Source organism: Pongo abelii, chromosome 14 (assembly GCF_028885655.2).
Source record: "Pongo abelii isolate AG06213 chromosome 14, NHGRI_mPonAbe1-v2.0_pri, whole genome shotgun sequence".
In the NCBI taxonomy this organism is placed as follows: domain Eukaryota; kingdom Metazoa; phylum Chordata; class Mammalia; order Primates; family Hominidae; genus Pongo; species Pongo abelii.
This window is the reverse complement of record NC_071999.2, coordinates 1978781-2050869: the sequence shown is the minus strand read 5'-3', so window position 1 is coordinate 2050869 and position 72089 is coordinate 1978781. Positions and strand designations below refer to the sequence as shown.

Below are 72089 nucleotides of genomic sequence, written 5' to 3'. Positions count from 1 at the left end.
CTGGAACCATTCTCTTTCAAAAATGACACAAGACAAGAATGATTTCTCTCATCTCTCCTATTCAAAATAGTGTTGCAAATTCTGGCCAGGGCAATCAGGCAAGAGAAAGAAACAGAGGTATTCAATTAGGAAGTCAAATTATCTCGTTTGAAGATGACATGATTGTATATTTAGAAAACTTCATTGTCTCAGCCCAAAATCTCCTTAAGCTGATAAGCGACTTTAGCAAAGTGTCAAGATAAGAAATCAATATGCAAAAATCACGAGCATTTCTATACACCAATAACAGACAAACAGAGAGGCAAATCATGAGTCAACTCCCATTCACAATTGCTACAATGAGAATAAAATACCTTGGAATGTATCTTACAAGGGATGTGAAGGACCTCTTCAAGGAGAACTACAAATCACTGCTCAACGAAATAAAAGAGGACACAAACAAACGGAAGAACATTCCATGCTCATGGATAGAAAGAATCAATATTGTGAAAATGGTCATACTGCCCTAGGTAATTTACAGATTCAATGCCATCCCCATCAAGCTACCAATGACTTTCTTCACAGAATTGGAAAATACTACTTTAAAGTTCATATGGAACCAAAAAAGAGCCCATATCGCCAAGACAATCTAAGCAAAAAGAACAAAGCCGGAGGCATCATACTACCTGACTTCAATCTATACTTCAAGGCTACAGTAACCAAATAGCATGGTACTGATATCAAAACAGATCTATAGACCAATGGAACAGAACAGAGGCCTCAGAAATAACACCACACATCTACAACCATCTGATCTTTGACAAACCTGACAAAAACAAGCAATGGAGAAAGGATTCCCTATTTAATAAATGGTGCTGAGAAAACTGGCTATCCATATGTAGAAAGCTGAAACTGGATTCCTTCCTTACACCTTATACATAAATTAATTCAACAGGGATTAAAGACTTAAATGTTAGGCCTAAAACCATAAAAACCCTAGAAGAAATTCTAAGTTACACCATTCAGGATAGAGGCATGGGCAAAGATTTCATGACTAAAACACCAAAAGCAATGGCAACAAAAGCCAGAATAGACAAATCAGATCTAATTAAACTAAAGCGCTTCTGCACAGCAAGAGAAACTACAAACAGCGTGAACAGACAACCTACATAATGGGAGAAAATTGTTGGCAATCTATCCATCTGACAAAAGGCTAATATCCAGAATCTTCAAAAAAACTTAAACAAATTTACAAGAAAATAAACCATCAAAAAGTGGGCAAAGGATATGGACAGACAATTCTCAAAAGAAGACATCTACACAGCCAACAGACACATGAGGAAACGCTCATCATCATTGGTCATCAGAGAAATGCAAATCAAAACCACAATGATATACAATCTCATGCCAGTTATAATGGCGATTATTTGAAAGTCAGGAAACAACAGATGCTGGAGAGGATGTGGAAAAATAGGAAGGCTTTTACACTGTTGGTGGGATTGTAAATTAGTTTCACCATTGTGGAAGACAGTGTGGCCATTCCTCCAGGATCTAGAACAAGAAATACCATTTGACCCAGCGATCTCATCACTGGTATATACCCAAAGGATTATAAATCATGCCACTATAAAGACATGCACACGTATGTTTATTGCAGAACTATTCACAATAGCAAAGACTTGGAACCAACCCAAATGTCCATCAATGATAGAACTGATTAAGAAAATTCAGCAAGTATCTACCATGGAATAGTACACAGCCATAAAAACGGATGAGTTTTTGTCCTTTGCGGGGACTTGGATGAAGCCGGAAACCATCATTTTCAGCAAACTATCACAAGGACAGATAACCAAACACCACATTTTCTCACTCATAGATGGGAATTTACCAATGAGAACACTTGGACACAAGGCAGGTAACATCACACAACGGGGCCTGTCAGGGGCTGGAAGGGCTAGAGGAGAGATAGCAGTAGGAGAAATATCTAATGTAAATGATAAGTTGATGGGTGCAGCAAAACAACATGGCACATGTAAACCTATGTAACAAAAACGCACGTTGTCCACATGTACCCTAGAACTTAAAGTATAATAAAAAAATAAAAAACAATTAGTTGATTTACATGTGTTGAACAATACTTACATTGGAGAGATAACTGCTTCTTCGTCACGGTGTATAATCCTTGCAATATGTTATTGAATTTGGTGTTCTAATGTTCTGAGGAGAACTTTTACATCAATAGTCAAAAGGAAAATTGATTTGTAGTTGTATTTTTTTTTCCTTAGTGTCTTTGTGGGGTTCGGTGTTGTGTTAATGCTGGGCTCATACAATAAGTTGGAAATTGTTTTCTCTTTTTCATTTTTCTGAAGTAGTTTAAGAAGGGTTGGTGTTAACCCTGCTTTAACATTTTGAAAAAAATAATTTAATGAAGTGATCCGTGCCTGGGCTTTTTGAGGGGAGGTTGTTGTTACTACTTATATGCCTATTCAGATCTTTTTATGGTTTATTTTTAGTATAATCTATATTTCTAGACATTTGTCTATATCTCTTAGCTTATCACATTTTTTAGCGTATACTTGGAATTAAACTTTTATAATCTCTTCTTTTCCTACTTTTGTGGCATCAGTAGTAATAGCTCCTCTTTTATTTCTGAATTTAATTATTGAGATAACTTCTTTTTTCTTTTAATCTAACTGTTTGTCAGTTTTTTTAATCTTTTCAATAAAACCAAACTTTAATTGATTTTTCTATGGCTTTTAATTGTTATTTATTTATAACTGCTGAAATTTTTATTCTTTACTTATGTTTGGTTACATTTACTGGTTGATTTAGATAGATTTTTTTAATGTACACATTTACTACTACAATTGAATACAAGCTTTAGATGCATTCAATAATTTTGTTATGCTTTGTCTCCAGTTATGTTGAAATTTTCTCTGTGATTTCTTCTTTAACCCATAATGTTGTTTAGGAGCATGTTACTTGATTTTTATATATTTGCAAATTTTTAAATTTTTCTTCTGGTATTCACTTCTAGTTCCATTCCATTTTAGTTGTAAATGATAATTTGTGTGATTTTAATTTTCTTGAATTGATTTCTTTGTGGTCCGATTTGTGATATAGTCTCAAGAATGTTCCATGTGCGCAGCAGTAGCATGTTCATTCTGTTGTTGAGAAGACCCTTTCTAAAATTCTGCTGGATTTGGTTGAATAACTCCCAGCTCAATCCTCTGTCTTCATTTGGTCTGCCAGGTTGTCCTCTCCGTTATTAAAATCTCCTATCATTTTGCTGGTGGTCTCTATTCCTCCCTTTATTTTTATTTATAATTTTGTTTTTTACACAGACGAAGTGTTGCTATCTTGTCCAGGTTAGTCTCAACTCCTGGGCTCAAGCCATCCTCCTGCCTCAGCCCCCGCCAAGAGGCAGGGATTACAAGCATGCGTGATCCACTGTACTCAGGCTATTTCTCCTTTTAATTCTGTAATTATTTGTGTTATGTGTATGGAATAGTTGCTGATACATGTGCACATTTTAATTATGATGTCTTTTTGGAGATTTATTTTTATTATATAATGTCCTTGTTTGTCTTTATGACAGTTTTTGCTTAAAGTCTAATCATCTAATGTAAGTGTGATCAACTTTTTTATACTTTGGTTGCTATTTTGGATGATTTGGTTACCATATAGAATATAATTTTCCATCCCTGCATTTTCAATCCATGTTTATGCTTAACTAAACAGAATTTATTTGATTTTATATTTTTAGTTTTATAAACAGTTTATAAACAGAATTTATTTGATTTTATATTTTTATTTTTTCAGTGACCTTGTGTCTGTTATTGGAGAATTTAACATTGTTACCTATAAGGTTATTATTTGCAGTTAAGGAGTTACTATCGCCATTTTGTTAATTGTATTGTGTTTCTTTTGTAGTTCTTTTATTAGTTTATTTTATTTCTTGCTGTCTTCCTTTTTGTCTAATTAATTTTTGTACTAATATGTTTTTATTTATTTTTCTTTTGTATACATTCTACATGTATTATCTTTGTGATTACTATACAGATTACATGAAACGTGTCAAAGTTATAACAATCTAGTTTAATCTGATGTTATCTCCAGTAGCATATAAAAACTCCAGTCTTTCACATGACTGTCTTTCCCAACACACACGTTGTTCTTGATGTCACAAATTAGGTCTTTTTATATGATGTATTCTTTAACATACATATAAACTATTTTTGTGTATTTTGTGTCAAATTCTATAAGGGAATTAAAATTACTTACCAACATCACAATAATACAGGATGCCATATTTCTCTATATATTTGCTTTACAGTAGAGTTTTATATTATTGTATGGCTTTTTGGTACTCTCATTTTTTAATTTCAAAGGACTTTCTGGTATTTCTTGAAGAACAATCCTAGTGGTCATAAACTGCTTCGGCTTCAGTTTATCTGAAAAAATCTTAATTTCACTTTCAAGTTTCAATGAGAGTTTTCCCATATATAATGTTCTTGGTTGGTAATTTTTCTCTTTTTTTTTGAACTTGAATATGTCATCCCACAATCTGAACTGCAAAATATCTTTAAATACATCTGTTGATAGTATTAGCAGGCCTAAATTGTATGTGTTTAATCTTTTTTCTCTTGAAATTTTTGAAGTTTTTTCTATGAGATATTTAACAGTTTTATATTGTGTCTCACTTTGGTTTTCTTTAAATTTATGCTGGTCAAAGTCCACTAAAGTTCTTGAGTGTGTTTGTCCATTTCTTTTTTCAAATTTGAGCAGTTTTTGTCCGTTAATTTTGTTTATTTATTTATTTTGAGATGGATTCTCTGTCTGTTGCCCAGACTAGAGTTCAGTGGTGTGTTCTCAGCTCATTGCAACCTCTGCCACCCGGGCTAGAGTGATTCTCTTGCCTCAGCCTCGCAAGTAGCTGGGACCAAAAGTGAGTGCTACCAGGCTTGGCTAATTTTTGTATTTTTGTATTTTTTTTAGTAGAGATGGGGTTTCACTATATTGCCAGGTGGATTTGAACTCTTGACCTCAAGTGATCCACGTGCCTTGGCCTCCCAAACTGCTGGGATTACAGGTATGAGATACCGTGCATGTCATGTCTTTTTTTTTTTTTTTAATAACACACTTGGGACCTGTTATTTATTTCTTCTTGCCTATTTCTCCCTTTTGAAACAGCAATGTCTGTCCTTTGCCTTTCCCACCTTTGTATTTCAAAAACACATAACATGTTAGATTTCATAGATCCACAGCTAAATAAAAATCTTGCATTAGAATGAATTATACCTTGACTTTCACCCATATGAGGTTTGGGCAAGATTTTGAAGTTAGATTTTAAAGTTGATTCTGGAGTGAGTTTAGAATTATGGAGTCTAGTAGATGGAATGATTGTATTTTGTGTGGAATTAAAAATGAATTGGGGACATGAGGCATGGTTTTCATGTTTTTGTTTCCCTTAAAACTTTATGTTGAAAATTAATCCCCAAAGCAGCAGTATTGGGAGGTGTGGTCTTTCGGGATGTATTTAGGTCAGGAGTGCTCTATCCTCATAAATAGATTACTGCTCTTATTAAAAAGTTTGATGAAGAAAGTTTGATGAATTACACATTACAACTTCTCTCCACCTCATATTAATTCGTAGAGTGAAAAAAAAAATGACCCATGGATTGTCTACCTATCTCCAGTCATTCACCTTTTTATAAAACTTAACCTAACACTGTACCAAGTGTGCAGATACAAATGTTCATATGTCATTGTCCATGATCTTGTGTAATTTAACAGAAGATATAAAAATAAACTAAAAAATTCCAGGAAACATGGCACTTATAACTGTTCAGGAAATGTGAAGATAATAAAAGCACAAAAGGAGGGGGCTTCAGTGACATCATTGCATATTTGATGTTTATGGGAAGTGAAGGAAAGAGCAGGCTAGGAGGATGGTTCACATGGGATTGCTAGGGATGACTCAGGACTTTTTGATTGAGGTAACCATGATGGTCGGCACTGAGGAGAGTGGTGGTCTTGGTTGACATAATCACAGAGATTTTCTAAGAAGAGACTTTGTTGTCCTGTTTGTTTTTCCAGATATGCATTTACTTTTCTGATAAAGGACACATCTTCAAATAATAGTGCCATAAAAGTGCTTTTTATTCCATAGAATTGGAATCTCTGTCATGTTCCTTCCTGTCTTCTGGATTTTTGCCTGCTTTTTGGGTTGCAGGCCCAGGTCCTGTGACCAGAGCATCCGTAACTAGACCTTCATCTACATAGTGATGCTCCTACCATGACAAACTTGTTCTCTACAGACATAGATTGGCAAGATGTTCTCTAGAGTGGCCTCAAATAGAAGCCTACTGTCTATCTTAACATGACAATGAGCAGCTTCTTCCCATGCACCACCTGCTCTTTGAGCATACTACAAGCCATTGCCATTAATCCCAGAACGTACTGGTTGGTGAATTTCAAACTCACTCATTTTAGTTATACACTATGAGTTGTCTTCCTCTCATGGATTCTCAACTTCTGTACTAGTAGTGACTGGCTCTATCCCACTAAAGCTAAACCAAATGTAACCTGGGCAAGAATTATTTTTCTTATTTACTCATTTATTACCAAATTTACTCTTTTATTTAATATAACACTTGGGATAATATATTCTTTTATTCTTCCATAAATGTGCGTCATATGGATATATCACACATTGTGTACAGTTTGACACAGTGTTAATATAGTTTCGATCTATTTGGATGTTTGTACATTTATTTTATCTCAATATTTGTTCTCAGGAAGAGTATTTTTCTTCATAATCTAAAGTTTCAACAAATTTTAAATGCATTTTACTGAGGTAAATATACTCAGTTTACATTGCTTTTTTGTATTAAGGCACATTTTTCCTCAATCCTGAAAATAACTTTTGAAATATATGTAATTTTAAATTTACATGTCTTTCCCTCAGAACTTTGAAGACCATAATCAACTGGATTCTTGATCTTATTCACATGTTGAGAAATAGGTTTGTTTTCATTGCTTTATAATTAATTTGAATTTTATCGTAGATGGCTTTATGTGATTTTCTCTATTTTGGTATTATGCTTTTAACTATTGTATTTCTTTTAATAGTTAGGCCTTTAAGCTATTATAATTAATTATTTTAATAATTATATATTTTTATTCTCTATTTGACATTCACTCCATTTTATTTATTTAAACTGGGACCTAAACTACATGACTTATTCTAGATTTTTATGTATTTCAATTTTTCATATTGTTTATTTGTTTTAACCCTATTCGGACTTCTAAATATTCACTTCATCCTACATTCTAATTCATAATTCCTTTTTTCATTTATGCAATTTTTCTATTTATTCTATCCTTTACATTGAAAATTTTTTTTACATCTGACATTTTTACCGAATTATTTTCATAATCTACTTTATTTTTTTCTTACTTTTAAACTTTTCCTCTACTATATTTAATCATTATAACTACTTATGTTATTTCTGCACTATATATGCAGTTTGAGGATTAATTAAGAGCTAATTGTACAGCCGTGTTTGGATTAGTATTTTGTTTCTGAATAACTTTGGTCTTGATGACTCTTACTTGGTATATTTTAAAAAGAATAGTAGATTTCATTTTATTATAAATGACTGACCTCAAGTGATGGGGTCATTGAAGATTCTTGGTCGCGGTATTTTATTCCAGTGAAAAGATATCTGTAATGTGAACAATGTTCCCTTTGCAGACACCTGAAATGATTAAGTCAATGTATTTATCTAAATTGTCCTGATTAAAACACAGGGTGTACATATGAACCAGAAACTAATATGAGGATTGGTGTTAATTCCCAAATCAACCAAAGAGGAGAGATACCACCTCCACTAACTACTCTAACCTGTTTTTTCTAAACTTTTGAAAATGTAAGGATTCTACCTTTAGATAGCATAGTCAGATCCAAATACTCCTGCATCTATGCTGCTGTGACATTATATTCACCAATCAGACATGTTCAATTCTAACAACCTGTGCTTCCATTATTAGCAATTCTGAAAGGTAGCATCAACTTCTAGTCTAATTTTTATTCTACAGCTGTGCTTCTTTATTCTTTCCTGAAAAATTAATTGTGGCGGTACCTGCCTTTGAAGTTTCTCTGCATATACGGTTATTTGAGTTTGAAAAGATAAGATTATCTAAATTTTTGCCAGAAATTCTGATACCCACATTATATCTTTGAAATCATTGGTTGTCACACTCCTGCTGACATGTGCATTTAGGAGAACTATATAAATGTCTGTGCTTTGCAGTCTCTGAGGGGTTGAAATAAACAACACCGGCCATCTTGGCCACTGAGGCTCGCATGTAGCTTTTCATTCCCAGTCCAGGCATCTAGATTCAGGGGCACCTTGCTGAAGGGCTTTTGGTCGAGGCCTTCTTCAGAAACTTTTGTTCAGATCCCTGTTTCTGGAGAAGAAATGGAACTTTGATAACGAATTTTATACATTCTTATTAATACTCCATGCTTTTTACTCTTGCCCATATCACACATTCTCCTCTACGCACTCCTGCCCCCTTTTGTACAAAATTGCAGGCCTGTTTTTAATGAGGGGGCCACCTCGGCAGTGAGACAGTGCCATCTTTGTGCTGATCCATCTGACTCTTTCCTGGTGCTTTTCCATGAGGAAAAAATGGAACAATGAGGAGTCGGTGCTTCATCTGATTTTGCCTGTTGCTTACCACAATCACAGAAAGGAAGACAAAAAGGCTTAACTATTACTTTGATGTGGGCCACTTGCTTTAATTTCCAACTGTGAAATCAAGCAGTTTAGCTCTTCCCAGCTCAGCTCAACTCTTGAAATTTCAAGGAAGAAATTCTGTTTTTATTGGTCTAAATTTTGTGTCATTTATATAGAAAAAAAGGTAATAAAATTGCATCATATATTTAAAAATTGAATGCCTTCTGTTTGGCCATTTTACTGAAGAGAAAATTTGTGTAGCCTACTGGAATTACTCACGGTGAAGCTCCAAGTACTAATATTCAGAAAAATTAAGGAATCAAAATATAACTATTTCTCATAGCATTTCTTTTTTTATAAACTTTCTATTTTATTGTTTGTAATTTAAAAACTTTGTAGAAAATAGTTTAAAATTTTCAAAGTTAATACAAATTTAGTTTTAGAATTTCTGTTTGCATAAGTGTTGTAAGTAGCTAATATTAATTAATTGTAATCATCAACTATTGTCTAAGCTGTACATTAAAAAATGTGTTAATATTTGCTACTGCCTAAAATATAATACATATTTACATAATCTAAGTTACTAAAAATAATATAATTTTGCATAGTAACATACACACAGATAAATAATCAACATACACAGGTCTTTTTAAATTTTATTATTATTATACTTTAAGTTTTAGGGTACATGTGCACATTGTGCAGGATATTTACATATGTATACATGTGCCATTTAGCATTAGGTATATCTCCTAAAGCTAACCCTCCCCACTATCCCCACCCCACAGCAGGCCCCAGAGTGTGATGTTCCCCTTCCTGTGTCCATGTGTTCTCGTTGTTCAATTCCCACCTATAAGTGAGAATATACGGTGTTTGGTTTTTTGTTCTTGCGATAGTTTACTGAGAATGATGATTTCCAACTTCATCCATGTCCCTACGAAGGACATGAACTCATCACATAGTATTCCATGGTGTATATGTGTCACATTTTCTTAATCCAGTCTATCATTGTTGGACATTTGGGTTGGTTCCAAGTCTTTGCTATTGTGGATAGTACCACAATAAACATACGTGTGCATGTGTCTTTATAGCAGCATGATTTATAGTCCTTTGGGTATATACCCAGTAACGGGACAGCTGGGTCAAATGGTGTTTCTAGTTCTAGATCCCTGAGGAATCGCCACACTGACTTTCACAATGGTTGAACTAGTTTACAGTCCTACCAACAGTGTAAAAGTGTTCCTATTTCTCCACATCCTCTCCAGCACCTGTTGTTTCCTGACATTTTAATGATCGCCATTCTAACTGGTGTGAGATGGTATCTCATTGTGGTTTTCATTTGCATTTCTCTGATGGCCAGTGATGATGAGCATTTTTACATGTTTTTTTTGGCTGCATAAATGTCTTCTTTTGAGAAGTGTCTGTTCATGTCCTTTGCTCACTTTTTGATGGGGTTGTTTGTTTTGTTCTTGTAAATTTGTTGGAGTTCATTGTAGATTCTTGATATTGGCCCTTTGTCAGATGAGTAGGTTGTGAAAATTTTCTCTCATTTTGTAGGTTGCCTGTTCACTCTGATGGTAGCTTCTTTTGCTGTGCAGAAGCTCTTTAGTTTAATGAGATCCCATTTGTCAATTTTGGCTTTTGTTGCCATTGCTTTTGGTGTTTTAGACATGAAGTCCTTGCCCATGCCTATGTCCTGAATGGTAATGCCTAGGTTTTCTTCTAGGGTTTTTATGGTTTTAGGTCTAAAGTTTAGGTCTTTAATCCATCTTGAATTAATTTTTGTATAAAGTGTAAGGAAGGGATCCAGTTTCAGCTTTCTACATATGGCTAGTAGGTGTTCCCAGCACCATTTATTGAATAGGGAATCCTTTCTCCATTGCTTGTTTTTCTCAGGTTTGTCAAAGATCAGATAGTTGTAGATATGTGGCATTATTTCTGAGGGCTCTGTTCTGTTCCCTTGATCTATATCTCTGTTTTGGTACCAGTACCATGCTGTTTTGGTTACTGTAGCATTGTGGTATAATTTGAAGTCAGGTAGCGTGATGCCTCCAGCTTTGCTCTTTTGGCTTAGGATTGACTTGGTGATGCGGGCTCTTTTTTGGTTCCATATGAACTTTAAAGTAGTTTTTTCCAATTCTGAGAAGAAAGTCATTGGTAGCTTGATGGGGATGGCATTGAATGTCTAAATTACCTTGGGCAGTATGGCCATTTTCACAATATTGATTCTTCCTACCCACGAGCATGGAATGTTCTTCCATTTCTTTGTATCCTCTTTTATTTCATTGAACAGTGGTTTGTAGTTCTTTTTGAAGAGGTCCTTCACATCCCTTGTAAGTTGGATTCCTAGGTATTTTATACTCTTTGAAGCAATTGTGAATGGGAGTTCACTCATGATTTGGCTCTCTGTTTGTCTGTTATTGGTGTATGAGAATGCTTTTGATTTTTTACATTGATTTTGTATCCTGAGACCTTGCTGAAGTTGCTTATCAGATTGAGGAGATTTTGGGCTGAGACCGTGGTTTTTCCAGATAAACAATCATGTCCTCTGCAAACAGGGACAATTTGACTTCCTCTTTTCCTAATTGAATACCCTTTATTTCCTTCTCCTGCCTAATTGCCCTGGCCAGAATTTCCAACACTAAGTTGAATAGGAGTGGTGAGAGAGGGCATCCCTGTCTTGTGCCAGTTTTCAAAGGGAATGCTTCCAGTTTTTGCCCATTCAGTTTGATATTGGCTGTGGGTTTGTCATAGATAGCTCTTATTAATTTGAGATACGTCCCATCAATACCTAACTTATTGAGAATTTTAGCATGAAGCGTTGTTGAATTTTGTCAAAGGTCTTTTCTGCATCAGTTGAAATAATCATGTGGTTTTTGTCTTTGGTTCTGTTTTTATGCTATATTACATTTATTGATTTGCGGATATTGAACCATCCTTGCATCCCAGGAATGAAGCGTACTTGATCATGGTGGATAAGCTTTTTGATGTGCTGCTGGATTTGGTTTGCCAGTATTTTATTGAGGATTTTTGCATCATTGTTCATCAAAGATATTAGTCTAAAGTTCTTTTTTGGTTGTGTCTCTGTCCGGCTTTGGTATCAGGATGATGCTGGCCTCGTAAAATGAATTAGAGAGGATTCACTCTTTTTCTATTGATTGGAATAATTTCAGAAGGAAGGGTACCAGTTCCTCCTTGTACCTCTGGTAGAATTCGGCTCTGAATCCATCTGGTCCTGTACTCTTTTCGTTGGTAAGGAATTGATTATTGCCACAATTCCAAAACCTGTTATTGGTCTATTCAGAGACACAACTTCTTCCTTTTTTAGTCTTGGCAGAGGGTATGTGTCGAGGAATTTATCCATTTTTTCTAGATTTTCTAGTTTATTTGCATAGAGCTGTTTGTATTATTCTCTGTTGGTAGTTTGTATTTCTGTGGGTTCGGTGGTGATATCCCCTTTATCATTTTTTATTGCGTCTATTTGATTCTTCTCTGTTTTCTTCTTTTTTAGTCTTGCTAGCGGTCTATCAATATTGTTGATCCTTTCAAAAAACCAGCTCCTGGATTCATTAATTTTTTGAAGGGTTTTTTGTGTCTCTATTTCCTTCAGTTCTGCTCTGATCTTAGTTATTTTTTGCCTTCTGCTAGCTTTTGAATGTGTTTGCTCTTGCTTTTCTAGTTCTTTTAATTGTGATGTTAGGTTGTCAATTTTGGATATTTCTTGCTTTTTCTTGTAGGCATTTAGTGCTATAAATTTCCCTATACACACCGCTTTGAATGTGTCCCAGAGATTCTGTTATGTTGTGTATTTATTTTTTTTAAGGCAGAGTCTTGCTCTGTCGCCCAGCCTTGAGTACAGTGGCTCGATCTCAGTTCACTGCAACCTCCACCTCCCTGGTTCAAGTGATTCTCCTGCCTCAGCCTCTGGATTAGCGGGAATTACAGGCGCCTGTTACCACACCCAGCTAATTTTTGTATTTTTAGTAGAGATGAGGTTTCACCATGTTGGCCAGGCTTGTCTCAAACTCCTGACCTCAAGTGATCCACCTGCCTCAGCCTCCCAAAATGCTGGGATTACAGTTGTGAGCCACCGTGCCCTGCCTCTTTCTTGTATTTGATGATGAAAATCTGTTATTGACAGGCACCTGGACTGTTTCTTGTATTTTATAATGAAAATCTGTTATTGACAGTAAGAGGATGGGGGCTCAGGTTAACAACAGGGTGTTAGAAAAGCAGCAGTAAAATTTGGTTCTCAAAACATTTGATGTCTTATTCCTTTATTTGAACATGGGTTTTGCTAATAAAAGGCCAGCCATTTTGAAACTTTGAATTTATTGTCATGTTTTCATTTTGAAATTCATCTTGTTGTTTGTACGAATTGGCAGCCGTATGAGGTAAATTTCAGTTTTGCATAATTTCAAATTATTTTCATTTTTACATCAGAGATTTTGAACAGATGCTATACAAAAGTATTCATTTATTTATTCAACAAAATTTTGTGCTGGTTATGTTGGAAGCACTTAATGAACTTCATGCTGTACGTGCCTCAGATACTTTTGTGAATGTAATGGCAACATCAAAAACTTTGCCCTTATATACCTTATAAACCTTTAATTTCAAGGCATGTTGATTAGTGGGCATCTGCTATAACATACTTTCATGGTCATTTAATTAACCATTATTTGGGTATACCTTTTTTTAAAACTGATTTTTAAAAACTGGAAAATATTTAACACATCTTCATCTTGCCCTTTCCTTAACATATGTAGATCAAGGGAGTCACTGAGAATCAGTTTTAGGGATAGTTATAAAAATCTTAATTTGCAACTGTTACTTTGTCCTCAATGTAATAACTGGAAAAATAATTTACGTTTCAAAGGCTTTAATCTTTGTATTTCTTTGAAAAGGAAACTTCACCGAGGTTCTTTAAAAATTCTTGCTCTGTCCTAGAGTAGAGACTGATAGACTCATGGATATGGTCCTCTAATGGATCTGTACCACTTCAGTTCTCTGAGTGTCGCCCTCCTGTGGTGAAAATTAAAGCTTATTTTCATTTCATGTCTAGGATGTAGTATGTTCTTGTTGGGAAAAAATGATGTTTCTTGAGAAATAAGTGCCTTCAGTATCACTGTGTGTCACTTAATAAATATGACTAATATCTACTTTCACCAGTTGCTGCAATTTGATCCTTAAACAGCCATCTTTAAATTATACTTTTTCTTTGGTTAAAGTAATTATAATAGACATTAATTATTTTTACATACTTTTCTTATGTGGACAGCCATTCTTAGAACTGAAACATTCATATGTTTATATTACAAGTACAATTATTATTTATTATTATTAATGTCAGTAGCCAAATGTAATCAACTCTCTTCTTTTTACTTCCTTTTTTGAATCAAAATGTTACACTTATACAAGCAAGAGCAACAGCTCTACATCTGTATCACTGCAGTGCCTAGAAGATACAACAGGACAATTTACAAAATCAAATTTCCAGGAAGTCTTTGCACACACCTCTACTACAAAAGATGCTTCAGAGACTAGAGAGTCAGAGGGCAAAGAGAGGAAATATTCAAATCCCAGTTCAGATCAAAAGGGAAGAAAGCCTGGTGTTGAAAGAAATCCAAGAATGACTGAGTCTGCAACTCACTCCTTTCTGTAAAGTTTTCATGGCGTTTTACTTAAAATATTTACTCTTATGTTGGTCAATAATATGAATAGTTATGCTTTGTAAGAGATTTATTCTTTACTTATAATTAATGGATCGTTCTAAGTCATTATATGTTTAGTTGCTATAGTAAGATGATATGAAAGATTTGTTGCCTGTTAAATGTTTCTGGGATCTTTACTTTATTTCTATATTATGATCTGTGCTTCCAAAGTTGAGCTGTAATTTTATTGTTTATTCAAATGTAGAATAAAGCTTAAGTTTTGGGAGACAAATAAAAGCTAAAGTTTTCTTTTCAGCTCTATAGAACAGTCATTTATTTCTATAAATGTTCTTTATGTAGCTTTCCTAGTTCCACATTTAGAAAGATAAATATGGGGATCTACACAGGTCTCAGTAAACAATAATTCTTGATTAATAATGCATTTATTATAAAGCTTGAAGTTTAAAGTAGAATTTTGCTCAGCCTACATATCTTTTATAGTCAGGCTGCTATAATTATGTAATACCCAGTTAAATTTCAATTTCAGATAACAGAGAATAATATTTTAGTATAAGCATGTCCCAAATATTGCATGGGATATACTTACACTGAAAAAAGTATTTGTTTATCTGAAATTTAAAATTAACTGGGCATGATATATTTTCTGTGGCAACCTGTTTTATAGAGAACAGAGTAAGTCAGCTAAATTTTATAATACTTAACCCTAACCTGGTGTTCTAAGTCTTTCTTTTTGTAATTATTATTATTATTTGGAGTCAGGGTCGTGCTCTATCACCCAGGCTGGAGTGCAGTGGCACAATCACAGTGCCCTGTAGCCTTGAGCCTCTGTTCTCCAGTGATTCTGGCACCTCTGCCTTTGCCTCCGAAGTAGCTAGTACCACAGGTACGTGAGCCCAGCTAATTTTTTTTTTTCTTATAGAGACAGTGTCTCAGGCTGGTCTGGAACTTCTGGGCTCAAGCAATCCTCCCACCTCTGCCTTCACTTCCTAAATAGTGGAGACCACAGACACACGCCACCACCATACCCAGCTTACTTTTTATCAGGTTGGTGCAAGAGTAATTGTGGGTTTTGCCATTGAAAGTAATGGCAAAACCCGCAATTACTTTTAGCACCACCCTAATAATTTTTTGTGGAGACAGTGTCTTGCCCTGTTGTCTAGGCTGGTTTCCAACTCCTGGGCTCCAGTGACCCTCCTGCCTTGGCCTCTAAAATTCTGGAATTACAGATGGGAGCCACTGCACCAAGCTACTTTGTATAATTGTTAACATAAACATAAATATTTTGAGAAAGAGGAATGTCAAAATCATTGGAGGAAAATATATTGTAAATTATACAATAGAAAAAATCAAACAAAATACAACAAATACAACAAAAAATTATCAAAATTTTCAGAGGAACAAAACAAAATCTAGTTTTACAATCTTCAGAATTCAATCCCATTATATCAAACATATAAAGAAACATATTCAAAGAAAAAGGCAATCAATAGCGACTGACCTCGAGATGACCCAGATGTTGGAATTAGTGTGGATTTTTAAAGTAGTTATTGTAACTCTTATTAAAATCAAAACCCCAAAAACCCTTAAAATAAATGGATAGGAAATCACAGCAGGGTAGAAGAAACTACAATAATAACAAAGGCTCAAGTGGAAATTCTAGAAGTGAGAAAGTTTTCAAAATTAAAAAATAATCAGTTGTGTTGAGGAGCAGCTTGGAGGTGGTAAAGGGTCAATGAACCTTAAAATACAATTGAAATGATTCAATCTGAAAAATGTGAGCAGTCATAGGTTGGGGTGAGGGAGCTTTTCCTTTGGTTAGTGCTTTTAGGTAATCTTGGTTTTGATAAGATTACTAGACTGATCCGTCAGGGGCTTGCTAAGCCAGAGTTTATCTTGGTTTCAGTAGTGCTTTAAACAAAACTCATATCCTTGTGTACAAGATGGAAGAAGAGTGGACCAGATGACAATATTTAGATGCAGTCATTCTTAATCTCCGTTGCTCTCCCAGTGGTCTAGCTGGGTTTTGTAAAAAGTGGAATGGGAGGAATAGGGAAGGAGCCCCCACCTACCCTCTCCCATGGTCCACTTGTCTTCCTTCACTAGTGGATAAAGTCCACGGGAACAGGCAAGTTATTTTAAATCTGTATCTTCTGTTGTCAAGATCTGTAATTAGTTCTGCTTGCTGGACTGGGGACAGGAACCAAGGGAACATGAGGGTGAACGAGTTAACATGGAGTGCAGGAACACACTGTGCCTACATGCAGAATGTTTGTGACAGGAAAGCCAGTCAGCAGGCAGATGGTCTCAGATACCAAGCTAGTGTTGGAAAGCAAGATTCAGTCTCTTGAAGGCGGTGTTCCTCATTGTGTGGCTTGTATCACTTGCTTCAGAATGACCTGGAGTACTTGTTAAAATGCAAATTTTGAGCCCAATCCTAGACCTCCTAAGCCTGCAACTCTACGGATGGATCTCAGTAGTCGATATTGGAAACGTACAGGTCCCTAGGAGATGCTTATGCATATATATTTGAACTGTTGTGTTTAAGGGTTAGGGAGCTGACAGAAGCAAGGAATAGACCAAGCCCTTGGGTGGGAAGGCTCCATAACCTTGGCACTGTTAGCATTCTTGGCGGAACAGGATTATGCCACATGCTTTGCAGCATCCCTAGCCTCTACCCTCTAACACCGTATTCCAGTTGTGAAAACCAAAAATGTCCCCTGGAAGGCAAAATAGTCACCAGTTGGGAACCGGAACCTCTGCTTTGTGGGATCAGAGTGGTTACTTTGTTCCCAATCCAAGGATCAGAACACACGATGAGAGAAAGTCCAGCTATTGGAACTGGAGTGCCAAGTTGAAGCTAGACCTACAACAAAAGCTCCAAAAGCTCCTTTATAGGGCTGATCCCATGCCTCAGCTACCTAGCTTGTACAGAAGCCATGTAACTCTAGATTTGGTGACAGAAGGAATTTAAAGGCTAGAACTAGATAGGGTCTTTCAGGTTAGGCCAGCACACAACGTGGACTTTTGACATCATCCAGATGGTTGAACCAACCTCAGTCCTGAGGCAGAATTTCCCGTGGCATCTGATACACGGCCTGGATTTGGAGCTCTCACTGGGATTAGATGCCACGGGAATATTGTGTTTAGGAACTCTGAAAGACACAGGCTTCAACAAAGCAGACCTAAGCAACACGTAGCATCTGAACTTCTTTATTAGCTTCCATTCCAGCCCACGAGGACAAAAGCATCACATACATATCCACTGTGGCAAACCTGTCCTCAGTAGGGTTTTTCCCCAGTACTACTCTCGCCTCTGTCCTGAGCCCACTTGCTTCTTTGTAATGTTTCCACTTTCTGTCCCACTCCCTAATAGATGATTTTTCCTCTCTGCCCATCCCCCTGGTTCTGATATTTGGATTGTCTGTGATCTGAGTAGTACTTAGGAGGTAGAATCAAAGCCTTGTTGATTGGATTGGGAGTTTCTCACTTCCTATTAAAGGCACTGATTAAGCATCTATTGTATAAAGTAAAGTAAGATTATGATCCAGTAAGAAAGATTCCACAAGTAGCGCAGGAAGAATTGGTTTCTAGTACACTTCATGCTTCAGGACAGGAAATCCAGAAAAAAATTCCGTGGTACGTTAAATGTGTACTGTAAGTTTCATTTCCATATGAAAAACTGTAGTTAGCTAAAAAGTACATCCATGAAGAATCCTGATTAAACTTGCTTAATCCTGGTTAAACTAGCTAATAGCTAAACAACAATTTCACAACAACTCAAGAACTCTGTAAAAGCATTTCCTCTGAATATTTTATTCAGAAAAAAACACAAAAAGATAAGGCAGAAACAAAAGTCCCAGTCATTTGCAGTATCTGTCGGTTTCAATTTGGCTCTAATGTTAAAACAAAGAAAAATAGTAAAATTAATCTATGTAAAACATGCCATATATATTCAACTGCTAATAAATATAAAAAGCTTTAAAAATGTGTGCTCAATTTTCGTTACTGTGTTACCACAACACTTATATTAAAATATGTATACTTTTAAATTTGGTTTCTATAAAAAATGGATTCTAATCTTATAAAAGTTATTTCCTAATATTCAATAAATGTTGTCTAAGGGCTTTTTCAATCCAAATAGCAATTTTAATTATTCCAGAATTTAATGGTGCTCTAAATTTCCATTTAACAGGGTGAGAATGCTGTATTATTACAAGTGATAAAAGTTACAGGACATAGAGGTTATTCCGTTTTAGAGTCCACATCCTGATTATATTTTATAACCTCTTCTTGATTTCTTACAACTACATACATATTCATTTGCTCAGCTGGAAAAAAATTCTTAACATTATTTACCGACTTTAGGTATGAACTCTACCAGCAAGTTAACAGGAAATATGTAATTAAACATTGCCTTTATCAAGTAATGTAAAAAAAGGGTAAGAGTAACTTTGGAACATATGACTTGAATGAGCAGCTGGTGATTATCAAAATCTGGCACTTAATTGATTTATACTTGTACACTCACAGCTAAACATCTCTGTTTTTCTACGTTGTAACTCTAGGACATTACTTGTCTACATAGGAAGAGTAATAAATATTAATAATGTGCTATGATAAACATCCTGCACTCTTCCAAATCTTACAAAAAAACTGCTTCAATTTCACTTGTTTAGCTTTTATACTTAGTTTTTTAATTGATCTATGCTTATTTTAAGGAACCTGAACTACTCTAACAGAATCCACATAATTTTTATATTAGTCAAACTGCTTCTCTCTAAATCTGGTTGTAATAGTTATAAAAAGATAATGATAAATTTATGAAGTAGATACAGTCAAACCTGAATTTCTTAAAGGATATACTTAGAATCGGTTATAATTTTTAGATATTCTTTCTTGACAGTCTTTTCCCAAACTCATGATATCCTCTCTAGGTAATATTGCCACACTCATAAATTAGAAATAAAGACAAAATTGTGAAAACTACAGTAATTTAAGAGAATATAGGTTTTCTACATGCCATTTCTATTGGCTACTGAAAATAGTGGAAATAAGTAAATAAATAGCTACCTGTCCAGAAGCATCTCATGCAAAAATCCATCTTTCTGAGCCTTTTTAAGAATTTTACTGTCTTCTTTAATTATTTTAACTTTGTGGTCCTGGAAGCTCTGAAATTTCTTTCTCCAAAGAAAATGTCTTCATTGAAAAATACCTCAAACTCTGATTATACATATTTACTATTAAATTTATAAATACTGTTAATTTCTTTTTCACTTATTAAAAAGTCTAATTATAGGCCAGGCACAGTGGGTCACACCTGCAATCCCAGCACTTTGGGAGGCCAAGGCAGGCAGATCACTCGAGGTCAGGAGTTCGAGAACAGCCTGGCCAACATGGTGAAACCCCATCTCCACTAAAAATACAAAAATTAGCCGAGCATAGTGGCGTGCGCCCGTAGTCCCAGCTACTCTGGAGGCTGAGAAAGGAGAATCACGTGAACGTGTGAGGTGGAGGTTGTGATGAGCTGAGATCGTGGTGCTGCACTCCAGTCTGGGGGACAGAGCGAGACTCCTTATCGAGGAAGAAAAAAAAGTCTAACTGTATTTTTTTTAATAAGCTGGAGATTCTGAACAACAAAGACGACCTTCATGACCTCTCAAGAGCAGGGCCACTCAATGACTGGGTACCACAAGGCCCCACTTCTATTAGGGCATGCTGGCTGGAGTCCCCTGTGTCCTGGCCATAGCACAGACTTTGACTGGCATCACGCCCATTCTATGAATTAATAGAGAGATTGACTAACCCGAGTGACTAGCTTTGGGAGCTGGTAGGATGATTAGGAAAACTGAACGCTCAAGAAAAAAAAGCATTTAGCTCAGTGCTCTGTCCTAGAGGCTACATTGTGTTGCCTCTTCTTGTCCATCAGTTTTCATTTTTTCAGACAGGGTCTTGCTCTGTCATCCAGGCTGGAATGCAGTGGTGATCAGAGCTTACTGCAGCCTTGAACTCCTGGGCTCAAACAATCCTCCTGTCTCAGCCTCCCAAGTGGCTGGGCCTAGAGGCATGCACCACCATCCCCAGCTAATTAGGTAATTTATTTTGAAAGCACTTTGAGAAGCACTTCACTGTCAAATGTGTAGGTCTAAAAGGAAAAGCATACATACACATAATTGATTTCACATTGTTTTACATTTCCTTTGTCTTCTTCTGGAATGTCATCTTTTTTCTTGGTTTCTCTTTCAGCACAGGATCTAATCTAGATATTGAAAAAGAGAATCCAATGGGTTATATGTTTATCTTCCACCTTCCCCACTTTACATATCACATAAAACATTCGAGATGATTTCTTACGCAGAAGAAAAAATTAACTGAGCAACAATATTCAGAAAAAGACCGGTTCTGGCTATGTGTTTTTACTTCATATATATAATCTATATGAGTAAGTGCTATCACGTGCTTCCTCCTCAGCCCTTGTGTCAGAAACACTACAGACAAAATTATTTCAGAAACATTTTATACATCAGATCCTGCTAGGCAATCAAGCAATCATTAATTTAATTTTGTCCTCCAAGTGAATACACTAGGATCAAATTATCCCTAGTAGACAAGTGTCATTTGGTCAGATTGAAAGCTCAATAGCTATTTCACATTGCACAGGCTATTACCAAACTATTAAAACTTTTAACATTACACAACTTGTTTTTAATTAATTGGAACCCACCTCTTTTAGTAGCTTCTTATGTCCTCCTAAGTTGGATAGATGTTTACTATCACATGTCATAAATTAATTAATCTTCATCCAACAATTAGGATCACCCACAGAACAGGCAATGGGCAATGAATGGTAAGGATTCATGTCTCCTAAGGGATCTCTGTGGCCAGAGTCCAGTTTCAGAGCTGCTTAGAAAGTGATGACAAATAACATGTTTGTGCCAATGACATCTTTGTGACAGTTTTGATTTGAGGGTTCCCAGACCTCAAAACATTCCCTGCTAGGGCCTGTAACACAATGCTACCTTTAGTAAGAGGGATCTGTGTTCTGGTAGATAAGGCAAGGTCCTAAAGGTGAAGGGCTGATAGAGATTAATTAGGACAACCTGCAATTAAATGGTATGAAAAGAGTCCTAAATAATCACTGTTCAGAGCTTCCAAGTACTTAAGTAACCAAAGAGACCCAGAAAACTTTGTATTTCATCTGAAAATTGCTTTAAATAGTGAAAAATGCAATCTTTGTGTATCTTTGTGTCTTTGTATAAGTGCAAAGCACTGCACATATATTTGCAATTGTTGCCTTCAATAACACTTTTGTGATTATATCCAGATGAAAAAAATTTAAACATGATACAATAAAATATAAATAAATTAAATTAAATGCAAGTCACAAACCCATCTGCATTTCCTCAATGACCTGTTTCCTGAGAAGCAATGTGAAATGAAATACTGAAAGTGGCCTCCGGAGTCAGCTGGGCCTGGGTACACATCCTGTCTTACCACACCTTGAAATCACTGTGATTTCCATGAACTGACTGACAAAAACCACGAGGATGTAAGGAGGGTCAGAGGCTGTCTTCCTGTCTGTAAGGCTGAGCTCACATCCACCTGACAGGAGCATTATGGAAATTCAAGACTACAACGCATGTGCCGGATGCATGCAGTGAAAAAATATAGCATTTCACTTCTCTAACTGTAAGAAAATCTCTACATTTTTGATTGAAATTGTTTGAGCTTTAGATTTGAAATTATCTGAAATCAAGACTATTCTAAAAAGAAAATCAAACATATGACCGGAAATCTAACATGAAGCACGTACAGAGAATTGAGAGATGCTTTTAAATTACACTGGCAGTAAAGAAAAATGTAACATAAATTTTTATGCTCTAATTATAAGAATGAAGGGCATTTTAGAAAAGGCATTTGCCCCCTCTCTTAGAGCCTTCCACTCTGGCCCGCACAATGCCAGCAAATCTAGGTCAGACTGGATGCAACTTATGATTCCCAACAGAGACAAACAAATCAAGGTTCACGATGCTCAGTATTGCGTTGGAATGCCAAGACACAGAAAAACCATGTGTTAAGAAGGGGGGAGTTATTCTTTAGACACATCCTGGTATATGTTTATCATTAAAGATCAGTGGCTTTTGTGAGTCTAAGAAATTAGGCCTTAAATGTTTTCATCAAATTCCAGTTAACTACCTGATTTATCTAGGTTATATTCACAGTATTATTTAGAATTTCACCTTGATATGAAGATGTCTGTTTAACTTTTACAATGATGTAAAACAAACAGTAGGATTAGGGAGGGCACAGGCCACTGGTGCAATGGATAACGTGTCTAACTACGGATGAGGGAATTTAGCCTGGAATAAGGAACTTTTATTTCCAGCTTAGTGAGGCACACACATTTTAAAAATAAAATAAAAATCATGTTTCATGTGATTCATGTTTCTCCTAATGCAAAGAAGACAGGTACTATTAATAAAAATATTTTTAAAATGTAAGGGGTAAGGCCCCAGAAGTTCTGCTATGATTTTTTGTTTCATAGAGTGATTATCATCACAGAAGCTAAAGCATTACATAAATACAAACGCTTATACCCCGACCTGGTAATTCTGCTTCTGGAAATTTATCTTCAGGTCCACCTGCACATCCACAAATTGATGCATATTCAATGTTATGTACTGCAGCACTGTTTATAAGAGCAAAAGACTGGAAACAGCCTAAATTTCCATCTATAAAAGACTACATAAATTAAGGTACATCCCTAAAATGGAATATTATGTGGCTTTTAAAAAACAGAGAGAAAAAGAAAAGCAAGAAAAAGAGAAAATTTTGTACATTCAAACTAATAGTAGAAAACTCTCCAAGAAACAATTTTAAGGAAAAAAAATCAGAAGTTGAGAAGACTATAGAGGAGGCTGCCTTTAGTGTAAAAATATTGAAAATTATAAATGTATTCATATGTTTATAAAGAAATTTTAGGAGGCTATAAAAAAACAAAACAAAGGGAAAGAGGAACAGGAGCTAGGACACAGGTGAGTAAGAAGCATGGCAGGCATATGTCTTCATCTTCATATGCTTTTATTTAAAAATGTTGGATCACGTGTACATGTTATCTATTTTAAAAATTAGATTTTAAAATACAAGCAAGAAAACAAGAAAATGAAAGCTTAAAAAGAGCATGTGGAACTACCAGAAAAAAATACTAATCCATGGAGATAATGGCAAGGCAGCTCCTAGATCAACTGATTTCTCTACAACATTGTATAAACAAGCCATCAACTATGTGACTTATAATTAAAAATGAGTCTATTTGAAACAGCACATTAAAAAAGCTATTAACTAAACCTTTAATGTGACAGTAAATGATGATTTAACATTTTAAAGAGATACAGTCACATCGCATGTGTGAATGCAGTCATCCGTATAAAATGTCATCATTACCTTGATCATTTCTTCTTCTCCTGCTGTTTTACTTTTTGCTTCTATGTCTCCTGCTTCATTGCATCTAATAAAGCAGCTATTTGAGGCCAATAAAGCCATTTTCCCCTAAGTGAAACAAAATAACAAAATAGCCATGAGGATACTTCTTCTAGAAGAAACATTAAGTGTTTAGACTGAATTAATTTTTCCTCCCTGATTTAAAAATCACAGAAAACAACTTAAGAGAAGAACGTAAAAAATATAATACAAGAACATATAGAAAAGGAAACCAAAATTACCTTTCATTTTACTATTCAAAGATTACCACAATAAACATTTGTAGTGTATCTTCCTAGTAGGACTAAATTCTAATTAGATGAGGTAGGATTGCTTCCTTTCTAAAAGATCTACTGAAGATAAAACTGTTTAGTTCTGTTTGAAAAATTAACTTTAAAGACAAGAACATAATTATGAATGCATACTCTATTAAAATATTAGCATTTTAAGTAAAATTTATTTTCTTCGGAATTAGAAAACATGAAAAGGTATATACAATGCCTTTGGTGTTTTGAACTTAAGAATCAATGACTGAGGGACTTTTGTGTGTGAAAATAAATATTCATATACTATTTTAGTTGTTTAATGTTTGATGTATTCACTGCTTTCTATTAAACAAAATTTTAAAAACTGATTTTATTGTGTATCTAAATCTGGGTTATAAATATGGTTAGCTTAACTCCCATAACAAATAAAATGTTTATTTATAACTTGTATTTGATTGATTCTTTTGGAAAACTTGGAATACCATAATATTTAGACAAAATATTTATAAATATAATGATTACAAAATATGTTAACCTTATATCACATCCAGTTAAAAACGTGCTGATAACATGGATTTAATATCTTAGTCAAGTCACAAGGGCTGGGTGGTCTCTCATCTGGATGGCTCCTGGTGAGCCCTGGAACATGGCGGTTCACATCGCATGGTGTGGTCCAGGTGATTTAAACCTCTGCCACAGATTATTCAGCTGAGTCCTTTTTGCAATAGAGTTTAAAGACCCTCTTTCATTTAAATTTAAATTTTTGAAACTTAGTGTCATTCCTAAAAATAAAATGAAATGAACTTTCCTAAAGTGTTGTATTATTAGTACTATCTAAGTCATCATCCTGGCCTTATGAAATATTGGCATTTTCTACTGGTGTAACTTTTATTAGAAGTATCTCATCATAACTAGTAGGATCATCTCAAAGGGGTTGCAACACATTACAGGTAATGAAATCAATGTAGTGTTTCCTGAACGGTATTGGGTGGGTGGGGGGGAAAAGGAATACACACAGACACACAGAGGAAGGGGTAAAAGAGAATAAGAAATATCAAGGTGCATAACACATGGATAAGTAAGTATTGTTAAGTACAACTCTTGCTTCAGTTATACATATGTGTGTGCTGGGCTGCAATGTAAAAATGCATTTCTCAATGGATTAGGTCAAAACAGTTTTCAAGTCACTGACTTAAGATTTTATCCTAGGGGATGAGGAACTTAGTCTAAGTGATTACCTCTTTCTGGTAGGATGTTTGTTTAATCTGTCATCTTAGAAAACACTGCTGACTTCCTATTTTCAGTTCATTATTGTATACTACTAAAGCTGCTACTCAAAGGCTGAACTTATCTTCTATTTGCTTGTTCTGCGTGGTGCCCACTGGTCCTTACTGTTTCTGATATAGTGATCTACTTTTTAAAGACAGTTTAGCACTCACATATTTTTGTTAAATCTTTACTTCTCACACAAACAGAAAAGGGAAATTATGTATTCTGTATCAACAAAGATTTAACAAATCATCCATATACTACAACTGTCTACTTACTAAAATTAAGAATTAGTATATTATCATTTTTCTTCTTATATTAAAACTATCTTTTCATAAACTATTTTAAGCTTATGAACTGAAAGTCTTTTAGAGATAATTTACTTCAATGAACTATTATTATTTATATTTTATACACAAATTGTCACAACTTTGTCTTAGCTAGCTCCACAGTTCGCTTACAGTCTGTAATGTTTCTGAAAGCATCCATGATTTCTGCTACAAAGAAGATACTTAGGAACTATTCTGTTTTCCTACTCTGAGACCTAAAATTGACTGGTTCTTCAATGGAAATGAGATCCATATCTAGGCACTAAGGGTATACAGAAATAATTGTGGGCAAAAGTACTAATGCTATTTTTGTTGCACTATATTATGAGATCTCTTTAAGGCTCTATGTTCTTACTGATTTATTCCAGTTTAATGTATTATACTATTGCATCCTACTTTTTCTTTTTAAATATATTATGATTGACTGTTACAGACTTTCTGTTAAACTGACAGGAAGTTTTTGTAAACAATAACAGCACTTACATTTGAAAGACTGGATCCCCCTGTTCTCTTGGTTCAATTGCATCTGAACGCTCAACAACAAGTTCTTCTGAATTTATACCAAGATATTTTCCATAGCCAGATTTCAGGGCAATTCTATACATTAATATGATAGATAAAAGTTAAAAACTGAGAGAAAATTAATTATAGAACATCAAAACAGGACATGTGTATGTGTGTGGGTGTGTACATATCTAAAATTTCAGACTGGACATATTCCAAGTGTTCAAAAGATGCATGTGGCTGAGTGGTGACTCACTCCTGTAATCTCTGTGCTTTGGGAAGGCAATGGGAGAATTGCTTGAGGTAAGGAGTTCAAGATCAGCCTGGACAACAGAGTGAGACTCCATCTCTACAAAATATTTAAAAAGTTAGCTGGGCATGGTGGTGTGCGCAGTTTTAAATTTAGTTTTATATTTTGCTGTTTTAATATAAACATTGTACCTTATATATTACGTAACAAATATTTTCAAAATTCATCATTCTTCAATTATACCTCTTTAGTTATAAGTTCAATAATAAATTACTAAAACTTACTTTTTCTCTTATCACAAATAGTACTATTTACATCTATTCTGTACATAAAACTGATTTATCCTTAGAAAAAATTCCTAGAAATAATTGGATCGAAGGGTATAAACTATAAAGTTCTTATGTCATCACACTGTTTTCCAGAAAATGCTGCTTCCATTTACATTCTTACCTCAAATTAACAGAGTATGTTTTGTATCATGGATTTTTTTTTAAAATTATGACTCTAAGAAAATACTTGAAAACCTGATATGGGAAAAGAACAGTATCCTATTAATTTGTATTTTAGTAGTTAACTAGAATAACAATTGTTTTTTTTTTTTTCCTTTCCTTTTTAGTTTTTAGATTATCTGGTAATGTCCCTGTTCATTTTTCTATTCAGATCTGACTGTTCGCAATTTTTCTACTGGGGTCTTCAGTGCTATGAATTCTAAACAAGATACATATGAAGAGTAAAATCTCACTGCCTATTAAGGTTGTTGCAAATATTTTCCTCATTTGTCAGTTAACTTTCTTTATAATCTTTTTTTGTTTATAATTGTAAAGCAGTTTAAAACTATTGAAATTTTTCTTCCTCTGCTTTTATTCTTTGTCTTTCACCCTACTTATCAGACTTTCGAAGAAAGTATAGAAATAATCATCTTAATGTGATTTTTTAAAATTATGATTTCTTTCACCTTACCAAGAATCTCCTCGGATGCCAGAATTGAATTTTACTCCTTTATACATTAATGATTATATAACGGAAATCATTATCATGTTGATGTAACCAATTACTAAAATATGTAAATTCACTTTCAGTATCTTTTACCCAAAGAATCATTCTATACTGCTGCACAAGGAGAGAATAAAAAAGGTTATTTTATAAAATGACTGTAAAAATAGTGAGTAAATATATTCTTTTGGTAGTTACAATGCTGTAACATTCTCTGCTGGTTTCAACAATATTCCTTTTTTTAGTCTTCCTGTTTGTCTTTAGCCTTCCAAACAGTGAGTTTAAATATCATAGCAACAATGAACCAGGTTTTATACTATTTGATTTATTTTTTAATCTATCTCATTTGGTGTGTGAAATTATTAATCTGCATTTTTTAACTTACACATCTTTTTTCCAGCCTAGCATTATATATTGATAGGAAATCCATTAAAATTAGATCACAAAATCTACTTTTAAAAAAGCTATTTTGTTTTTTATATCAAAATTACCGTGGGCTTAAGACAGATACTAAAATTTTTAATGAATACAATTAAATTTTTAAAATAACTAGTTACTAATTATATTACAATATAAGATCACCTGGAATCAGATAATTTGACAGCCATAAACTGCTCTGGAGGACTAGGGCCCTCATCAATTTTTGGAGAAAAAACATGTGAAAATAAATTTGACATTTGCTGTAAATATAAAGACATTATTTTGCTTTAAAAAATGTGGTTATTTTCTTCTGCAATTAAATGTAAGAATATTCAGATATACTGATGTCACTGTAATACTTTATCTTTGGAATCAAGATATAGTTTACCTTCTTTTAACTACAATGTTAATTTTATACACTGAGTAAGACAGGGTGATATAATGCTTATTTAATAACTTTCGAGATAGCTTCTCTTTATGTTTTAAAATACAGTCATAAATAAGCATTTATTTAAAAAGCTAAATGCTTTCATTTATTTAATGGATGGCCTTGCTGACCAAATGATACTGCTTTTTATCTACTAATTACTTTGTAACTCGTTAGTGCTTCCTCTAATGGGCTAAAGAAAATGAGCAAACTTCAAATTGTTAAATGCTCCCAGGTTAGTTTTGGTAACAGGTCTGAATAAAAAAGTAATTCAAACATGTTTGACTCAAATATGTTTCCTTTTTCTTTCCACTTACTATTTTATTTATTCATGTTGTTTTGATTTCCAAAGATACCCTTCTGGAACTACACGGAATGTTTTCAAATGCTTATGTTAGAAAGAGGGACTTGCCAATGGCTGGTAAATATTAAGGAATTAAAAAATAATGGAAGAGTCAAATTCAATGGTTCCATTCCTTTGGAAAATATTTGAGACTAGTTAGAGTTTGGCCTAAGTGAATGAATGTCCTAAAATCTACACTTGCGGCAGGATCTTCCCTTCCAGACACAAACCTTCTTAGTGTGGAGCTCCCAGGGTAAAAAGACCATTGTTAAGTGCTTGTATATAGGTTCCCTCATCCATTTCAATGGCTATGGTTCCTGAAATTTCGCCAAAGTTTTTTACTGTCCACCAGGTTCCTAAAAAATAAAATTGATATTTCAACTTTATATTTTAGTTTTGACACAGAGTTCTTTGTTATTATAACTTAGTTTTAAAACTTTTTATTTTCAGTCGTAAGAAATAATACAAAGATCTCACATATCCTTTACTCGCTTTGTCTCAATGATGACATCTTGCATAAGTATCATACACTGTTAGAATCAGGAAACTGACATTGATATAATCCATGAAGCTTATTCAGATTTCACCAGTTTTACATGTATATGTTTGCATGTATGTGCACAGATTCATGCAACTACCAGCACAGTCAGAATTAAGTTTTTAAAATACAAAATAGCAACATACAGCCAGCCATGGGGGTGTATGCCTGTAATCCCAGCTACTCGGGGAGCTGGAAAAGAGAATCACTTGAGCCCAGGAGTTCAAGGTTATAGTGAGCTATGATCACGCCACTGCACTCTAGCCTGAGTGACAGAGCAAGGTCCTGTCTCAGAAAAAGACCAAAACAAAACAAAAGACAACATGTAAGATACAAATTGATATATGGAGAATGGTCACTCTCATGAAAGACCCCGGCCATCTATTCATGCCTGCTTTCCAGAGGCAATGTCTATCATAATGTTTCTTAAAAATGCCTCTACAGGAAGACTTTCTAGCATAGTAATCTTTTCTTTTTTTTTTTTTTTGAGACGGAGTCTCACTCTTTCACCCAGGCTGGAGTGCAGTGGTGCGATCTTGGCTTACTGCGACCTCTGCCTCCCGGGTTCAAACAATTCTCTGCCTCAGCTTCCCGAGTAGCTGGGGTTACAAGAGCCTGCCAACATGCCTGAATAATTTTTTTTGTATTTTCAGTAGAGACGGGGTTTCACCACATTGGCCAGGCTGGTCTTGAACTCCTGACCTCGTGATCCACCCGCCTCTGCTTCCCAAAGTGCTGGGATTACAGGTGGGAGCCACGGCGCCTGGCCAGTAATCTTAACTATGATTTTAGATTGAAAGCAAAATGAGCAGAATCTGTGTCTATGTATACTAAATTCCGATTTTCCAATAGAAATATTAGACTCTAGCAAAAATTATTTTAACAGTTGTTATAAAAGTTTATATCTTAATGTTAAAAAATATCCTCAAACCTCCTCCTAAATTGTACTTTAACTAGAATAGAAATGAGTCAATCATCAACTGGATATTACATATTAAGGAATTCTTGTTAATTTTACAAGGTCTGATAATGACATACTATAATGTATAAAAATAAAGAACAAAACAGGTGATGAGAGAAATACATACCACGTTAAGAAATGTACATTTATGTAGTTATGGGTAAAATGACATAATATCTGTGATTTTACTTAAAATTTTCTACGAAAAAATGTGTGTGTGGGTGATTAAGTAAATGAAATGAGATTGGCAAAATATTGATAATTAATGCTGGGGCCTGGGCACATGGGGATCCATTATATTCTATGTATGGATTAGCTTGGATATTTCCATAATAAAAAGGTTTTAAAGATTCAGTTAATTCCACTGCACAAAATTTTCTATTCAACTAAACATTTCATGCTTTTCATAATCAATTTTAAAATACATAAAATTTTAGCTAAAATGAAGTTGGACCCTTATCTAACACCAAATACAAAAAGTAACTTAAAATAGACCAAAGACCTAAATGTAAGAGCTAAAGTTAGAAAACTTTTAGAAGAAAATGGGAAAAGCTTCACGACAATGAATTTGGCAATGATTTCTTATATAGAGCATCAAAGGCACAGGCAACAAAAGAAAACATAGACAAACTGGACTTCATCAGAATTAAAAACTTTTGTGCATCAAGAGCCACTGTCAACAGAGTAAAAGGCAACCCAGAGAATGGAGAAAATATTTCTAAATTACATACATTGTAAGGAATTCATATCCAGACTATATAGAGAACTCTAAAAAGACAAACACCACAATTCAAAACTGGGCAAAGGATATACACGGACATTGCTCCAAAGATGATATACAAATGGCCAATAAGCACTTGAAAAGACGCTCAACATCACTAGTCACTAGGGAAATATAAATCAAAACCATAATGCAATACGACTTCACACCCATTAGAATGCTATTATCAAAACAAACAAAAAACAAAAAACAGAAACCAAGAAAACCAGAAAAACAAATGTTGGGCAGGATGTGGAGAAACTGAAACCCTCTGCAATGCTGGTGGGAAGGTAAAATGGTGCATGCATTTAAATGCCACTGAAGTGTACACGTGAAAATAGAAAAACTGGCAAATTCTATATTCTGTGTATTTTACCTCCACACACACACAAAACCAATGGAGAAAAAGAACATTAATCAAAATTAAAATTTCATCTAAAGATGATTAGAAAGCAATAAAACTAATGACAATTTAGATGATTGAGTTATACCTACAATTGTTTTCAGGAAAAGAAATAATGCTTTATTCTGAATCATTATGAACAGTGTTATGATTAGCAAGTCTTTCTTATAAATGTAATAGTTAATAATTTTAAATTAGTTTTACTTTGTATGTTCTATGCCACATTCACCAAGTACACTTAATATTAAATAAAATCACTTAAATATAATATCTCATTAATGTTTTGCAAATGAAGAAGAAATTTCTGGCAGACAAACTCCTCAAAATTTTCACACTCTGTCCAAGTAGGGAAATGATACAATAACATTACTTACAATATTGTCAACTGAAAAAGAAATTACTTTGAGCAGATGCCAGTATTTTTTCTCAATGAGATTTCAAAGAATAAGAAAGCTAAACACACTATCATCAAGAATTAAATGAGAGCATTCTGCCTATTTTCTGCAAGTGGCCTACATTCAACCTTTGGAGGTATGCTTATATGTTTAACGACTAAAGTAACATAACATAATACTTAACAGTGCCACTCGGGGGTTTTAGCTGTGAAAAAGCAGTGGATCCTAAGAACAGTGGGCACTGAAGTTGCCTGTCTCTATGTCAGGTTACAGCTCAAGCTGTGTATATGCTGCAGACGCCCAAGCTGAATTTAAGAGAATCCGCTCTAAAACATTACTTGCTATTTAGACACATGCTTAAAGTTATTTCCCTTTAAACCTTAGGCAGATTGTGAAATATTCCCGCAGTGTTGTCTCACAATGCATAATAAAGCTTTTCACATATTTTCACATAGTTTATAATGTTTACATATGTCTGGCATGCCTGTAATCTAGCACTTTGAGAGGTGGAAGCAGGAGAATCGCTTAAGCCCAGGAGTTCAAAATCAGCCTAGGTAACAACAGGAGACCCCCATCTTTACAAAAAAATTAAGAAATTAGCTGGGTATGTTGGTACAAGACTGTGGTCCCAGCTACTCGGGAGTCCGACATGAGAGGATTGCTTGAGTCTATGAGGTTGAGCGTGCACTGAGCCATGATCATGTCACTGCACTCCAGCCTGAGCAACAAAGCAAGAGCCTGTCTCAAAAAAAAAAAAAAAAAAAAAAAATGGCCTGATGCACCAGTGTCATGGCTGATAAGATACCACCAGGGCACCCTCATTCTAGTATCAAGGCTGTGTGACAGCTCACCTCGCCTTCTGACTAACTCAGTGCTTCTGTGTTAAGGGCCCCTTTAAATCTCTGCCTTCATTATTTGCTTGGCACAAAGGAATGATATATCTTAGATTTTGTAATGGAATTTTCTTCCCCAATCTTACTGTAGTCTAAGTACCCTTCACAGACCCTCTATTAACCCATAGCTTACTTAGCTTTAGTTCCTGGGTAAATCAAATCTGTGTATTGCAAACTACGATGTTGTAAGTTCAATTGCTTCTGAATCTAGCAGAACTCAGTGAAACTCTTTGCTTACAGACATGCTCATTTTTATGAATGTCACACATGGGATTCTCCATGTGAAAGGCAGAATTTCTTTCATCCTATTTACCAATCCCTTCAGATCCCTGTGAGCAACCAACAGAACAGCTTTAAAAAATTAAAAGTTTTTTTTCTTTCCCTTCACAAATAGACCATGCTTACTTATACGGCAAGTTTAGAAAATCCACAATGCAAAAGAAGGTGGAAGAACAAAGAGAAAAAGACACAGAAGGACTTCCTCTTCCAGCCGAGATGGACTTGCCCTCCCACGATGACCAATGAGAAAACTGAAACTGGATAGAATATTTGAGAAAACTGTTTTCGGGGATTGGAACACAGGCAGAACGGGACTGTGATATTTGAGAACAGGAAAACGCAGGAAGCAAATCTCACACACACTTCTGTTTTCTGCCCAATGGCAGTTTCTTGACCACACAGAGAGAGTTAGAGACCTCCAAAAATAAGGCAATGTCACTGTCACTAAGCTGAGAGTCTTGCAGTGCTAACATGTTTGGAGTTTATAGAATAAGGTACAGGAGAAGAGGGAACTACATACAGGTGAGGCCACAAAAGTGTATGCAAAAGTTCTCTGCAGGTCTGGGGCCAAGGGCTGGGGGGAGTGCATACAGTAGGCAGGCTCCACAAGGCCTATACAGAGTGGCTGGCACTTCTGAGGGCTGACTGGAGATGCCAGAGATCACACAAATTTGGGACACAGCAGAGTGGCGAGAACTCACCAAGTATACCTAGAACATGTGGCTGAGGCCCATGAGGATGAGCCTTTCCTAGAGTAAGAGTCACTGTCTAAGTCTACAGGCAAAAACCTAATAAATAAGCACAAACTAACAAAGCCCCAGGCTTGACAGAAGCAAAAGGGTGGTCAAATAATTTAACTAGGCATTAAGACATTTAACAGAAATAAAGGTTAAAATGTTATGGAAATGAAAGACTGAATTCATGAGGAAGACTTAAAAATCCTAAATGTGTACACATGACAGCTTCAAAATACTTTAAGCAAAAACTGCTCAAGTAGACAGATCTAGAATTACAGCTGGAGATTTTAACATAACTCGCAATACATTGCAGGATGAGTAAAAAATCAGTAAGGACCCAGAAGATGTGCAGTCACAAGCTCCACCAGTTCATCTAACTGACATCTAAAGAACACTGAACCACCGGGCGCCACGGCTCACGTCCGTAATCCCAGCACTTTGGAAGGCCGAGGTGGGTGGGTCTCCTGAAGTCAGGAGTTTGCGACCAGCTTGGCCAACGTGGTGAATCCCCGCCTCTATTAAAAATATAAAAAAATTAGCCAGGCGTGGTGGCAGGTGCCTGTAATTCCAGCTCCTCCGGAGGCTGAGGCAGGAGAATCACTTGAACCAGAGAGGTGGAGTCTGCAGTGGAGCCTAGATTGCGCCACTGCACTCCAGCCTGCTGGGCAACAGGGCGAGACTTCATCTCCAAAAAAAAAAAAAAAAAAAACAAAAAACCCCTGAACCAACATCTGCAGAATACACATTCTTTTCAAGTGTACATGGAAATTCACTAAGAAAGTATATTCTCCAACTATACTATAAATGAATTAGAAATCAGCAACAATAACATACCTATAATATGTCTATGTAGTAGAAATAAAAAACAATACACTTTTAAATAACTCAAGTGTCCACGAAAAGAAAAATCACAAGGAAAACTAGATAATATTTTGAATGGAATGAAAATGAAAACAAAATGTGTTGACTGTAACTAAAACTAAAGTGGAATGAAGAGATCTAACTCCCTTCTTAAGAAGCAATAAAACAAGAGCAAAGTAAACTGAAAATAAGTTAAAGGGAGGAAAAAAAAGACTAAAAATAAATGAAATAGAAAATGAAAAAAAGAAAATAAGTAATACTGAAACAGGCTTGTCCAATCTGAGGGCTGCCTGTGGTACAGGCCATCTTTGAATGCAGCCCAACACAAATTCATAAACTTTCTTGAAACATTATGAGATTTTTTTGCTTTTCCTTTTCTTTTGGCTCATCAGCTTATCGTTATTGTATTCTATGTGTGGCCCAAGACAGTTCTTCTCCTTCCATTGTGGTCCAGGGAAGCTAAAAGATTGAATACCCCTGTACTAAAAGATCATTAATGATCTAAAATAAGTGATCTTATAAAGAATTGATAAACCTCCAGCTAGACTGACTGATCCAGGAAAAAATACAAAAAACACAAATTACCAATATGAAGAGACTGCAATACAGATTAGATTCTACAGGCATTAAAAGGATATTAAAGGAATATTCTGAACAATTTTATGCCAATAAATCCAACAACTTGGATGAAAGGAAGTTTTCCTAAAAGACACAAATTACCAAAACTGACAACAGAAAAATCTGAAAATATCTCTTAAAAAATCTTAATTCTCCCACAAAAAAACTAAAACCAAACCAAACCAAACCCTCTAGGTTCAGATGACTTCACTGGTAAATCCTATCAAACATGTAAAGAAGAAATCATACCCATGTTACACAGCTATTTCCAAAAACAGGGAAGAGACAGCACTTCCCATCTAATTTTATGACACCCAATATCACTTGACACCAAAATCAAATAAAGACATTACAAGAAAAGGATACAAAAGTCCAATATCTCCCATCAACCCCAATATAGAAATCTTAAATAAAAAAAAAAAACACCTAGAATTTAACTCTAGCAATATTCCAAAGAACAATGCACCACAACCAAGTGGGGTTTATCTCAGGGATGTAAAGTTAGTTTAAAAGTTGAAAATGAAACCAATGTAATTCATTGGCAGAATGAAGAAAGTTGTATAATCATCTCAACAGATACAGAAAGATGCATTTGACAGCATTAAACATCGTTATGATAAAAACTCCCAAGAAACAAAGTTTAAAAGGAATGTATTCATTTTGATAAAGGTTTTCTCTGCAGATCCTATAGACATCACACCATATGGTGGACTACTGAAAGCTTTCTGCCTAAGCTTGGAAAAAATGCAATTATGCGCATTCTCGTGACTTCTGTTCAACACTATGGAAGTGCTGGACAGTATAATAACCAATAAAAAGCAAGACAAGACATAAGGATTAGAAAGAAAGAAGTAAAACGATAGTCACAGAAAACATAATTGCAAATTTCTTAGTTTTCTACATAAAGAAAGCACAAGAAGTAATAAGTGAAACAGACTTATCAGACTACAAAGTCACTATACAAAAATCAACTGCATATCTATATACTGACAGCAAAAAACTGGAAAATCAAATTCAAAAGTTGTATTGACAGTAGTGCAAAATTATAAAACACTTAAGAATAAATTTTTAAACAGGCATGCAAGACTGCTACATTGAAAATTATGAAATATTGAGGCCCAATATTAAGATGTTGATTCTCCCTCAAATGTTCTGGACTCAATACAAAATCTGAGAAAATCCAACAGGCTTCACTGTAGAAATTAATAAACTAATAGCAAGTACAAAGTTGGAGGACACACACTACCTGATCTCAAGACTTCATGAAATTATAACAATCAAGAGAAATATACCAACAGAAAAACAGACAATCGATAGAACACAGTCCAGAAATAGACAAATACATAGAAAGGTAATTGATTTTTTATGAAGATACAAGACTGGATTAATGGAAAAAGGAAACACCAGTGGTGCTGGCACAAATGTCTATCAAGATGTTAAAAAAAAAAAGTAAATCTTGAAACCAAACTCACACGATGCCAAAAATTAATTTGAGATTAATGACAGATTTAATGTAAAAACTAAAACTATGATGCCTCTAAAAGACAATGTACAATATTTTCCTGACTTTGGGATAAGCAAAGATCTCTTAGGTCAAAGAGATAAAGCAGTAACCATAAAAGAAAAAAATAAATTAAACTTTTTAAAAATTAAAAGCTTCTGACCATCCTGGCTAACATGGTAAAACCATGTCGCTACTAAAAACACAAAAAATTAGCTGGGTGTGGTGGCGGGTGCCTGTAGTTCCAGATACTTGGGAGGCTGAGGCAGGAGAATGGCATGAACCTGGGAGGTGGAGCTTGCAGTGAACCGAGATCACGCCACTGCCCTCCAGCCTGGGCGACAGAGCGAGACTCCATCTCAAAAAAAAAAAAAAAAAAAAAAAATGCTGTCCATCCGAAAACCATCATTAAGAAACTGAAAAGATAAAACTCAGACTGGGAGAAAAGACTGATAACACCATCAACTCTTGGCAAGGATGTAACTGGAGCACTAATTCATTCTTGGTGGGAGGGTAAAATGGCACAACCACTTTAGAAAATTTTTGGCAGTTTCTTACATAGTTAAACATTCACCTATCCTTTGACACAGCAATTCCACATCTACATATCTACCCTAGATATTTACCCTAATTTTAGAATTGTTGATTTGCCATTTCAAAAGCAATGATTCTTCCAGAACAGTAGCTTTATACCATTCCATATTTTATATTTTTTTTAAGCTACCATAATTTATGAAGATTCAAAATGCAACTTGCCAAGTTTTAAAAGAGAAAAAAAAAGTATGGAAACAACTAAATGGAAAATAGGCTGGTTAAATGTGTTTGGATCAGTTTATTTCTAGTATCATTTACAGGCTACCCTGATATTTATTTAAAATTTTCATTCATTTTAGAGTTGACAAAATAATGATTTTTCCTGTGAAGATACTTCATTTAAGAGACAACTGACTTCTATAACTAAAATGTATACATGTGCAAAGACAACAACTTGTAAAATATATTTTGTTGAATAACATTTACATTAAGACTTTAAAATTATGTATCAGAATCTCCGGCTACTAAGCAGTCTAATGGTGGCTACTAAGTCAGAGAGTTGTACTTCCTCTCTCCTGTGCTCGGTTCTGACAATGAAGTAAAGGCATCAATAGCATCTACTGTGCTAAAGAATAAATGGAATTCACAACTGTAGGTAATATTTAAGCACTTTAAGACAAATATGAATACATCATAAATTTCTAACTAGGAAAATATTTTCAATGAGATCTCAAGAAATGTTAACTTTTTTCAGAACACAGCACTGAAAACTGACTCACCAACAATATCAAGCTGGGTTTCTTCATCTTCTCATTTTCTCTTCTTATCTTTGCTCTTTTTTTTCTTACTACAGGATGTAATTTATATAGATGAGTTTAGGTATATTGATTTGTGTGATAAATAAATATCATAAGATTGAAACTTGGAAGTCTTTTAAGCTGTTTCATTTATAAATTATTGACTTAGGAAGACTTACATTGCTATGCCCTCTTAAAAACAATACTGAGACTTTGCTTCAGGCTTTGTACATATTATGTTAAAGTTCAAAGCAGATTGTAGAGCCACACTGCCAGATTTTAAATCCTGATTCTGTCACTTCTTAGCTCTGCGATTTTTGGAAAAGGTACTGAATCTCTCTGTGAGTCAGTTTCTCCACTTAAAAAATTAGGATAATAACTTAACCCTTAAGGCTATTGTGAGGATTAAGAGGTAATATGCATCTTCACACATTGCTGGTGGAGATGTAAAATGGTGCAGCATCTACAGGAAACAGTTTGTGGTTCCTCAAAATATTAGAGTTACCATATGACCCAGCAATTTTACTCCTAAGTATGTATACCCAAGGGAAATGAAAACATATGCCCACAAAAATACTTACATAAGAATATTCACACTAGCATTAGTCAAAATAGTCAAAAAGGGGAAAAAACCTAAATTTTCATCAACTGACGAATGGATGAACAAAGTGTTACATCCATAAAATGGACTACTACGCAGCCATAAAAAGGAACATGTGCTACAACAATGATGGACCTCAAGAATATTATAAGTGAAAGAAGCCATATACAAAAGGCCACATGTTGCATGATTTCTTAGGAAATATTCAGAATAGGCAATTTCACATAGATAGCAGACTAGTGGTTGCCAAGGACTAGGAGAGGGAGAGGATGGGATGTGACTGCTTTAATGGGTAGGAAGAGATTTCCTTCTGAGATGACGAAAATGCTCAGCAACTAGACAGTCGTGAACCTCATGAATATATACTAAAAACCACTGACTGTACAAAAGGGTGAATTTTATAATTATGAATTACATCGCAATAAAAAAATACAAAATCAAGAGTGATTTGAAAAAAGTTAATGTGCAAAGTGCCTACAACAATTTCTCGGCACACTGAAAGTGCTATATAAGCATTAATTATGATCATTACGATAATCTTAAGACACTCTTGTCTGCATTTTCATCATAAAGTTTTCAGAAGATAACTCACCACTCCTCACAGGAAATTCACAGAGTAAAAATCTCAGATTCATTCAGAACATACCTGCCACTTATTCTGGCGTCTTCATGAGCCCAGACTCCTCGAGAGGCTTCTCAAGGGCAGTGGCTTCAGCTCACTCCTTGATACTTTCTTTCCATCTCGTCTAAAAATATCAAAACCTCTGTTTATCACGGAGACCAGGAGAAGATGCTCAATATTTTTATGTACAGTCAACCTCGGGCAAATCTGCCAGTTATAAAAGAAGCGGGGATATGAGTGCACAGGCATTTTTCTCCTAAAGAGCTAATAAATTACCACTACGACCTCCTCCTCACATTTGGCTCAATTTATTTACTGCATATATGTTCTCTCATTTAATCCTCACAGACTTCTAAAGGTATAAAAAATGGTCTGAAAGTATAAATGTGTAAACGGAGGTTCAAAGATATTTGATCTGTTAATGAGTAAATGGAAGTTCAGACATATTAACCAATTTGCCACAAATTCCAAAATTAGTAAATGACAGAGTGCAGGTTCGAGCCCACATCCCTATCAAAGCCCATATACACCTCAACCACTGTGTGATTCATCCTGGTTTCACTCTACATATTAGCTTAGAAAAAATTAATCAATAATTTTTCCAGGAAGAGACAATGGAGAAAATAATCATCCCTAACAAAGGAAGTTATTATCATGAACTACGAGATCAGACTAAGGCAGACCACCAGGCAGAGGCCTGGAGAGATGCCTCAGGGGACCCAAACTCGTGGGTACGGGGCCACGGGTCACCCGCCCGTCTATCCTGTTTCCAGGGTCGTCCGCGCGGGAGGCTGCTCCTCTCTGCACAGGCGCCAGGAACTGCGGTCCGGCCTCTGTCCAGCCTGGAGAGGGGCCAGGGCGAAGCCTGGGAGGCCACAAAGCCGGCTCTCCGGGCCACGACTTCTACCGGATTCGTGGGGGTGGAGTGCGTCCGAAAAGAACTGAGGAGGCTCCCGCCAGAGCTGCAGGACCCATCTCGTTGCCTTGGTTCCCTTGAGCACAAGCTTGGTCGACTTCACATAAGAGTTCTCGGCCATGGCTCCGGAAGACTCCTGCACGGAGAGGCTGAAGCCGACTCAGGACGAGTATGTGACCCGCAGCAGCACCAGGGCGGGGAGGAACAGAAGTGGAGGCGAAGTAAACACTCCTTGACAGCGTATGTCTGTCCAGAACCCGCCTTCGTCTTGACCCAAACGCTGAATGGTTGAGATTTCCACTTCCGCGTTTCTGCTGGGGAGCTACGGCGGCCGCAGAGGGCCGAAAGATGTCCGCACGCAGCTGCTCCCTGGCTCCCTCTCGAGGAGCCCCTGAGGATTCGCGCCTCCCCGAGGGGAGGAAAGCCCGCCTGAGGCGCAGGTGCGCGCTGTGGAACCGCCTCCCGCTAGAGCTGCGGGCTGGCGACGGTCCCCGCGGGGGCGGGAAGCGGCTCAGGCTGCCCTCGCCGGCCTGCGGCGGCGCGTCTGGAAGCGCGGGCCACTGGTGCGCGGGTCACTCGGGGCTGTGCCTCGCGCGACTGTGTGTGCAGGAAACAAGCAGGAAATACCCTAAAATAGAATGAAGCGCCATGTTGAGGGCCGCGGACATCGCGAGTGCTGTGGGAATGTGGGCTGAGGTGGAGCGTTATGGTGGCGCGTGTTACAGGCTCAGGGGTCAGGAAGAAGCCTAATCGTGGAGGCAGCATCTGAGGAGGGTCTTGAACACTGGGCAGGCTTTTGCCCGATAGAGATGGAGGAAGCTAGTTCTGTCTGATGGAGGAAACAGGGTGTAGGCGTGGAGGGAGCCATGCAGCGCTGGTGTGAGGGGCCGCGAGCAGGCCAGGCCTGTAAAGCAGAGTGATGGGAATCAGGATAGAGAAGGCAAGTCGGGGTCCTGTGGTCGCTGAAGAATTTGAATGAAATCAGTAAACAGGTGAGAGGGATCCATCGCAAGAGCATGGGATGAAACGAGGAGTAGTCCACAGTGATTCCTCTGCAGAGGTGGGTATTATTCATCGCGTATGTGACACCAAAACCACCCCACTCAAGCTGTGGCTCTTTCCCTAAAGTAGAAAACAGAGACCAGTTGGGTTCCAAGCATCCACGAAGATCTTATTAAATTCGTGATCCCTGGTGGCACTTTGGAGTCAGGATTGGCTCATCTCAAACCTGATTCAGAAACAAAACCATCTCAATGTGCAGAGATGAGCGGCCTTACCCGCTATCATAACGTATTTTCTGGTGTTTTCACAGTGCTGCACTTCCTAATCCCCATTCCACCGCAATCCACATGCCGTGATGCCCAGAGGCATTAACAAAGGAGACACACAGGGGCTCCTCACGTTTGCTTTCCACGGTTTTGATGAAAATCTGTTTCCTCATCTCATACAATGTGGTTAGCAATAGTATCATTTAGGGTTGAAGAATTAAATGGTACAAATTATATAGGGTGCTTATTATAACCTACATGGAAAATGACTAGGATATGTTAGCTATGCTCATCACCAACATCGTTATATGATGGTAATAATCAGGTAGTCAAGAAGGCTGACACCAAGAAAATGGATACATGCTCTGAGGGAATGAATGTGGAGAGATCAGAAGGTCAAGAACAAAGCCGTACAACATGTCTGCAGTAAGGGGATAGAGAAAAGAAAGGGTATAAAATAAGGAATGAAACAGAGTTAGAGTAAAATTATAAAATCAAAGCTCAGGAGAATTTCCAGAAAGGGTAATATCATTTAATATCATAGAAATTTAGGAGCACAAGATGGAAAAAAGGCCTTGTGGTAACTGACATTGAGGCAGTCTTTAGGGAAGCTCAATTTCCAATAGAGAAATAGACAGAAAGTCAGCTTGAAACAGGGACTAGGTGAAGAAGATGTTGGCTGGTCGCATGGGGAAATAAATAAGGGATGGCCTAAGCCATATTTCTGGATTTCTTTCTTTCTTGCCCAGCCTCTATATATGCATAGAGTTTGGCGAAAACTTACAAAAAATAAAAATGAAACCAATTTCGTTTGTAGACTCAAATACAATGCTTTGTATTAGAATCAAGATAAATTCATGCCTCTCCCTTCTATTGTCACCGTGAGTTTTGAAATTAAACATCAGCTTTTCTTCTTCATTAAAATCATTTTCAACTCCTCCCAGGTGTTGGTGGTTTGGGGGCGTTACATAAGCAGTCAGGTCTTGATGAGTAGAGGAGGAGGGAACAAACACTTTCAGCAAAGGCAGAATTCTGAAATTCTGCTCATATTTTTCTCCAGTAACTTTCCTATGTTTGTGAGGTTATTCAGTCATAAAGATCCTAGTGAAATTTTTTTCAAGCTTGACTAATCTTAATCACTGTGGACGTTTGTTTAAAATGTGTATTCCCAGGCCTCTCACCTGCTGATTCTGATTCAGGAGATCACGGATGGGACTCAGAATACATGTGTTTGACAAGTATCACAAGTGGTTCTTATGGTCAGGCAAATTTGGGAATCTAACAAGGAATTTATGTTTTTATGACTGGCAGCTAGAAGAGTTTCCTAGAGTCATTGCTTTTTTAAAATAAAATATTTCTTTTTTAAAAGGAAAATTGTATGACTAGATACAACATTTATACATGTGGCACATGTACTATACTGTGTACTTTTGTCATATTTACAGTTAAAGATGTGTAAGAACACTCTGAGAAAAATTATATATTAAATGCAAAGAGGGGTAAGTCAGGGTGGGGGAGAAATGGGAAGGGTGTGCTTATTGTTGCTAAAAGGTAGAGAAGCCAGAATGATAGCAATCTAAGGTTGCAAGTAGCACATTGTAAGTAGAGGGAGTTTCATAATCATGTCTGAAAGCTTCTTTGATATACTGAGTTGAAAACGGTGGCTTTGGACAAGATTTGAGGGAGAAACCAACTATGCTTTAAAGTATTCATTTAAAAGACTTTAATTAAAGGAAAGTCTTTGCATTTACTTGAGCTAATTTGACTTCAGGACTTGAACAAATTACTAGCCCTTAACCTCTTAAAAATTCTCTTTCATTTCAAATGAAAGTTTAAGATGGCCTTTATGTTCGATTGGTATACATGTGCGAAGGCTTAACAGCAAGGTACTGTACATTTCTAAATGTTCACTTCTTAATTTTGCTGGAAGAAATATACTACTCAATTGATTATTTTTAAAGCAAAGTAAAACAATTTGTTTTGACAAGCAACACAGTATTTTCCCAGTTTTCTGGTGGCAAAGATTAGGCTTAACATCACTAATCATCAGAGAAGTGCAAATCAAAACCAAAACGAGATACCATCCTATACCAGTCAGAATAGCTACTATTAAAAAATAGAAAAACAACAGATCTTGGGAGGCTGTAGAGAAAAGGGAACACTTACACATAATTGGTGCAAATGTAAATTAGTTCAGCCACTGTTGAAAGCAGTTTGGAAATTTCTCAAATAATTTAAAATAGAATTACCATTCAAGCCAACAATTGCATGACTGGTATATGACCCAAAGAAAATCAATTATTCTACCAAAAAGACACATGCACTTGCATGTTCATAGCAGCACTATTCACAATAGCAAAGACATGGAGTCAGCCTAGGTGCCCATCAACAGTGGATTGCATCAATGAAATGTGGTACATCTACACTGTATTATTAGGCCGTTCTTGCATTGCTATGAAGAAATACCTGAGGCTGGGTAATTTATAGGGAAAAGAGATTTAATTGGCTCATAGCTCTGCAGGCTGTACAGGAAGCATGGTGACGGCATCTGCATGGTGCCTGTGGAGTTTCCAGGGAGGTTTTACTCATGATGGAAGGCGAAGAGGGAGTAGGCACATCACATGGCCAGAGCAGGAGCAAGAGAGAATGGGATTGGGGGTAAATACCACACACCCTTACACAACCAGATCTTGAAAGAATTCACTATCACAACGACAGCGTCAGGCCATGAGAGATCCACCCCCATGACCCAAGCACCTCCTACCAGGCCCCACCTCCAACACTGAGGATAACATTTCATTATGAGATTTATAGGGGCCACCTTCCAAACCACTTCACACACCATGGAATACTATGCCACCATAAAAATAATAAAATCATGTCATTTGAAGCAACATGGATGTAGCTGAAGGCCATTATCCTAAACGAATTAATGCAGGAATACAAAATGAAATACCACATGATCTCACTTATAAGTGGGAGCTAAACACTGGGTACTCATGGACATAAAGATGGAAAGAATAAACACCGGGACTACTAGAGGGGAGAAGGAGGAAGGCAAGGTTTGACAAACTAACTATTGGGTACTATGCTCATGTATTAATCTGTTCTCACACTGCTATATAGAACTACGCGAGACTGGGTAATTTATAAAGAAAAGAGGTTTAACTGACTCACAGTTCCACAGGCTGTACAGGAAGCATGGCTGGGAGGCTTCAGGAAACTTATAATAATGGCAGAAGGTGAAGGGGGAAGCAAGGCACGTTCTACCATGGCGGCAGGAGAGCAACTGAGCGAGGGTGGATGTGCCATATGTTTAAACCATCAGATCTCATGAGAACTCACTTACCATCTAAGAAAAGGAAGGGGGAAATCTGCGCTCATGAGCCAATCACCTCCCACCAGGTCATTCCCCCTACATTGGAAATTACAATTCAACATGAGATTTGGGAGGGAACACAGAGCCAAACCATACCAAATCAGCATCTTGATGACGGGATCATTCATACCCCAAAACTCAGCATTATGAGATATACCCATGTAACAAACTGGCACATGTACCCCGAATGTAAAATACAAGATAAAATTATTTTCAAAATAAATTAATTAATGAATAAATAAATATGATTAAATTAAAATAAATATTGAAATAAAAAAATTTGAGAGTGATTTTAGCTTGACAGTTATGTAAGTTATGTAAATGGAAACAGTGAGTTCTGTAGGGTTCGGATCAATTGCACTATCTGTACTAAGTTGATGTCCAGTTGTTTGGATGAAAAGAAAACAGGAGAAACATAGATCTAACAGGAAAAAAATGGACAAGTTTTTATCATAGCAAAAAGAAGAATGGAGGAAATAGGACTGAGGTTATAGTGATTGATAGATATTAATAGACGACTAAGTCAAAAGACACTGGTCGCAGGAAATATTGATTAATTTTGTTTTATTCCAGTCAGACAACAAAATACTATAACCTGCCTCTAGAGAAAACCCTTTTAGCCCTGTAATTATCTTTATTCCAAGCACCATTCCATTCATTCAGTAGTGTATAGGTTGAGTAATAAGTGAATTATTCACAGAATTAAGACAGAAGTTTTCAGTATTTCAGGATATTAATAGTATAGTCAATGAACTAAAATAAAATTTGACTAGAGGTGTGATCACCATGAATGCCATGTTGATATCTTGTTAGATTTGGCAACCTAAAGTTGACAAATTTATTAATAAAATAAACGTTCCTTGATGATTAATTTACATTTAGTAGACACGCTCTTTCTTCTTCCTTCCCTTTCTTATTCATTCATTCATTCCTGCAGAGCAGTGACTTTCATTCTAAGATTCCCGGAATCCTAAGGAATTCTTGAATGTCATCATAGGGAGCCAGGTGTGAGGATTCCCAAAAGTTGTATTTAATACTTGAAAAATCTCTAAAAGTTATATATTTACACCAGAAAAAGCTATACAGATTTTGTTATATATATATGTGGTTGAATACTTTTTATTTCTATCCAGAACTGAGTCATTAGTGTTAATAATGTTGATTATTTCATACTGACCTAATGGGTAGCCTTTATATATCATTGATTACTTATTAATAAAATAAGAACCCTGCCAAAAATTACAAAGTAAACATATTTTGTGGGTTTCTCTTAAGGCTTTTGAAATGAAAAATCAGAGGAGAGGATTAAAAGTATTCCTTGATTGTTAAAAAGGCAGGGAACTACTAACTTAGAAAATTGTATGAAAACAGCAAGATATATACATGGCCCTCAGACCAGCTGCCTGTTTTAATAAAATTTTATTGGAGCACATCCATGGATCTATGGTGCTTTCCTGCTACAATGGTAGAGTTGAATGGTTGCTACAGACACCGTATGGTTTGCAAAGCCTAAAATATTTATGATCTGGTCCTTTATAGCCAAAGTGAACCCAGTTTTAGAACATTCACTTTACAAATTAAGATACAGTGGATGCTGCCCTAACTGACCTCCACTTAACTGATTTGCAATCAGCATTTTCTGGCACCCCTGTACAACTTATTGACTGATGTCCACTGCAAACTGAAAGTCTTTGAGCTACTTTTAATGCCTGTACATTTCTCCTTCCATCACAGAAATTGTATAGTTTCTAAGAAGAAGCTGTGTTCATTCCTAAATATGTTTACGCCATTTGTTCTTGCTCTTGTAGTTATGCAATTTAAATAAATATTATGTTGAGAGGCAGAGACGGGCGTATCACTAGGTCAGGAGATCGAGACCATCCTGGCTAACACGGTGAAACCCCGTCTCTACTGAAAATACAAAAAAATAAGCTGTGCATGGTGGCGGGCGCCTGTACTCCCAGCTACTGGGGAGGCTGAGGCGGGAGAATGTCATGAACTCGGGAGGCGGAGCTTGCAGTGAGCAGAGATCGAACCACTGCACTCCAGCCTGGGTGACAGAGCGAGACTCTGTCTCAAAATAAATAAATAAATAAATAAATAAATAACTAAATATTATGTAAACTGAGAAAGTGAGTACAACAAGAGTAGTATTGTTGTTTCTCTGAGAAATAAACTAAATGTGTTGGAAAAATGAGAAACTCAAACAGTTTCTGTCAGCTTAACTGTTGGCAAGACAACTAGAAACAAATGGGAAAAATTGTGTAATCTAGGATTTCAGATTGCTTTACACCAGTTGTCTTCAAAGAAAGTGAACAAGAAATCAATGACAACATATCATTGGCATAGTTTCCACAAGAAACTCCACTCTGAATCCGTGCAAGGCTTTGACCTTGTTATCAAAATTCTGGCAAATTTATTTACACATGTCTTTTAAATTAAAGTTTTAAGGACTTACATCTAATACTTCTTATGATTCCTCCATCTAACTTAAATTTGTGATTAATCTGTTTATTACTTTGAATAAGGGGGTTTCTACCGTTTTTGGCAACCAAAAGTATACTTCGATGAAGATGGAATTATAAATAAAATAATTCAAGTTTATAGAATAGAATGGTGATGGTTAAAACAACTTAGTATGCCTAAAAATCACTTGAAAAGCTTACTAACAATGTAAATTCTTGTGCCTTAGGCCTGAGATTTTGGTTCAATAGGTCTAGCATGGGGCATAGGAATCTGTATTTTTAGGAATGATAAAGGAAAATTGCTTAAAATAGGGTAAATTATGACTTACAAATATAAAATGAACACTTGTCTAAGATTTCAGTTTAACTCATTTATTTAATGAGGGAGCCAGTAAGATGTTATACTGAGTTTTATGGAGAATTAAAAGAACCACACATATCTAGGCACTAAGGAACACTGAAATAAATTCGCTTGATAGTTTCAAAACTGACTTCTTGATGGAAGGTGGAAAAAGGAAAATTAATTATACTTCCATCAAAATGAATCATTTGCCTGTCTATAGACAAGAATATTTGCATTACTATCAGTAATCTACAACTAACAGAATTGCAAATAACAAGGAAAACAAAAGGCACAGAGACCCCATAGAAACAGATAACCCAGTTATTCTAGACAAGGCTGAGATTTCCATTAAAGACACTCAGTGGTAATTTTGTTGGTCCATCTTAAAATCTTTCCATGTTCTCCTGAAACAAATTGCTTAAGCAATTCAAATACAATGAATGTGGTCAGTGGGTCACACCTGGAGAAATCATTTTCTAACCTATAATAAAGGCTGTTGAATTACTCCCTTTACTGGAAAGAGTAAAATATTACCACATAAATTCGTATTATGATAATGGCCCACTATGAATGCTTTGGTGTTCTTGATTTTCTTAAGATTTATTAATATTTCTGAAGTAACTACTAAATGCCAAGCAATATATTTTCTAATTTAATCTTTCATTGACTTTTACTTTCACTTTAATTGAGCTACTCACTTTCATGGCTATAAACTTAAGACTTCAATAACTTAAAAATTGATTTCTAATGTTATAAACTTTAATGTTCCACTCTGTGACCTGCTCTTTCAGACTCTCTCTTCCTTACTGCCAACTCATCTTCTTTTCTGTCTCTTCCAGTGCCCCAGTATTTTGACTCTTCCATTTTCTTTTTTCTTTTCTTTTATTAAGAGGATACATGATAATTTCACATGTTGATGGGGTACAGTGTGGTATTTTGATGCATGACCCATCGTTAAAAACCTCTCCTCCCTATCTTTCCCAGTCTGGTAATCACTCCTCTACTCTCTATTAGATCAGTGTTTTTAGATTTCACATATGAATGAGATCATGTGATATTTGTCTTTCCGTGGTTAGCTTATTTCACTTACCACAATGTCCTCTGTGCTCATTCATGTTGTCACAAGTGACACGATTTTACCGTTTTTTTATAGCCAAATGTGCATATGATATAGTTTGGATATTTGTCCTGACCCATATCTCATGTTATATTGTAATCCCCACTGTTAGAGATGGGGCCTGGTAGGGGGTGTTTGGGTCATGGGGGTGGATCCCTCATGGCTTGGTGCTATCCTCATGATAGTGAATGAGTTCTCAAGCTTCCTGACTAGTCAAGCAGATGTTGGCACTATGCTCCCTGTACAGCCCATGGAAGGAATTAAGTCTCTTTTCTTATAATTTATCCAATCTCAGGTATTTCTTTATAGCAATGCAAGAATGGCTAAATACAGCATATATGCCACATTTTCTTCATTCATTCTTTGATGGACACTTAGGTTGATTCTAGGCTATTGTTAATAGTGCTGTAATAAACATGAGTCCAGCAATGTCTTTGACAAACTGATTTAATATTCTTTGAATATATACCCAGTAGTGGGATTGCTGGATTACGTGGTAAGTCTATTTTTAATGTTTTTGGAAGTTATATTGTTTTCCATAACAATTGCTCCAATTTACATTTCCACCAACAGTGTTTGAACATTCCTCTTTCTTCACATCCTTGCCAGCATTTGTTATTTTTTGACTTTTTCATAAAAAGCATTCTAAACAGGGTGAGATGATATCTCACTGTGGGTTTGACTTGCATTTCTCTGATTATTAGTGATGGTGAACATTTTTTCATATAACCGTTGGTGATTTTTTTGTCTTATTTAGAGAAATGTCTATTCAGCTCTCTTGACTATTTTCTAATCCAATTATTTATATTTTTGCAATTGAGTTGTTTGAGTTTTCTGTAAATTTGGGATATTTACCCCTTATCAAGTGAATAATTTACAGATATTTTCCTCCATTTTGTATGTTGTCTCTTCACTCTTGTGATTGTTTCTTATGCAGTGCAGAAGCTTTTATTTGGTGTAATCCCATTTGTTTATTTTTGCTATTGTTGTGCATGTCTTTTGATGTCTTTTCCAAAAAGTCCTTGCCCAGACCAATGACATATAACATTTCACCTATGTTTTCTTCTACTAGTTTCATAGTTTGGGATCTTACATTTAAATATTTAATTTATTTTGAGTTCACTTTTGTATATGATGAGAGATAGGGGTCTACTTTCATTCTTTTGTATGTGGATATGCACTTTTCCCAGCACCATTTGTTGAAAAGATTGTCTTTTCCCCATTGAAAGTTTGCATCTTTGTCAAAAATAAGTTGCATGTAAATGTGTGGATTTATGCCTGGGTTCTCTATTTTTGTTCCACTGGTCTACATGCCTGTTTTTATGCCAATATCATGCTGTTTTAGTTAGGATAGCTTTGTAATATATTTTGAAATTAGATAGTGTAATACCTCTAGCATTGCTCTTTTTGCTTAAGAATTATTTGGCTATTTGGGGTGTTTTGTAGTTTCACATGGATTTTAAGATCTTTTTTAATATCTGTGAAGAATGAAATTGGAAATTTGATAGAGATTATATTGGATTTATAGATTGATTTTGGTAGTATGGTCATTTCAACAATACTAATTCTTCTAGTCCATGAACAAGGGATATCTTTCTATTTATTTTAATTTTTAATTGCTTTTATCAATGTTTAACAATTTTCTTCTTTCCATGGCTTAATTTACTTGCAGCTATTTTGTTTTTTTAATCACTATTTTAAATGGGATTACTTTCTTGATTCCTTTTTGAGATACTCTCCTATTAGTGTATAGAGATGTTACTGATTTTTATGTTGCTTTTGTATCCTGAAACCTTATTTTATTCATTTACCATTTCTGATTCTCAGTGGCGTATTTAGGGTTTTTCACATATATGATCATGTCATCTGCAAAGAGGGATAATTTGACTTTTTTTTTTGCAATTTGTATGCCTTTTATTTCTTTCTCTTACCTAATTTTTCTGACTATGACTTCCAGTACTATGTTGAAAAAAGTGATTAAAGTGAACATCCTTGTCTTATTCCAGATCCTAGAGGCAAAGTTTTCAAGTTTTCACCATTCAGTATAATGTTGCCTGTGGGTTATCACATATGGTCTTTATTTTATTAGGTTCTTTTATAACTAATTTGTTAAAAGGTTTGATCGTAAAAGGATGTCTAATTTTGTCAAATGCTTTTTCTGCATCTATTGAAATGAGTATATGTTTTTTATCCTTCATTGTTTAATGTGATGTATCACATTTTATTGATTTACATGTATTAGACTATCCTTACCTCCCCGTGTAAATACCACTTGATTATGGTGAAGAATATTTTTAATGTGTTTTGAATTATCATTGCTAGAACTGCTGGTTTTGAATGTTTGCATCTACGTTTATCAATGATATTGGCCTGGAGTTTTCTTTTATTTGCTGTTCTTGTCTCATTTTGGAATCAGGAAATGCTGTTTTCATAGAATGAGTTTGGAAGAGTTCCCTCCTTTTCATTTTTTTGAAATAGTTTGTAAATAATTTGTATAAGTTTTTTAAATGTTTTGTAGAATTTGTCAGTGAAAACAACCAAGTCGTGAACTTTTCCTTCTTCCTCTATTATTTTAGAGACAGGGTCTCACTCTATCACTGAGGCTGGCATACAGTGGTGCAGTCATAGCTGACTGCAGCCTCAAACTCCTGGTCTTAAGTGATCCTCCTGCCTCAGCCTCCTGAGTACAAGTACACATCACTATACCTGCGGAATTTTTATTTTTATTTTAAGAGATGGAGTCTCGTTGTGTTGCCCAGTCTAATCTTGAACTCCTGGCCTCTAGTGATTCTCCTGCCTTGGGCTCCTAAACTGTGAGATTACAGGTGTGAGCTACTGTGTGAAGTCTTTTGGATTTTCCTTGACTGAGAGCCTAAATCATTCCTTCAATCTCATTATTTGTCATTGGTGTGTTCACATTTTCTATTTCTTCTTTCTTCAATTTTGATGGGTTATATGTGTCCAGAGCATATGTGTTTCTTCTAAGTTTTTCAATTTATTGGCGTATAATTGTTTGTAGTACTTACTCATGATTCCTTATATTTCTCTAGAGTCTATCGTAGTATATCCTTTTTCATCTCTGATTTTATGTGAATTTTCTCTTTTTTTCTTAGTCTGACAAAACATTTGTCAATTTTACCTTTTCAAAAAAGATTCCTTCATTTAATTATTCGTTGTTATTTTTTGTCTTCATTTTGTATATTTGTGCTCTGATCTTTATATTCTTTTGCTAATTAGGGTCTTAGTTTGTTCTTGATTTTATAGTTCCTTGAAATACATTGCTAGATGGTTTGTTCATTATCTTTCTTCTTTATTGATGTAGAAATGTATTGCTATAAGCTTCCCTCTAAGATCTGTTTTGCTGTATTTCATAAGTTTTGATATGTTCTGATTTCATTTTTATTTGTCTTGACATTTTTTAAATTAAATTTTTTTCATTGACCCATTGGTTGTTTATGGATATGTTATTTAACTTGTGTGTATTTGCACAATTTCTGAAGTTCCTCCTGTTGTTTATTTCTAGCTTTATTCCATATGGTCAAAAAAACACGTGATATGATTTGATTTTTTGATTAGCTAAGACTTGTTTTCTGGTCTAACATATCTATCATGGACAATATTCCATATGCAGGTGAAAACACAGTGAATTATGCAATTGTTGGATGAAATGTTATGTAAATAACCGTTCAATTCTTTTGATCTAGAGTGCAGTTTAAATGTTTCTTTGTTGAGATTCTCTCGCAATCATCTGTTCATTGCTGAAAATGGGATGTCGATGTTTCTTACTATTATTGTACAGTTTTTTGTCTCTCCTTTTAGATCTATTAATGTTTGCTTTATATGTTTAGGTTCTCCAATGTTGAATGCATTATATATTTACAATTATTGTATTCTCTTGTTGTACTGACCCCTTTATTATTACATAATGACCTTGTTTGTCTGTGTTTACAGCTTTTTTATTTGAAGTCTATTTTATTTGATATAAATATACTTACTTCTGCATTCTTTTGATTTCCATTGTCATAAAATATGTTTTTCCATCTGATCACTTTCAATTTATGTGTGTATTTACAGGTGATGGGAGTTCCTTGTAGAAAGAATATAGTTAGGCCTTGTTTTTAATCCATTTACCCATTCTCTGTCTTCTTACTGGATAATTTAATCTATTTACATTCAAGGTAATTATTGATAGATAAGGACTTGTACTGCCATATACTGTTTTCTTGTTGTCTTTTATAATTTTTGTACCTTTTTGTCCCTTTATTTTCTTCTTTTGTAGTTAAGTGATTTTCTCTGTGTGTTTTTGTTTCTTGTTCTTTTATTTTTATTGTATCTCATAAAAATGTTTGCCTTTTGGTTATTATGAGGCATGCGAAGAATGTTTTATAGTTTCAATAGGTAATTTGGAATGGATAACAACTTAATTTTGATAATAAGAAATGGGGAAAAGCAATCACTCTGCTCTTTAACTCAATCACTTCCCCACATTTTGCATTTTTGATGTCTTAATTTACATCTTTTATATCACTTATCCCTTAACAAATTATTGTAGTTGTTATTATTTTTGTTTTGTATTTTAACCTTCTTACTAAAAACATGTAAGTGGTTTACATTCAATTATTACTATATTAGAGCATCCTGAATTTGTCTGAATATTCATTTTTACCTGTGGATTTATACCTTCCAATTTTTTGTATTACATATTAGTGCCCTTTTCTTTCAGTTTGAAGACTGTTCTTTAACATTTCTTTTAAGGCAGGTATGGTTACAATGAATTCCTTCATCTTTTGTTTGTCTTAGAATGTTTTAACCTCTCCTTCATTTGTAAATGAGAGCTGTGCAGGATACTGTATTCATGGTTGACAGTTTTGTTCTTCAGCACTTGATTCTATTATCCTACTCTCTCCTGGCCCGTGTTGTTTCTGCTGAGAAGTCTGCTGCCAGGCACATTGGAATTCTCCTATGTGTTATGTGCTTCCTTTTTCTTAGTGCTTTCAGGACCTACTCTTTGTTTTTGACGTTTGAAAGTTTAATTATAATATGTCTTGTGGTTGTCTTATTCACATTAAATCAGACTAGTGAGCTTTGGCCATCCTAAACATCTTAATCCTTCTCCAAGTTTAAAAAGTTGCCTGTTATTTCTCTGAATAAGCTTCTAACTCTTTTTCATTCTTAGTTCCACTTTAACACTGTAGATTTGTTTTTTTTTTTTGATGGCATCCCAAGGATCTCATAGGTTTTCTTTGTTTCTTCTCATTTGTTTCTCTTTTCTACTCTGACAGTGTATTTTCAAAGAGCCTGTCTTTGAGCTCACTGTTTTTTTTTCTCCTACTTGATCAGTTATGCTCTTGATGCCCTCTAGTGCATTTTTCAGTGTGTTTACTGAACTTTCCACCTCCAGGATTTCCATTTGATTTTTTCCCATTATTTTAAATTCTTTGTTGAATTTCTCATAAATTTACATATTGTTTTTCTGTACTTTGTTGAAGTTCACAGATTTTTTTTAAAAAAGCAGCTATTTGAATTTTTTTGTCTGCCACATCTTTCATTTGCATGTCTTTAGGTTCAGTTGCTGACACCTTGTTTTCTCCATTTGGGGAGGCAGTTTTTCCTAGGCTATTCTTATTTTTTGTAGATGTACATCTCTGTCTACACATTGATGAATTAAATATTTATTTCAGTCTTCTCAGTCTGGGTATGTTTTTGACTGTTTCTCAATGGGCTTGTTTAGAAATTCTGTGTGGATTTCCATTATATTCCATTTTAGCATTAGGAGGTGCCCAAAGCAAAGTTTAGACATAAGTCTTGCAATGGGGCTTCACAACTGATGCAATGTAACTGGATGGGCCCATGGGTGATCCACAGAAAGGCTGATGTCTGTTGGGGGAGAACAAGTCAGGCCATCAAATATGGACAGTCTGTGTATCATGTTTCCCACAGCGTGGTGCCCATAAACAACCTGTCTGGTATAATGTTTCCTCTGGTAGGAATGGCTAGCCACTGCTAAGTTTCATATAGTAAGTATTGCTAACCCAATCCCTTCTCTATGTCCCTAGCATGCCTCTGGTGGTTCAGCTCTGTTGACACTCATGGTGCTGTTTGTGAGCTGATATAGGAGTAAGTCAACCGTGAAGGCACTCAGTATGGAGGAAAAAAATATTCAACTTCTGCTCACTTTATTCAGTGTAAGAACTGTGAGTTCAGGAGGACTTTCTGCATATGATACCATAATGGCCTGGGGGAGGAGTATCACAGTCACAGCGTACTGGTTCCCTTACTGTCCAAGCATGGTTTTACTCCTCTTTGCAGTCCAAAGGGGCTTCATAGACTCACTCATGTATTCAGGGTTCATTAGCTCTTGTAAAGTTAATTTCATATGTGGATAGTTGTTCAGATAGATGTATCTGTAGGGGTATGATTACTGAAGAGATCTACTCCACTACCTTGCTCTGCCCAAATCCTTCCCCTTTCCAACAAGAGTTTTCCACCTCCTAGTTTTCTTTTTTCTTAACCAAACTAAGTTTAGCCTTTTAATCCTTCGCCCTCCTCCACTTCAAATGCCATTGCTTCTTTGTATGCTTATTGTATTTTCCATGCTATATGACTTTCAGCTGGTTATTTACAGTTTGTAAGTTTTAATATTCTGTAAAAGGGGGATAATTATACCATCCATTTGATAGGGATGTTAAAGATATTAAATGACACTGTCCATGTTAAACAACTTTTAGAGATATATTGAGATGTTTCTGTACTTCCTTGTTCTGGCCTTTTTGTTGAACGAGAGGAATCTATTGCCACGAAAAGCAATAAAACTGTGGTAGTAAAAATTAAAATTGAGTAGGAACTTATTTAAAAATCATCATTCTCCTTTTCAATGCAAAAATAAGAACTAGAAACTTTTAATAAGGCAATAGTCCAAAGAAATAACTTTTGGAAGAGAACATGGGTTTTTTAATCCTAAAGGATTCTTTTTTATATTCAAGGGTCGAGATTGGCTGCCTTGAATCCTACTAAAATTTCAATGTAAGTTTTAGAGAGGGAGGAAAGAATCAAAGAAAAAATTGCACTGGAAAATGTTAATTAAGTAAGGAGGATATTATTCAAGCTATTGCAATAAGGGAGAGAGGCCAGACCTAGTCTGAACTCAGCTCCCCTGATACAAAGGGCAGTGGAGTTTTTGAAAGTGAGGGTCAGGGGGCGATCATAGGCCACCTGTCTTTGCTAACTGTCTTTTCTCAAAGGAAAAATGAACTTCCTTTTATCTTGATGATATAAGGTAATTTTTACAACTTGGAGCAAGATTAGGCTCTTACTCTCTCATGGAGACTGGGAAATAAGGTATTATCTTTCTGGAGGATTACGTTTGAAAGGATGGCTCCCAGATCCTTGAAAAAGGAAATTTTCTGCTTACAAGTTACACATGCCACTTCTACCTGCATTTCACTGGCCAAGCAGGTCACATGTCTAAATCTGACCCTTCCTTCAATAGAACAGAAGCGTATAATCTTCTAGGAAAGGGCCACTGCAGTAGGAAGACCAGATAATGGGAGAATGGTAATATAATCTACCGCAATGACCACAGTGAAAACTTTAGTAATCCTCAGGGTTAAACCAAGTCTTCTTGGACACTTAGGTTGATTCTAGGCTATTGTGAATAGTGGAATAATAAAAAATAAAGAGAATAGCCCATTAATTTTTTGCAGAGAAGCTAGACAATTCACAGTAACTTATGGCCTAGACAATTTTATTTCTTGATCAACACATCTCTTTATAGATGCCTGTGGTCCAAAACTGCATATTCCTAATCATCCCCAAAAAGAAGGGAACCTCTGCAAGGCAACCTGGGAGGGAGTTTAGGATTGTTCTGAGGCAGTGAGAGCCATTGAGATTCACATGTGAGAGGGTAGAGAAAGGGAATCCACATGTTTTGATCCCTCCATGCGCTGGATATAGCTTGGTCTTCATTACATTGCACCACCTTTGGTGTCAGAGAGAACTGGATTTGGATCCCAGTTCCATCAATCATTATGATTTGATGGTGAATGTGTTTTTAATTTGTCTGAGCCTCAGTTTGCTCATCTACAAAAGGTGGAATTGTTATGAGACTTGCATAAGGTAAGTGTGTAAAAATCTGGGAATAATCCCTGTAATTTAAAAGACGGGGTTGTGATGAGGCTTCAATAAGGTAAGTGTGTAAAAATCTGGACACAATGTTACTAATTTTGTAGGTTTTCAATATATAGAGAAGGAGGATTATTTTTCTCTCATTTAATTTTTAGAACAAGTTTATAAATTTGGTATTATTCATATTTTTGAGATAATCAAAGGATCAGTAAGTTTAAATAAATCACTATAGTCACAAAGCAGTTCACAATCTATTGACTGGATAATTGCTAGTGAAAAGTAGCAATGATGATCACATTGAAAATCTTGTGTTACGTGGTGGTTTTCTCTTGCATAAGCCTCTTCATTTGTTGAAACCATAGATTCTAAGTTTGCTCTATCAAAGTGATCTTTAGAAAATTATAATGTACTTAGTGTATAAATTTTAGGCTTTTTAGTCCTGTTAATTTGATTGAATATGTGCATTTTGAATTATGAATATAAATATGAATATGTATGACATATGAAATATGCCTTGACATCACAGAGTAACCTTACGTCGTGGCAATGTTTTCTTCTGAAAGCACCTGCAGAAATGTATCTTCTTTCTAGTTTCCAAAAAACTCAGAGGCCATGGGGGAAGAGGGGGCTTTGACTGTCAGATAGTGCATGAGATACATTATGATACAGTAATTTCATCATAATTCATATTCATAATTCACAGTGAGGAAGCCTGAAAGTTGCTACCAGCTACCAATAAATGAAAGGTGGGGCAGGGTCGCCAGGGGCGCGGCTTTGTGAGCCAGTGCCTGGACTCCCACGTCACAAATGGAAGGCCAGCGCGTGGAGAGAACTCAAGGTCTGATTGGTTCTTTCTAAGCAGGACACGATCTGGTTGGCAGGGCAACCGGCCTTCAGTTGGTAGCCTTCATGGGGTGCCTTAAGTTGGTGGCATTTTGTTGCCTTTCCTGGGGAGAGGTGGCAGGTGCTCAGCTCTGCGGATGTGGGGGCAAGCGAAGGCCCAGGCTTCCTCGAGAAGAGGACAGCTGCCCAATGGAGACCACTATGACCGGTTGCATGTGCACCAGAGCCAGCCCCCGGAAGGGCCAGCGCAGCGGATCTGCGTGGCCGTCCTGTGGCTCTGACATCTATGAGTGGGTGGCCAGCAAAGACACAGGCACCAGCAGAGAGGAGCAGAGACGACCAGAACATGCTGTCCTCCAATGCCAGCCCCAAGCGGGGCCAGTTTATGGTGCGGTGGGCAGAGCCATCCTGCAGCTCTGAGATGCACGAAGTGGAGGTGGTAGTAGCGCCAGGCTCCACTGCGTTGGAGCTCGCGCAATTTGAGCCCAATTTGATTCTGGAGCCAGGACCTGCAGCACATTGGCAACCAGAAGACGCCCAAAGGTAGGGAGACGACAGATACCGCTTGGCCTCAGGAGCTCCTCTGGCCGTTGCTGAACCAATGTTCCCCCAGGGACATCCACAGCCTGGGGCTCCATTCTTCACTTAGTTCCTTTCCCAGGCCCAGGCCCCAGTCATGAGGACTGGCTCTGCCTGGCTTCTCCATCCCTTCGTCTTTCCCTGTTGCATCCAGCCGGTTTCTTTTCCCCTCCCTACCCATATGCCCAGTTCTGGACCCTCTTCTTCCTAGAGGCTGGCTAAAAACTAAGTTTTCAAAGTACAAAATGGATGCTACAGATTTCGTTGCTGTTGAGGAAATGTCTGACAGCTCTTGTATTTAAACTTAAGTAGCTACACTGGGACTCACAATTTCACATCTTGACTTCTAGACCAGAGCTCTGTACCCTAAAGCAACGGCAAGAGGTTAGAGGTACTTTTCTTGATTCTAATAATCAAAAATGATTTTTTTGTAGGGACAAGGTCTCACTGTGTTGCCCAAGCTGGTCTCAAGCCCCTGGCCTCAAGTGATTCACCCACCTTGGCCTCCCATACTGCTGGGATGACAGGCAAGAGCCACCACACCTTGTCATTGGAGGTGCTCTTGCTTTGTGTGTTTCGGCTGGTCTTCAGGCGCAGCTGTCAGTAAGATGCTCCTGCAGTATAGTTCTAAGTCTTTCTGCACGGATTCAGTGGATCCTGTGATTTTTTTACATGGAATAGCCCCTTTATTTTTTTCAGAGAAGCTAGACAATTCATAGTAACCTATGGCCTAGAAAATTTTATTTCTTGATCAACACAACTCTTTATAGATGCTTGTAGTCCAAAAATGCAGATTCCTAATCATCCCCACGAATAAGGGGGCCATTGCAAGGCAACCTGGGAGGGAGTTTAGGATTGCTCTGAGGCAGTGAAAGCTATTGAAATTCCCACATGAGGGGGCAGAAAACGGAATCCACATGTTTTGATCCCTCCATGTTCTGGGTGTAACTTGGTCCTCTTTAAATTGCACCATTTTTGGCATCAGAGAGAACCAGATTTGAATCCCAGTTCCATCCCTCATTATGATTTGATGGTGAATGTGTTTTTAACTCGTCTGAGCCTCAGTTTGCTGATCTGCTAAATATGTGATTGTTACGGGGCTTCCATAACGTACATGTGTAAAAATCATGGTAAAGTGCTTGTAATTCAAAAGAGAGGGTTGTTAGGAGACTTCTATCAGGTAAGTACATAAAAACATGGACACAATGTCTATAATTTTGTAAGTGTTCAATATATGGAGAAGGAGGATTATTTTTCTTTCATTTAATTTTCAGAGCAACTTTATAAAATTTGTGATACTCATATATTTGAGATAATCAAACCAAGGATCAGAAAGACTAAATAAATCACCATAGTCACAAAGCAGTTCACAATACATTTACTGGATAATTTCTAGTTAAATGTAGCAATGATGATCACATTGAAAATCTTGTACTATCTGGTGGTTTTCTCTTACATAAATTTCTTGGAATTTAGTAAGATAAGTTGCAGCTCAAAAAGCAGATCCGTAGAATATTTTATTCCAGAGATTGTAGTGGAGGTTAAAGTATTGCATGAGTTTTGTTGGGAACAAGATGTAGGCTGAGAATCTAAGCAAGCTTCAGTTGGTGGTTTTCAGATGGTGGGCAGTGGCAGAAGGAGGAGGAGCTCCGTCTGTGCTCTCTCTTCCCCCAGTCACAGCCCTCAGGCTTGTTGCATCCTGGCCCTTCCAAGTTAAGCCAGACAGGTTGACAGGTTTATTTAGCACTTAGCAGACAAGTCAGCTCAGGGTAGGCGGGTGGGGTGGGGTGTGGGCTGATAGTACAGTGCCGCCTTTTGATCCAGGGCTGCCCATGCCCATTGGGCTATTCCATATATCATATATTATATATATTATATGTATAATATTTTTATATATATGTATATAAGCCTTTTGGTTTGTTAAAACCATGGATTCTAAGTTGCTCTATCCACGTGATCATTAGAAAAATGTGATGTACTTAGTGTGTAAATTTTAGAACATTTCGTCTGTTAGTCTTGTTAATACTCAATTCTTTTCTAAAACACCTAGCCCAAATCTCAATAGGTTTTAATCAAATTATATTATAATTGGGATTTTCTGGTCTGCCTATATTCCAAATAATAAAATCCTTAAAATTAATTTTCTATTGCTGCCATAACAAATTACCACAACTTTGTGGCTTAAATCAAAGACTTACGACCCTATAGTTCTGTAGGGCAAACCTCTGACCGTGGTCTTACTGGGCTTAAGTCAAGGTGTTGTCAGGGCTGTATTGCTTTCTGGAGGCTCTTTAGAGAATCCATTTTCTTTTCCAACTTTTAGATGCTGTCCCTATTCCCTGGATCATGTGACCATCCCTCCATCTTCAAAGCCAGTAATGTGTGATGTCTGTGACCATTGTTCTGTAGTCATATCACCTTCTGACGGTACTTAGGAAAGATTCTCTGATTTTATAGACACATGCAATTAGATTGGCCTCCAAGATGATCAAGGATAATCCCCCTAACTCAAGGGTTAATCACATCACAAAGTCCCTTTTGCCTCATGTAAAGTAATATGGTCACAGTTTCCAGGGACTAGAACATTTTATGGGGTCATTATTTTGACTGTCACAAAAGCAAAGTCTTGGACTTACGCATATCTAGATTTTCTGTGCTTAATTTCAGAGCCTAGAACACATTAGACTCTAAATAAATGTGAATGAGTGATAAATATTATATTTACAGATTGCTGCCACATTGCAATTCTGTCCTCCCACTGGTGGTGGAATCCTATGTACTTTTTACCATCTCCATTTTGCATTCAGACTGAACATGGCTATGTTATTCCTTTCACCTGGGTGATTTGAAACCATCTCTCTATTTCTATTTGTAGAGATCTTATCTATCAAGCCCTTCTCAAATGCCACTTCAAAATACTTTTTCTAATCCCCAATTGTCTTAGTCAATGTATGCTCTTACAATAAAATAACACAGAGTAGGCAATTTATTAAAACCAGACATTTATCTGACACAGTTCTGGAGACTAGGAAGTCCAAGATCCAGGCGTTGGCAGGTCTGATGTCTGGTAAGGCTGTTCTCTCTGTTCAAGATGGTGTCTTGATGCTGCATCTTCCAGAGACAAGGAACACTGTGTCCTCACATGGTGGAAGGCGGGAGGGGAAGAGAGATGAACTCCCTCCATGGAGCCATTTCATGAGGGCTCCTAAACCCATTCCTGAAGTAGGAGTCCTGATGGCCTAATCACTTACTGTAGGCTCCCCCTCAACACTATCACATTGTCAACGCTAAATCTCGGAGGAGGCACAGTGAAACCACAGCACCAATCAAGAATGATCTTTCTGTCCTCAGAAACCCCCTCATATATTTAGACCTCCCATACACTTTTATATATTTTGTCTTATGGTTTCTTCCTGTACAAATAAGGTGCCAGAAATAGATAGCTATAATTTTGGGTTTCATTTCAACAAAACACCCTTCTAGGATTTGAACCCCAAGAGAAATATGAGGACAGGCCCCACCTTCCATTACAAAAGCTGAAAGGGAGTGCATGATCCTTTTTCCAGTTTCTTGGCCACTCACGGGTGGGCACATATCTAGGCCCAGCCAACTGATGTCTCTTTATTAGAACTTGGAACCCGATGAAATGATGCAAAAGAACTGAAAGAATCGAGATGATTCTGAGAAATTGAGCAGAGATGCAAGTCCTGGAATGTGGCAGCAAGTGCCTAGGTTCAGCAGAGCCCAGCTACATGGTGACAAGTGTCAAATGGCAACATCCTAGTGGTGGCATCCCAAGATCTGCTTCCGTCGAATGAACTTGGCTGTGCTGAGTTTCCCTCAGTTCTTACCTTGCTTCTCCAGCATCTTCAATTATTTTGTAAACTATTCAACATCGTTTCATTGAATTCCTATTTTGCTTGTCTAGAATTTCTTATTTTCAGTGAAAAATATAAACCAATTATCCCCTCACATTAAAACACACTCCACTTAGGCATCTCCTGTGATCTCACTGGAGAGAAGTGTGGACGTTATTTTTATTTTTATTTTTTTATTTATTATTCTGATTTTACCCCAAGGCACTAAACTGTAACATTTTATTTAATCATTTATATTAAAATCAACAGAATACAACAGAAAATTACATTGCCCAAGTCATAAGGGCTTATATTCAACACTTAACCTCACGTCAGGGAAAACATGAAAGAAGTGTTGCAGTCAACCCTTCATCTGTCTGACATGTGCCACTGTATGTATCTGACTTGCTTTCCTTGCTTTTGTTTTTTGTTTTTTGTTTTTTATTTATTTATTCATTTATTTATTTATTTTTTATTTTTATTTTTATTATTATTATTATTATTATACTGTAGGTTTTATGGTATATGTGCGCAATGTGCAGGTAAGTTACATATGTATACATGTGCCATGCTGGTGCACTGCACCCACTAACTGGTCATCTAGCTTTAGGTATATCTCCCAATGCTATCCCTCCCCCCTCCCCCCACCCCACAACAGTCCCCGAAGTGTGATGTTCCCCTTCCTGTGTCCATGTATTCTCATTGTTCAATTCCCACGTATGAGTGAGAATATGCGGTGTTTGGTTGTTTGTTCTTGCGATAGTTTACTGAGAATGATGATTTCCAATTTCATCCATGTCCCTACAAAGGACATGAACTCATCATTTTTTATGGCTGCGTAGTATTCCATGGTGTATATGTGCCACATTTTCTTAATCCAGTCTATCATTGTTGGACATTTGGGTTGGTTCCAAGTCTTTGCTATTGTGAATAATGCTGCAATAAACATACGTGTGCATGTGTCTTTATAGCAGCATGATTTATAGTCCTTTGGGTATATACCCAGTAATGGGATGGCTGGGTCAAATGGAATTTCTAGATCTAGATCCCTGAGGAATCGCCACACTGACTTCCACAATGGTTGAACTACTTTACAGTCCCACCAACAGTGTAAAAGTGTTCCTATTTCTCCACATCCTCTCCAGCACCTGTTGTTTCCTGACTTTTTAATGATTGCCATTCTAACTGGTGTGAGATGGTATCTCATTGTGGTTTTGATTTGCATTTCTCTGATGGCCAGTGATGGTGAGCATTTTTTCATGTGTTTTTTGGCTGCATAAATGTCTTCTTTTGAGAAGTGTCTGTTCATGTCCTTCGCCCACTTTTTGATGGGGTTGTTTGTTTTTTTCTTGTAAATTTGTTGGAGTTCATTGTAGATTCTGGATATTAGCCCTTTGTCAGATGAGTAGGTTGCGAAAATTTTCTCCCATTTTGTAGGTTGCCTGTTCAATCTGATTGTAGTTTCTTTTCCTGTGCAGAAGCTCTTTAGTTTAATTAGATCCCATTTGTCAATTTTGGCTTTTGTTGCCATTGCTTTTGGTGCTTTAGACATGAAGTCCTTGCCCATGCCTATGTCCTGAATGGTAATGCCTAGGTTTTCTTCTAGGGTTTTGATGGTTTTACGTCTAATGTTTAAGTCTTTAATCCATCTTGAATTGATTTTTGTATGAGGTGTAAGGAAGGGATCCAGTTTCTGCTTTCTCCATATGGCTAGCCAGTTTTCCCAGCACCATTTACTAAATAGGGTATCCTTTCCCCATTTCTTGTTTTTGTCAGGTTTGTCAAAGATCAGATAGTTGTAGATATGTGGCATTATTTCTCAGGGCTCTGTTCTGTTCCATTGATCAATATCTCTGTTTTGGTACCAGTACCATGCTGTTTTGGTTACTGTAGCCTTGTAGTATAGTTTGAAGTCAGGTAGTTTGATGCTCCAGCTTTGTTCTTTTGGCTTAGGATTGACTTGGTGATGTGGGCTCTTTTTTGGTTGCATATGAACTTTAAAGTAATTTTTCCCAATTCTGTGAAGAAAGTCATTGGTAGCTTGATGTGGATGGCATTGAATCTGTAAATTTACTTGGGCAGTACAGCCATTTTCATGATATTGATTCTTCCTACCCATGAGCATGGAATGTTCTTCCATTTGTTTTCATCCTCTTTTATTTCCTTGAGCAGTGGTTTGTAGTTCTCCTTGAAGAGGTCCTTCACATCCTTTGTAAGTTGGATTCCTAGGTATTTTTTTCTCTTTGAAGCAATTGTGAATGGGAGTTCACTCATTATTTGGCTCTCTGTTTGTCTGTTATTGGTGTATAAGAATGCTTGTGATTTTTGTACATTGGTTTTGTATCCTGAGACTTTGCTGAAGTTGCTTATCAGCTTAAGGAGATTTGGGGCTGAGACAATGGGGTTTTCTAGATATACAATCATGTCGTCTGCAAACAGGGACAATTTGACTTCCTCTTTTCCTAATTGAATACGCTTTATTTCCTTCTCCTGCCTAATTTCCCTGGCCAGAAGCTCCAACATTATGTTGAACAGAAGTGGTGAGAGAGGGCATCCCTGTCTTGTGCCAGTTTTCAAAGGGAATGCTTCCAGTTTTTGCCCATTCAGTATGATATTGGCTGTGGGTTTGTCATAGATAGCTCTTATTATTTTGAGATACGTACCATCAATAACTAATTTATTGAGAGTTTTTAGCATGAAGGGTTGTTGAATTTTGTGAAAGACCTTTTCTGCATCTATTGAGATAATCATGTGGTTTTTGTCTTTGGTTCTGTTCATATGCTGGATTACATTTATTGATTTGCGTATATTGAACCAGCCTTGCATCCCAGGGATGAAGCCCACTTGATCATGGTGGATAAGCTTTTTGATATGCTGCTGGATTCTGTTTGCCAGTATTTTATTGAGGATTTTTGCATCAATGTTCATCAAGGATATTGGTCTAAAATTCTCTTTTTTTGTTGTGTCTCTGCCAGGCTTTGGTATCAGGATGATGCTGGCCTCATAAAATGAGTTAGGGAGGATTCCCTCTTTTTCTATTGATTGGAATAGTTTCAGAAGGAATGGTACCAGCTCCTCCCTGTACCTCTGGTAGAATTCGGCTGTGAATCCACCTGGTCCTGACCTTTTTTTCATTGGTAAGCTATTGATTATTGCCTCAATTTCAGAGCCTATTATTGGTCTATTCAGAGATTCAACTTCTTCCTGGTTTAGTCTTGGGAGGATGTATGTGTCGAGAAATTTATCCATTTCTTCTACATTTTCTAGTTTATTTGTGTAGGGGTGTCCATAGTATTCTCTGATGGTAGTTTGTATTTATGTGGGATCGGTGGTGATATCCCCTTTATCATTTTTTATTGCATCTATTTGATTCTTCTCTCTTTTCTTCTTTATTAGTCTTGCTAGTGGTCTATCAATTTTGTTCATTTTTTCAAAAAAACCAGCTCCTGGATTCATTAATTTTTTGAAGGATTTTTTGCATCTTTATTTCCTTCAGTTCTGCTCTGATCTTAGTTATTTCTTGCCTTCTGCTAGCTTTCGAATGTGTTTGCTCTTGCTTTTCTAGTTCTTTTAATTGTGATGTTAGGGTGTCAATTTTAGATATTTCCTACCTTCTCTTGTGGGCATTTAGTGCTATAAATTTCCCTCTACACACTGCTTTGAATGCATCCCAGAGATTCTGGTATGTTGTGTCTTGGTTCTCATTGGTTTCAAAGAACATCTTTATTTCTGCCTTCATTTCGTTATGTACCCAGTAGTCATTCAGGAGCAGGTTGTTCAGTTTCCACGTAGTTGTACGGTTTTGAGTGAGGTTCTTAATCCTGAGTTCTAGCTTGATTGCACTGTGATCTGAGAGATAGTTTGTTATAATTTCTGTTCTTTTACATTTATTGAGGAGAGCTTTACTTCCAAGTATGTGGCCAATTTTGGAATAGGTATGGTGTGGTGCTGAAAAAAATGTATATTCTGTTGATTTGGGGTGGAGAGTTCTGTAGATGTGTATTAGGTCCGCTTAGTGCAGAGCTGAGTTCAATTCCTGGGTATCCTTGTTGACTTTCTGTCTCGGTGATCTGTCTAATGTTGACAGTGGAGTGTTAAAGTCTCCCATTATTAATGTGTGGGAGTCTAAGTCTCTTTGTACATCACTCAGGACTTTCTTTATGAATCTGGGTGCTCTTGTATTGGGTGCATATATATTTAGCATACCTAGCTCTTCTTGTTGAATTAATCCCTTTACCATTATGTAATGGCTTTCTTTGTCTCTTTTGATCTTTGTTGGTTTAAAGTCTGTTTTATCAGAGACTAGGATTGCAAACTCTGCCTTTTTTTGTTTTCCATTTGCTTGGTAGATCTCCCTTCATCCTTTTATTTTGAGCCTATATGTGTCTCTGCACGTGAGATGGGTTTCCTGAATACAGCACACTGATGGGTCTTGAGTCTTTATCCAATTTGCCAGTCTGTGTCTTTTAATTGGAGCATTTAGTCCATTTACATTTAAAGTTAATATTGTTATGTGTGAATTTGATCCTGTCATTATGATGTTAGCTGGTTATTTTGCTCGTTAGTTGATGCAGTCTCTTCCTAGTCTTGATGGTCTTTACATTTTGGCATGATTTTGCAGTGGCTGGTACCGGTTGTGCCTTTCCATGTTTAGCGCTTCCTTCAGGAGCTCTTTTAGGGCAGGCCTGGTGGTGACAAAATCTCTCAGCATTTGCTTGTCTGTAAAGTATTTTATTTCTCCTTCACTTATGAAGCTTAGTTTGGCTGGATATGAAATTCTGAGTTGAAAATTCTTTTCTTTAAGAATGTTGAATATTGGCCCCCACTCTCTTCTGGCTTGTAGGATTTCTGCCAAGGGATCCGCTGTTAGTCTGATGGGCTTCCCTTTGAGGGTAACCCGACCTTTCTCTCTGGCTGCCCTTAACATTTTTTCCTTCATTTCAAATTTGGTGAATCTGACAATTATGTGTCTTGGAGTTGCTCTTCTCGAGGAGTATCTTTGTGGCGTTCTCTGTATTTCCTGAATCTGAATGTTGGCCTGCCCTGCTAGATTGGGGAAGTTCTCCTGGATAATATCCTGCAGAGTGTTTTCCAACTTGTTTCCATTCTCCCCATCATTTTCAGGTACACCAATCAGACGTAGATTTGGTCTTTTCACATAGTCCCACATTTCTTGGAGGCTTTGCTCGTTTCTTTATATTCTTTTTTCTCTAAACTTCCCTTCTCACTTCATTTCATTCATTTCATCTTCCAGGGCTGATACCCTTTCTTCCATTTGATCGCATCGGCTCCTGAGGCTTCTGCATTCTTTACGTTGTTCTCGAGCCTTGGTTTTCAGCTCCATCAGCTCCTTTAAGCACTTCTCTGTATTGGTTATTCTAGTTGTACATTCTTCTAAGTTTTTTTCAAAGTTTTCAACTTCTTTGCCTTTGGTTTGAATATCCTCCCGTAGCTCGGAGTAATTTGATCATCTGAAGCCTTCTTCTCTCAGCTCGTCAAAGTCATTCTCCGTCCAGCTTTGTTCCGTTGCTGGTGAGGAACTGCGTTCCTTTGGAGGAGGAGAGGTACTCTGCTTTTTAGAGTTTCCAGTTTTTCTGCTCTGTTTTTTCCCCATCTTTGTGGTTTTATCTACTTTTGGTCTTTGATGATGGTGATGTACAGATGGGTTTTTGGTGTGGATGTCCTTTCCGTTAGTTTTCCTTTTAACAGACAGGACCCTCAGCTGCAGGTCTGTTGGAGTACCCGGCCGGCCCTGTGAGGTGTCAGTCTGTCCCTGCTGGGGGGTGCCTCCCAGTTAGGCTGCTCGGGGGTCAGGGGTCAGGGACCCACTTGAGGAGGCAGTCTGCCCGTTCTCAGATCTCCAGCTGCGTGCTGGGAGAACCAACTGCTCTCCTCAAAGCTGTCAGACAGGGACATTTAAGTCTGCAGAGGTTACTGATGTCTTTTTGTTTGTCTGTGCCCTGCCCCGAGAGGTGGAGCCTACAGAGGCAGGCAGGCCTCCTTGAGCTGTGGTGGGCTCCACCCTGTTCAGTCTTCCAGGCTGCTTTGTTTACCTAAGCGAGCCGGGGCAATGGCGGGCGCCCCTCCCCCAGTCTCGCTGCCGCCTTGCTGTTTGATGTCAGACTGCTGTGCTAGCAATCAGCGAGACTCCATGGGCGAAGGACCCTCTGAGCTAGGTGCGGGCTATACTCTCCTGGTGCACCGTTTCCTAAGCCCGTCGGAAAAGCACAGTATTCGGGTGGGAGTGGCCCGATTTTCCAGGTCCCGTCTGTCACCCCTGGAAAGGGAACTCCCTGACCCCTTGTGCTTCCCGAGAGGGGCAATGCCTTGCCCCTGCTTCCGCTGGCGCACGGGGAACTCACCCACTGACCTGCGCCCACTGTCTGGCACTCCCTAGTGAGATGAGCATGTTACCTCAGATGGAAATGCAGAAATCACCCGTCTTCTGCGTCGCTCACGCTGGGAACTGTAGACCGGAGCTGTTCCTATTCGGCCATCTTGGATCCTCCCCCAGAACTGGTGTTTTTAACGAAAATCACCATCTCTGATGTTGCTACATGTATCTGAAATGGGTGTTACATCTATCTTGTCTTTTAACCCCACGGTTAACAAAGTGGCTGAAAATAACAGTAAGAAAAATTCAGTCTAAGGGAGAAAACTACTAATGCTCTCAATTCTCTCTCTCTCTCTTTCTGTGTGTGTGTGTGTGTTAAGGGGGATGGTGGGAGGTGGTCTTAACTCTTGAAAGAAACCTTCTTTGTATAGGAAGCATATTTTGGTTTAGGTACAATGATAACAAAATTTAATTTTATAATCCATAAGACCAGATACCTTCAGAAATGATTTTTCCTGTGGGATTTCTATGACTGATATTCTGACTAGTGGGAAATGACAGGTTTGGATGTCTATATCTACACCCATCAAAACGTCAGAGCTTCATGCACTGCTATAACTTTTCTGTTAACTCTGGATAAATTAGGAGGGTGGTACAAGGAACAATTTTAACTTCAGATTTTACAGTTTTTTTATGTTAAGTGCAGAAAGATCTACTTTTAAATGATCTGCATTTTAAGATATTGAGTTTTCCTGGTGCTATTTTATGACTATGGAGAAAATAGAATTCTTATTAGAAATCTCAACTCCGAATTGAGAATCGATGTTTTGATACTTGTCTTGCTGTGGCCTGAGACTTGGAATCATGAAGTAAAAGAGACCTTGCTGTTTATCTACAGATTAGAACACACAAATAAACATTAGCGTAACATCCTCATTAGCATTCTGGTAGTTACATTTACTTATTCCAGAGCAAAATTAATATATATTAAGAAGTGGATTATTTTCTGTTGATATCTAAGGTATTATGACAACAATCTTCCTTAGAAAAGAAACAGTGTATTATGAGGACAGTGGATGCTACAACATTATTTGCCTTCAAGACATTGCGAACAACTGGAATCAATTGAATAACCTTCTCAAGCACAAGCCAACAGTGAAATGAAAATCATTTATCTGAAACAGCAGGCAAGAGCTTCATTGGTACATTGGAAGGTGGCTCACTAACCCTACCGAAGTTTTGCTCTATCTGATCAGGGCATAAACGTTTCATTGCCCCATAACCAAGGTCTTAGAGTTTCACAGTGTTTTCTCTCCAATAGCTAATACAGGGAGCATTGCTGACATTCTGCCCATGGTTGCCAAGGCTGAAATCAAACGTGCTTTGAATAACACTATAAAAACTTTGAAATTAATCTTTGCCGTAGGAACCAATGTTCAACTGTGGGCTCTATACAAAGCCGCTTAAGGTGGGAGGGAGCAAACATTTCAAGTTGGTTTTAGGTAACAGAAACAGACGTCTTTATTGGATTTGTCTGGAAATAAAGTAAGGAAAATCCCAACATTGTCTGTTCTGGTCAAGAAGTATAAGGCTCAGTCCCGTTTTATTTCTCTCCTCCTTTGGATCCTTTTTCCTTATTCTTGGCTCTATACATGGAGAAAAAGTTCAAGTGCATCTAAAGCAGTAATGCTGGGAACTTGCCAACTTATTCCCATGATGCTACTATTGCTTATAAAGCATTTTGAGGATTCTTGTATTCAGACCTAGTGATAAGCCGCAAGAGGAAGTCAGTCTTGCTGGCGTACAGCTGCATTTTGGGTTCATGTTTAGAAAAGCTAACATGGATTTCAGAGTCTCCCAGGTGTTTGAAATCCACGCTCTGCTCTCAGGACTTTTGAGGTCTTAGATAAGTTGCTCAATGTCTTTGAGCCTTAGTTTTCTGAGTACAATGTCACATACCTTACAGGAATGCGGTGTGGATGAATTGCGATGATGTGTATGAATCCAGCTCAGGGTATTCTTTCCTTCCTTCTTTCTTCCCTGCCTCTGAATTTACACCAAGCTATACTTCTGAGGTCTGACTCCTGATACGCTAGACACACAGTGAAGCTTGATGCTTGCTAGAAACTGAGGGACTAGACTTGAGTGTTAGGGAACCTGGGAATGACATCTGTCATCCATCCGGGAAGGCCGAGGAGGAAAGCGAGGTAGGGCAGCAGAGCGGGAAGTGGTGCCCATGGAGGCCACTTTTGAGCTGGAGCCTGCCCAAGGCACTTTAGTGCTGAGTCATTTGGGGCCCAAGGTAGGGGCAGATAGAAGAGAAGGAGGGCAGTTATCGCCTAGTCATAGGGGCAGATAGAAGAGAAGGAGGGCAGTTATCGCCTAGTCACAGGGGCAGATAGAAGAGAAGGATGGCAGTTATTGCCTAGTCAGGAGTTTAACAATCTCTATTTCCTTCCAAACCTCGTTTCATCCCCTCCATCCCAGTCGAATTCACAGACAATTAAACTTCCTCCTGCATCTCAGAGCAGGCCTCTGCATAATCATTTCTCCTCTGCAAGTGTATCTTCTTCAGGCACGTGGGAAGGTCTTAGTGCACCTGCGGTATTTAGGGACTTGATCCTCTTTCCTCTTTATTGTCAAAGTTGTGGCTTGCTGAGGTCAGGACAGAGTCTGGTTATGACATGTTAGCAATCGTCACCTCTCATTTTTTAAGTAGATATACTTTCATGCAGTTTGAGCTCCCATTCATGTCATTTATTAATTTGTTCATTCGTTAACACATTCATTTGTGGAGCATCCGGCCTATAAAAGAGAAGAAACTCTTCCTTAGCATTAAGGGAGGAGAGAAAACAAAATGCACAGAGACACATGCTTGGTTTTGTATAACTTTGACAGTTTCTAAGATAAAACAAGGTCTAACTTGGAAAACCGAAACCTATCATTGAGATATTTTCATAATCTAAAAAGTCAGTGTCAAAAGAACTTCCAAAATCTTTTAAAAAACGACTATCCTTTAGAATAATGATGTAGCGTTCCAATGTTTTAGTGTTCAACCAGCATTTATTACTGCCTGCTGGGTGCCTGAGGCAGGACATTTGTAATGAGAGCCACAAACATGAATTGAAAAACCGCTGCCCATATTTTCACAGTCCCTGTGAAAGCATAGAGCCCCCTGTAGATAGAGCCCCCTGTGTAAGATGCCCTGTGTTCTGGGCGAGAGGATACACTAGGTCTGCAGGTATATCTGGTGGGCAGAACAGGAAAGGTGTCACTAAGGAGGTGCTATGTGGGTTAGTTGTGAAAAATGAGTACTGGTTTATGAGGCAGATATGAGAGGCACTTTGTTGAAGTTACAACTCCTACCAGGCACTCGTTTGAATTTTCTGTTTCCTTTGCTCTTTGGAGGTTGCTTGTTGGTACACTTACATCTTCTATGCCAGTCTTAAAAGAGAGGAGTGAGTGTGTGTGTGTCTGTGTTTAGTATTTTTCGCAGAGTTTCTTTGTGTTTCCAAGCTTACTTTAAAGCTGAAGCTTGTCAGACTTCTCATGAAAAATGTGTGATTGATCTAAATTCCAACCTGCCGCCTCTAGCATTGGAGCCTTGCGGCACCTCAGTGCATTCATGGGGTGTGCTCTACCCTCTACCTTCATAATTTATTTAAAGACCAAATCATAATGAATA

General features: G+C 36.9%; 1 long non-coding RNA gene across 1 annotated transcript; it reads right to left on the bottom strand.

Annotated features, from left to right (window-relative positions):
- Positions 1-18186: 18186 nt before the first annotated feature.
- Positions 18187-38112, bottom strand: LOC134759873 (uncharacterized). The gene is made up of 6 exons (XR_010136716.1): positions 37939-38112; positions 28910-29035; positions 26226-26339; positions 23843-23947; positions 20566-20657; positions 18187-18294 (listed from the first exon to the last, which is right to left on the bottom strand). It is a non-coding gene; the product is annotated as an uncharacterized LOC134759873 (long non-coding RNA).
- Positions 38113-72089: the final 33977 nt, after the last annotated feature.